At 45.5% G+C, this 72,089-nt stretch overlaps 2 protein-coding genes across 2 annotated transcripts in view; both read left to right on the forward strand.

Annotated features, from left to right (window-relative positions):
* The first annotated feature begins 1,806 nt into the window (after window positions 1–1,806).
* On the forward strand, window positions 1,807–43,612 carry mtmr11 (myotubularin related protein 11). Its single transcript, XM_056443899.1, has 17 exons — window positions 1,807–2,346; window positions 12,010–12,079; window positions 19,380–19,516; window positions 20,402–20,471; window positions 21,013–21,152; window positions 21,469–21,553; window positions 28,168–28,315; window positions 28,446–28,533; window positions 29,262–29,350; window positions 30,566–30,693; window positions 35,001–35,079; window positions 36,115–36,185; window positions 38,068–38,240; window positions 38,854–39,024; window positions 39,777–39,995; window positions 40,815–41,138; window positions 42,229–43,612. The coding sequence occupies exons 1-17, from the start codon at window positions 2,290–2,292 to the stop codon at window positions 42,622–42,624; spliced, it is 2,445 nt and encodes an 814-aa protein (XP_056299874.1). The 5' UTR covers window positions 1,807–2,289; the 3' UTR covers window positions 42,625–43,612.
* A 25,235-nt stretch (window positions 43,613–68,847) lies between these two features.
* The window catches only part of sv2a (synaptic vesicle glycoprotein 2A), a 17,706-nt gene continuing 14,464 nt past the window's right edge, over window positions 68,848–72,089 (forward strand). The window contains exon 1 of the mRNA XM_056444179.1: window positions 68,848–69,562. Coding sequence (XP_056300154.1) covers window positions 68,947–69,562 — 616 coding nt within the window. The 5' untranslated portion in view covers window positions 68,848–68,946. The remainder of the gene's footprint in view (window positions 69,563–72,089) is intronic.

Here is a 72,089-nt window from a genome sequence, read left to right on the forward strand (position 1 = left end):
CCTTTTCTCCAGTTCGCCCTCCAGCCTCGCGATCTGTCGGCCACCGTACTCTGGCACTCGCGCACCCTGCGGCTGCAGGCGCTGCAGAGAACGTTCACGGCGGCGGTTATAGCCGCTCTCAGGGCGTCTTCTGCGGCCAGAGCCTCGTCGTCGTCGTGCATATTCGGGGCCGACTCGGACCGGTGGCTACGACGATAACCTGTCGTCATGGTCGCTCTCTCACGGAGCCGTGACTGAATGGCGACAGCACGGACACCGAAATAGCGACAATTATTGTGGAGAAATCATCCGCAGTCCCCGTTTTGTTTCGAGATGTTTTTAGACGTCAGTATTATTTTTATTTTCTTTCAGGCCAAATAAAACACACGGGGTTAAAAAACAATATTCTCAAGTTATCGTGGGGTCGGTGGGTTGTGTATTTGCTTCGTCTCTAGTTTCTTCTTCTTCTCTTTCTTTGTTGTGGTTTATTGGCCGTTGGCAAACAACGAATTGGTGCATTACCGCCACCTACCGGTACGGAGTGTAGACCAGGATGTAATGTAGGACTGTTGTTGGATACGTTTTTAATGTAATATTGAACAGTTTCCCATGTGGTAAAACAACAGCAACAAGAACAACAATACCCAGACCTCTCTGTTATAGTTCACGTTGGCACTGTCTCTCCACCGGCTCCATCGCTCAGGATTACTCCGACTTCCCCCCGTTCTCTCCGGACTGGAGTTTCTTCTGAATCGGCCTCCTGTGTTCGTCTGGAAGAGAGTTGTTGTTGCTTTCTTTCCACTCGTGTGGATGAGAGAGGAGAGGAGAGGAGAGGAGCTCGTCCCCGAACACACCTGCTGAAGGACCCGGACAAAAAGGTACTGCTGACCAAAAAGAGGCTGGAGATGGGGAATTAACAGTTTTGTTGTTGGTGTTGTTGTTGTTGTTGTTGTTGTTTCTCGTGTCAACAAAGGACACTGATATATGAAAAGCAATACCAAAACAAAGGATACGATAAGCTTAGATAGTTTCGGTGCATGACATACATTAATAGGGCTTTTCAGAGTTGTGTAAACGCAATGGTGCAAACAAGCTATTTAACCGAGTACAAAGCAGTATTGATGTACTTTTTATTATATTCTTAATTTGTACTTCTACTTCATTCCATTCCAGAGAGATAAGTTAAACTTATGTATTGACTGTGCATATGTGGATGATGCATGTGGTTATAGATTAAACTACCCGGGTTTGTATGAAGCAGATAGAATTACATGCACCTGGAGCAGCTACAACGGGGAAACAAATGATACTTAACACATTAATGCATTAGTAATAATAATCCAGTAAGATAAGCTATGCCTGTATAGAGAGGGTCAATTCAACTGTTGCAACAGCATGAGTAAAGATGGGAAAGTGAAATATAATAATACAACTATATAATATACAAATAGAAATAGAAATTAAAAAGAAAACTATACTATCCGAGACCCATTTAACTCAACGTTAAAAAGCAAGCAATAACCATACAGTATCATCTATGACCAGTGGATATCAACACACAGCATGATGAGCGCTTACAATTTCTTTATTAGAGGTGTATGTTGTTGATTTTGCTTTTTAACTTGTATTAATATACTGATAACTCTTCCCCCACCGTGTAAATGCCATTGCTTACTGGTGGTGAGTTCAAGGGGTTTTAGCCAGTCAGTCAATTTTGGATTCTCCAGCCCAGATCAGGTATACATATCATTTTAATGTGTCAGATACACTGGCCCTTTAAGAAGCTCCGCCACTTCTTCTGTGTTTTTTTCTTTTTCTTCTTCTCCCCCCACCACTTGTGTTTCACTTGTATGGCGAATGGATAAACAAACAGCCCAATGGGTGGGAAAACGGCAGTAACGGTGCACACGTCTCCACGGCGGTGACTAACTAACACCAGCGAGTTAACGGGGACCGGCGGAGGGTTTTCCGGTGAACGTGTGCTCTCGGGACACGGATGCTGTCAGCTCGAATAGCGATGGAAAACACAAAGCGACAATAGTTCGCTTGTCCCTGAACACCTCGGCGGTAGCAGCCGGTGACACAGACCAACCGTTACCGGACCCTTTCTTCTTCTTCGTTTTCTTATTTTTCTTCTTCTTCTCTCTCTGCTATAAAATGACAAGTGGAGAACATCGAACACCGCGACCGTTAGCTTAGAATACCGCGGGCTGGTTATTTTCTTACATTTTTCTTACATTTTTATTCAGTCAGATTTATTTCGCTCGTATTTGTTTTATTTTTATAAATCGAGTTTTATTGTCTTCGAAAATGTTGACGGGATCTAAAACCACGTTCAAAGTGAGACAAATGCTCCCGGATATCAAGGTAAGAGCCCAACGTTGAGTTATAGCTGCCGGTGACTGACGTCTGTTAGCGTAAGTTAACGTAGTTAGCGTTAGTTAACGTAACTCTGTTCAGTGACGTCACCAGCAGTAGCATTCTCAATATATCCCGTTTTAAACTGTCCCATAACTTTGGAACTATCTATCATTTAAGGTATTCAAAACTTGAGTTTAAACATTTAGTTTGACTTTACCTTTTAATTCATTTCTAACAATTTGACATGCATAGTTCTGTTTGTGTTTAACAGTCATTTAACCCCCATCTTCTGCCTCAGTGTCGCTCATTCACGGTAACCGTCAGGTAAATCCTGATTTGAGGTTCAAATTCTGTCTCCTATGTTGATTTCACAACAGTCAACATTGCTTTGAGTGGCGCATGTCAACAGTCCTGGTGTGGGGTGACACCACAGAGGCCGTGATGCAGGAACACACCGGCCATCATTCATCCTCACTTTATTGCAGGACTAGAATCCTGCATTCCCTCTGTGAGCCCATTGCAGTGAGCGAATCTGCCTCCTGTCTGCGGCTGCAAAGCGCCGCTGCTCCCTCCTGCCTGGACGGGTGGGATCCATAAATACCAGAAGGAAACATAACAACTCTCTTTGGCTGCTTGCCTTTTTATTAAAGAGCGATTAAGGGGTAGCTCATCGTAATCGCTTCCTCGAGGCGGGGAGGGTTTCCCTCATATGGGATTCAGATGCCGTGCAGACGATCATCATCGTCTCCAGAGCTGCAAACCGCACCCCTTGATTGCTTTGGAATGCTCCAAGGAAAGAATAAATCCTTCCATTTCAAGTTTTCGGAGCACCTGGGAGGACGGAGGGGTCAGGAGGGACTCGTCTGGCGGACGGCACAAAGCGACGCGTGTCTCGCTCCTTTGGGATCGGGCCCTCGGCTCCGTCTTTGTGTTGCCGAGGCTTTTTTGTCCGCTCCCTGGTTATTTCCAGCAGCCCGCGGGGGGAAAACGGTAACAGATGCCTCTTTAACTCTGCCTTCGGGGCGGGGCTTGCGTGTGGAGTGGGAGGTTTTTTTAGGGGGGAGGGGGGGTGATGTACCCCGGACAACATCTGGCTGTCGCCATGGAGACGACAGTCGGGAGGTAGCGGCGTGTTCTTTACAATCGATGACCTCCCGAGTGAGACGAGCAGACATCATCACCCCCACCCCCACACACACACACACGCACACACACACTTCCAACCCCCAAACCGAAGGAATCCCACGTGTACGAGAACGTGGCGGAGGATGTGGAGCCGTAGGCGGTGTAGATTATATGCACGGGCCACCCACACACTCATGAGCGAGCCTTGAGACTGCTTTAGAAAACTGAATCCTATAACTATGCTGAATTTTGGCCGGATGGCTTTTGCAGTTTGCATCTGCTGAAGAATCTCCTCCTCGGTTTGTACCCCAGTCCTCTGTGGATGGATGTAAATAAAGGTCCGTCACAATGTCTTAAAACCACAGACGTCTTCAAATTGCTTAGTTCCTACGTCCGAAAACCCAAAGGAATCTGTTTTCGCAGTCGTATAAGACAAAGAAAAAAAGCAGATCCTCACAAATAAGAAGCTTAAAGTCGGCACACATTTGTCATTTTGGCTTCCGTAAGGATGCCGAGGCCCGCATCGTCGCTTATTTTGGCCGCGCCGATCCCCTGGAGTTCGCTCTGCGTCTCCCAGCCGGCTTTGAAGCAGTCGGCATGAAAGGCACACGGCACAAAGCTCCACAGAAGCAAAAAGGAAAAATCATCTGCGCTCTATTCACAGCGGCTGAAGATCCGAGCCCCGACGGGAGGGGGCCGAGAGCAGCTCGGGCCCCCACACCCACTCCCTAAGGACCCAGACATCGCGCCCACCGGAGCGCCACAATGGGCTCCCGTTAACGGCCGAGCAGATTCATGGTTCCCGTCGGAGGGTGTATTGATCTGGCACGGGGTGATAATTAACAAGATGCACTATCCGCTCGCCAAGGGGCCGGGAGTGTGTGTGTGATGGCTGTGTTCATGCGACTCGTGGGAGCAGAGGCGGCCGGCGGAAAGCGTTTTCACGCGCGTCGAGAGACGAAGACGAGGATGACGCTCGTGGTGCTCGTGCGGTTTTGACTGCAGCAGTCCGAGAGACTCGCCTGACATTTTGTCAGAGAGATTTCCTGATCTCTGACCCGAGGCCTTTTTGATTTGTGGCATTTTGTCTCCAGAGGTCGATCTCATATTTGCATTTATCTAAATTCTGATTTTAAGTCCGCGTCTGACGCATTGATATAACACGTCTGGCCTTTTGCTGTTTGGCTGAACGCGATGAAGGTACACACCTTCGCATGACCTTTGAACCTTCCCCGTTCAGACCTTTTTAATCATCAACTGCACACACGTCTGTTTAGCCGAACCGTTCAGCACTGAGAGGAGTTGATGATGAGAAAATGAATTGCAAATCATTATTAAAAATGCCGACACGGCTGTAAATATATTCCCTCGTTTCCAGGCTTTTTATCGAAGATGTCAGAATAAGAGAGCTGCTCTAAATGCAGAGGAACGGGTTCAAAGATGGACCGAGAGATGCAGACATTTACTCGTGAAATATTCACCCTCTGGGTTCCCAATTCATGAAACATTGATGAATATTCCCCCCTATACGTCGGAATCTGTTTCTGTCCTCTTGAGTCTAAAATGAAGCTCTAGCTGGAATCCGCTAAGTGTGAATATGCTGGATCTTCAGGGCAGTTCCTTTTGCTTCCAGTGCATTAATACATTTCATATTAGTGTAGTTTTGCAGTTCTCAGTCCGTTTTGTCAAAAAATAGATCCCATGTTATTCGGCACGGAATAAGAGGAAACGCTTCGAAGAGAGACGCTTTTAGCAAAACTTCATCACGTCCTCATTTTCCTTCCCGAGCCGGCTCACGATGCCGCGTGACCGCCACCCGTCCCCGTGAGGACATGAGGAGCCCGACCCTCAGAGCAGCGTGACTTTCACGAGGCCGAGAGCGACGGCCGTCACCGGAAGAGAAGCTTTCAAAAGACACTCGGACGGCCACACTGTATTTTATTATCTTAACCCTCCTGTTACCTTCAGGGCCAATTTGACCCCATTCAATGTTTAACGTCGGTGTTCTTTGGGGTCAATTTGACTGAGCTATTTTCACCGTGTCAAACATGTAAGAAATATCAACTTTTTTATATATTTAAAGGGCTATTTAGGTAGTCAACAAACAAACATAAAGTACCTCACACTTAAACTTGGGAAACAATATTAATTCTAATAACTTTCTGGAGGTTTTAATTGCTGGGGTCAAATTGACCCCAAGGGTAAAATATGTTAGTAAATGTTAAGGTAACAGGAGGGTTAAAAATACCTTTTTTTAAAGAATTGACAAATCACAACTCTTGTTTTCATCATGCATTATTGAAAACATATACACATGTTGAAGATTGATTTCATGAGACCAAATACTTAGGAGTAAACAGGCTTCTTAATAATACTCACTCGCGTTTTAAATGAGATTGAATGTAGGTTACATAGGAAAACAATACAGACATTCAGGCTTCCTCGTGTGGCTCTAAAGTGTACTGCAGATGTAAAAGACAGCGGAAGGATCTCAATGCTTAATTCTTTGGCGCCCATGATGAGATCTGCAGCCTTTTAATAAACAACTCTATTTATTTTATTGCGTCGTTGTTCCACGGAAAAAAAGGAATTTTAGCGATTTGGGAATTGTTTTCTTCCAGTGTTCCTCCAAGAGTCCCGTTCTGTTGTTGTGGAAGGAGAGAGAGAGAGAGAGGGAGAGAAGTATGTTCCAGACCCAGCTCACTTCAGTATGTTGCAGAAGTCTGGCCGCAGGGGCAGGAGGAAGCCATGAGCAATGGAAAGTGCTAAAAGTCTTGGCTGCTGTCCCTGAGGATGGAGGGATGGAGCAGAGCGAGAGGGAGGGAGGAAGAGTGAGGGAGAGAGATGGCAAAAAGAGAGAAAGAGAGAGAGAACAGTAAAAAAGTGAAGCACTTCACCTGGTGTTGCCTCGCGACTCCGCCCCCCTCCCGTGACCCCGAGGCTTCGTCTGCCGGTCTCTGACGACCTTGAAAGGACACTGGACTCAACATCGACAACAAAACACGTCTGGATCAGCCTCTGATGTTCTTCAGAGGAATTCAGCCCTGAAAGATGTTGGAGAGACTCTGAGGGAAAAGAATAACACAATAACACATTTTAAGGCCAGATAGGGGCAAACAATATATTTATATATATATTAACAATGCTCTGGCAAGCAGAAATGAAGTCTTGTGAAATGTCGTGCTGTATAATCAAAAATCCAGCGGTTTTTAATTGCCTTTTTTAATTGGGTCAGTGGTTGGAACTATGGCCGTACTCTTTTACATACACTACCGTTCAAAAGTTTGGGATCACTTAGAAATGACTTTATTTTTCAAAGAAAAGCACTGTTTTTCAATAAAGATAACATTAAATTAATCAGAAATACACTCTTTACCTTGTTAATGTGGTAAATGACTATTCTAGGTGGAAACGTCTGGTTTCTAATGAAATATCTCCATAGGTGTATAGAGGCCCATTTCCATCAACTATCACTCCAGTGTTCTAATGGTACATTGTGTTTGCTAATCGCCTTAGAAGACTAATGTCTGATTAGAAAACCCTTGTGCAATTATGTTAGCACAGCTGAAAACAGTTATGCTGGTGATATAAGATAGATAGATAGATAGATATATACTTTATTAATCCCCAAGGGGAAATTTGTCGAGCCAGTAGCAGCAACACACAAGAATAAAAATAAAAATAAAAAACACAAATATAAGAAGGGTTAGGGTGATCTGGCAAGAGGTGAACTGTTGTAGAGCCTCATAGCCGTCGGCAGGAATGTTCTCCTGTATCTGTCCTTGTGGCAGCGGAGCGTGAGGAGACGTCTGGAGAAAGTACTCCTCAGTCCCTGTAGGAGGTGGTGGAGAGGGTGGTCCGGGTTGTCCAATATGGACACCAGTTTCTTCAACGTCCTCCTCTCCACCACCTGTTCCAGGTGCTCCAGCTGGCAGCCGATGATGGAGCCAGCCTTCCTAACCAGTTTGTTAAGACGGCTGGTGTCACCGGCTCCGATGCTGCTCCCCAGCAGACAATAGCAAAGTGCAGCACACTGGCCACAACCGACTGGTAGAATAACTCCAGCATCTTGCTGCACACGTTGAAGGATCAAGCTTTCTCAGGAAAAGAGTCGACTCATCCCTTCTTGTACACAGCGTTGATGTTGGCCTTCCAGTTCAGTCGGCTGTCGATGGAGACGCCCAGGTACTTGTACTCCTCCACCATGTCCACGTCCACTCCCAGGACACTCAGAGGTGTAGGAGCAGTCGCCTTCCTCCTGAAGTCCACCACCATCTCTCTGGTCTTGGCCACGTTCAGCCGCAGGTGGTTCTCATCGGCCCACTTTACAAAGTCACTCACCACTGCCCTGTACTCCTCCTCCCGTCCATCCCTAATACACCCGACCACTGCAGAATCATCAGAGTACTTCTGCAGATGGCATGACTCCGTGTTGTACTGGAAGTCACTGGTGTACAGGGTGAAGAGGAAGGAGACAGAACAGTTCCTGTGGGGCTCAACATAACTGACCACAGTTCCAGACAGCACACAGCCCATTCTGACAAACTGTGGTCTGCCTGTGAGGTAGTCAGTGATCCAGGAGATGGTGGACGCGTCCACACCGGCCACCGCAGCTTCTCACTCAGCAGCAGTGGCTGGATGGTGTTAAATGCACTGGAGAAGTCAAAGAAAGTGACTCTCACAGAGACACCGGTTCCATCCAGGTGCGACTGAGCTCGTTGCAGCAGGTAGATGATGGCGTCGTCCACTCCCACATGAGGCTGGTAAGCAAATTGCAGAGGGTCCAGCGACGATTTCACCTGCGGCCGGAGGTGGGCCAAGACCAGCCTCTCCAGCACCTTCATCACATGGGAGGTGAGGCGACGGTCGGTAGTCGTTGAGGCCAGATGGTGTTGACTTCTTGGGACAGGGACCAGGCACGATGTCTTCCACAGCACGGGACTTCCCCAAGCCTCAGGCTGAGGTTGAAGAGGCGCTGCAGGACACCAGACAGCTGGGTGGCGCAGGTCTTTAGGACCCTGGGGCTGATGCCATCAGGACCTTCAGCTCTGCGCTGGTGTAGTTTCTCCAGCTGTCTTCTCACCTGGTCAGTCGTCACAGAGAGGGGAGGTGGAGGAGCCCATTGTTATTGAGGGCGCGGGGAATGTGCAGCGCAGCAGGGGGGACAGAGGGGGAGGTGTGATGTGTGGAGGAGAGGGGGGAGGGCTGTGAACTGAACCTATTGAAAAACAGTTCAGCTCGTTGGCCCTCTCCAGGAGCCCCTGGCTGTCTCCCTTCCACCTTGAAGCCAGTTATCTGCTTCATGCCAGACCACACCTCCCTTGTGTTGTTCAGCTGGAGTTTGGCCTCCAGCTTCCTCCTGTAGGAGTCCTTGCCATCCCTGAGCTTCACCTTTAGGTTGCGCTGGGCTCTCCTCAGCTCATCCCTGTCTCCAGACCTGAAAGCAGCTTTCTTCATGTTAAGCGCCTTCAGGTCCCTGGTGATCCAGGGCTTGTTGTTGGGGAAGCAGCGCACAGTCCGTGATGGGATGGTGGTGTGTTCACAGAACTTGATGTATTCCGTGATGCAGTCGGTCATACTGTTGATGTCCTCCCCGTGCGGTCCACACAACACATCCCAGTCCGTTGACTCGAAGCAGTCCTGTAGAGCGTCGTTAGCCTCCAGAGACCACCTCCTCACAGTCCTGGTGGTCACAGCCTCTTCACCAGAGGAACATACCTGGGTGTCAGCCGGACCAGGTCATGATCAGACCTGCCAACGCGGGGAAGGGCAGTGGCGCTGTATGCGTCCTTAGTATTAGCATACAGCAAGTCCAGAGTTTTATTGTTCCTTGTTGGGCAGTCTATGTATTGATGGAAGGTTGGCAGAGCTTTTTCCAATGTGGTGTGGTTAAAGTCACCAGTGATAGCCATGAATGCTCCAGGCTGATGATTCAGCAGAGCAGACACAGTGGAGTGGATGGTGTCCACAGCTTCCTCAGCGTCAGCTGATGGCGGCACGTACACGACAACCACAATGGCGGACGTGAACTCTCTCGGCAAATAGTACGGGCGCATCCCCACGGCCAACAGTTCAATGTTCGGGCTACAGAAGCGCTCCTTCACGCACACATGGTCCGGTAGGCACCTCCGTTCATTCACATAAACAGCGATCCCGCCTCATCTTACCGCTCTGTGTAGCGTCTCTGTCAGCCCGAACAGTCCTGAAGCCGGGCAAAGACGCGCTGTGATCCGGATAGTCCGCGTGCAGCCACGTCTCAGTGAAACACAAGAGACTGCTCTCACGGAAGATCCTCTCGGACATTACCAGCGCGCCGAGCTCATCCGTCTTATTCGCCAAAGACCTCACGTTCCCCGTTATGATCGACGGTACCGAGGGTTTGTATCTCCTCGTTTAGCCCTCCGCTTGACACCCGATCTGCAACCGCGAGCCCTCCTCCGTAGCTCCAGCGGGATCACAGGTCTGTCTCCAGGCAGAAGCTGCGGCCTGCACAGCGCGATCAGCTGAGCACGCGAGTAGACGACGGGCCCCGTCATTGTTTTGCTGTAGCTCTCCGATACACACGACAAAGTGAACAAAAGCCACAGTAGAATTATCGAAAAAAGTAGTTATGGTCCAGTGTCCGACCGTAACTAAGACAAACGTGAAAGAAAAGAAAAAGAAAAAGAGAGGAAAAGTGCAAAAAAAGACAATAAAATAAAAGCAAAACGCCACTACTGAAACAAGCAGCCGTTGGCACAGCGCCATTTCCTAAGCTATACAACTGGCCTTCCTTTGAGCTTGAAGTTTGCAGAACAAAATTAATATTTCAAATATTAATCATTATTTCTAACCTTGTCAATGTCTTGACTATATTTTCTATTCATTTGATAAATAAAAGTGTGATTTTTCATGGAAGACACAAAATTGTCTGGGTGATCCCAAACTTTTGAACGGTAGTGTATATGTCAAGGTGAGCACCAAGCTATTGATTAACGCGTGCAGGTGTTATTACAGATGTTGGCAGTATAGAAGCATTTACAGGTGACGCGTGACGTTTATTGGTGCTCGGATTATGCGGGTCGATCATAAACAGTTTGTTTCTGATCACTTTAATGAATTAACTAGCACAGTGAAGTTTTCTCTTTTTCTTTTTAATTTGTCGAAAACAAAGCGTTGTAAAAACTAAAAGCTTCAGGATGACGTCATAAAACCATCAGCAGCAAACGGAGAAGCAGCAGCTCTGAAACGAGTGTGATCTTTACGAGCTTTGACTAGGGGCCACCGGCGTGGAGCCGATCCACCGCACAGCCGACCTGTGAGCCACGGGCGGCTGAGTGGACGCATTGTTGTTGTTGTTGTTGTTCTTCACAACAGATCCGGTGCGGTAAACTGAAACGATGGTTAATGGATTCAAAACTCAGACCGAATTGCTGAGGGAGACGTTTTGAGGCTCCACCATGTAAAGTGTTCACGGGACGCCACCTCCAGGGCCCCGCCTCCAGGGCCCCGCCTCCATTCCTGCGCAGGCGTGTTCGCCGCCTGTGTAATCACGGCGTCCTCTCACGTGGCACGCCTCGGTCGCATTATGGGATTTTGAAGCCGATAAATGTAAATGGCCTTCGCGGCGAAGTTAATTGAAAGCAGATGTGTCAGGAAGCTGCAGCCTGATGGGAGGGCGCCGGGCTCCAGGAGGGCGCCGGGCTCCAGGAAGGCGCCGGGCTCCGGGAGGCCGGGCTCCGGGAGGCCGGGCTTCGGGACGCCGGGCTCCGGGAGGCCGATCGGGCTTGGGAGGCCGGGAGGCCGGGCTTGCGCTGGCTCAGGACGCTGGCCGGGAGGCAGGCTCAGGCGGCCAGGGCGCTGGGCTTGGAGGCCGGGCTCGGGCGGCCGGGCTTGGGCGCGGGCTTGGACGCTGGCTCCGGGAGGCCGGGATCCGGGAGGCCGGGCTTCGGGACGCCGGGCTCCGGGAGGCCGGGCTCCGAGGCAGGCGGGGCGCCGGGCTTGGGCGCTGGCTCGGAGGCCGGGCTCCGGGACGCCGGGCTCCGGGAGGCCGGGCTCCGGGAGGCCGGGCTCCGGGAGGCCGGGCTCCGGGAGGCCGGGCTCGGGACGCTGGCGGGCTCGGGCCTTGAGGCCTCCGGAGGCCGGGCTTGACGCGCTCCGGGAGGCCGGGCTTCGGGGCGCCGGGCTTCGGGGCGCCGGGCTTCGGGGCGCCGGGCTTCGGGGCTCCGGGCTCCGGGAGGGCGGGCTCAAGGACTCTCATATTGGAGACAGGAACAATCAGAAGAATGTGAACCAAGAGTCATGGAGCGCTGTGATGGCGGCTGTGAGTCCATTGAGACCAGCCAGACCTGTGATGGGACCGGGGATGACGTATGGTGCTCGCCCAGCGCCGGAAACACAGCAGGGCAACGGGCAAAACTGCCCCGCAGAAATATAATGTTTCCCCTGACATCACTAGATAATCTGATAATTACAAGCTTTTACAAGCTGCAGCCTGCAGTCGTTTGCTTTTTGGAAACGAGGAGGAATTGAAACCCGTTTTAACGTCTGCCGTTTGTCTTCCAGGAGAGGATGCTGAGTCAGAGCGGCGTGACCGCGCGGAGCCGAGACGTGTTCGGGCTGCGCTGCCTCCCAGGTAGGATTGGGCTTTTTTTATCGCAATGTACGATAATAATGACAAATGGTCAGATGAAATACAGAAAAAAACCTGCTGATGCTGCAGTCGTCGTTCTACGCGGTGTGAACTCTCCCTGTTCACTTGCGGCCGCACCTGGACCAGGAATGTCCCAGCAGGCCGTTCTGCTGACGACCAGCTAACGCACAGAAGGGGGTTTGTGGGCGTGGTCAAGATCAAACACGTCTTATAGCTTTTATTGCAGAATGAAAATTGCTCGACAAATTAATTTATGATGAGAAGCTGAAGGCGTTGCAGAACTTAAGATAAAAGATGTTTACGACACGGAGACGGACTTGAACCGTTAGAGCGCAACGCCACTAGAAATGTATATTATAAGGCGGTGTCGTCTATTCAGCGTGTTAATCACCTTCAGGATTCCTACGGTCATGGAAAACCTGGAAAAGTCATGGAATTTGTAAAGGGTTATTTCCAGGCCTGGAAAAGTCCTGAGAAGAAGAAAACAAATCCCAAAAGTTTTGGACAAGTCATGGAAATGTGTTATAGGTGCATTTTCTGCTGATTTTTAAATAATTAATATGCTTTTAAAAAGAAGCACACACACACACTCTATATGCAAACACACACGCGTCCTCGTCATTCACTCCGTCAGCCTAATTGGTTTTCCAGCTGTGGTTTCATCAGATACTTCCCAGACTCAACTGGTCCTGGACAAACCCTCCAACACGGAGGTCTTATTCTGAGCTCTTCACGTCTCACTGTGACATGTTGACTCTCTCTCTCTCTCTCTCACCTGCCTTTATATTAAGAGATAGATATAGAAGAACCGTGTGTTGGCAGCCTTTGCTATGTCTTCTTTTCTTTCTTCTCTTTTTCCGACCGAGGAGCTGAAACGACTCGTGAATATTCTGTTAATGTGTGGTTTTTTATTTAATTTTGGAAATGTCTTGTGAACCGATTTGAGGTTTCAGGGGAAGTGGATCCCCTTTGTCTCGCTGCACGTCCTGCAGAGTAAGTGTTGAGACAATTTGTGAGAACAAGTTCACTTTCCAGACACAAAGGAGTCGCGAGTCACTGTGACCCCACTGAGGGAAAAGGGCTCACGTTGCACCTGTAGACTCTCTCTCGCTCTCTCCCTCCCTCTCTCTCTCTTTCTCTCTCTCTCTCCCTCCCTCTCTCTCTCGCTCTCTCTCTCTCTCCCTCTCCCTTTCATGCATGTAGTCTGCAGAACGATGGATCATTGGTCCACGCTGCATACATTTTCTTTGGGGGGGATGGAGGGGTTAATATCGATAACACCACCGTGGTGCTTTTGTTGCATGGTCGAGTAATTTAGGGAGAGAGCTATTATTTAAAAAAAATCATGTACATATTTTTATTCGTTTAGATATATTTACATAGAAAAAGAAAATAAATGTCAGACATAAACATAAATAAACTAGAACGGGTACTCGGTAGAGCGCATACCTTCGCATATCACAAGATTGGGCATTGAATTATGAACATTTTGGCATTAGTTGCATGCCAATTGGATAAAAATGACCGTGCTATGGTAAAAAGAAGATTTTGACCTTTTCATGACCTTGACCTTTGACCCGATCGATCCCAAAGTCTAATCAAATGGTCCCCGGATAATAACCAATCATCCCACCAAATTTCATGGGGTTCAAGAAGATGTTTACCTTTTTCATGACCTTGACCTTTGACCCGATCAATCCCAAAATCTAATCAAATGGTCCCCGGATAATAACCAATCATCCCACCAAATTTCATGCGATTCGGTTTACAACTTTTTTTGTTACGCGAATAACACGCATACAAATAAATAAATAAATACACGGCGATCAAAACATAACCTTCCGCATTTTCAATGCGAAGGTAATAAATAAATAAAATAAAACAGGGCAAAATTATATATATATATATATGTATCATCTAAAATAAAAAATATAACAGGGCAAAATTATATATATATACAGGACTGTCTCAGAAAATTAGAATATTGTGATGAAGTTCTTTATTTTCTGTAATGCAATTAAAAAAACAAAAATGTCATGCATTCTGGATTCATTACAAATCAACTGAAATATTGCAAGCCTTTTATTGTTTTAATATTGCTGATTATGGCTTACAGCTTAAGAAAACTCAAATATCCTATCTCTAAATATTAGAATATCATGAAAAAGTATACTAGTAGGGTATTAAACAAATCACTTGAATTGTCTAATTAACTCGAAACACCTGCAAGGGTTTCCTGAGCCTTGACAAACACTCAGCTGTTATAAATCTTTTTTTTTACTTGGTCTGAGGAAATATTAAAATTCTATGAGATAGGATTTTAGAGTTTTCTTAAGCTGTAAGCCATAATCAGCAATATTAAAAGAATAAAAGGCTTGCAATATTTCAGTTGATTTGTAATGAATCCAGAATGCATGACATTTTTGTTTTTTTAATTGCATTACAGAAAATAAAGAACTTTATCACAATATTCTAATTTTCTGAGACAGTCCTGTATATATGTATCATCTAAAATAAAAAATATAACAGGGCAAAATTATATATATATGTATCATGAAAATTATATATATATATATATGCATCATATACAACATTTAAATAAATGATACGTTTTATTTAATTTTGTTATGTTTATGTCTGACATTTTTGTATTATATATTTATATTATTATTTGTAAATGTGTACACACCACCCTGCATCTATATTTGCATCTCCCTGAAAACAAAAATCTGGCCTCTGAGTATTTGACCCCTCCTCTAATTTGTAATAAAAGCCATCAGATTATGGGAGAGCTATTATAAAAGAAGAAGGAGGAGAAGAAGGGCCGTTCTCAAGCTCGATCCACCGCCGAGTTGAGAACAACCGCGGGGATCCTCAAAACAAAATGAAACTAGAATGGGCACTCGGTAGAGCGCATACCTTCGCATATCACAAGATTGGGCATTGAATTATGAACATTTTGGCATTAGTTGCATGCCAATTGGACAAAAATGTATCGTGCTATGGTAAAAAAAGAGTTTGACCTTTCCATGACCTTGACCTTGACCTTTGACCCGATTGATCCCAAAATCTAATCAAATGGTCCCCGGATAATAATCAATCATCCCACCAAATTTCATGCGATTCAAGAACATTTTGACCTGTTCATGACCTTTGACCTTGACCCTTGACCCGATCGATCCCAAAATCTAGTCAACTGGTCCCCGGATAATAAACAATCATCCCACCAAATTTCATGCGATTCGGTTCAATACTTTTTGAGTTCTGCGAAAGATTTTGACCTGTTCATGACCTTTGACCTTTGACCCGATCGATCCCAAAATCTAATCAACTGGTCCCCGGATAATAAACAATCATCTCACCAAATTTCATGCGATTCGGTTCAATACTTTTTGAGTTCTGCGAAAGATTTTGACCTGTTCATGACCTTTGACCCGATCGATCCCAAAATCTAATCAACTGGTCCCCGGATAATAAACAATCATCCCACCAAATTTCATGCGATTCGGTTCAATACTTTTTGAAATTTGCGAATAACACGCATACAAATAAATAAATAAATAAATAAATACACGGCGATCAAAACATAACCTTCCGGCATTTTCAATGCGAAGGTAATCAGCGTGCAGAAGTTGTCCCGGTGTCATGTGACACACCGGGGACACAGGACCGCAGAAACCGAGCCGGTCCGCGGGGGGGCCGAGCGGGTCAGGACAGCTCCGGCAGCCATAGGTAGATCATGTACCTTTTCAAAAGCTGCGAGAGGGGGGGGGGGGGGGGGTCTACTGTCCATGCACACACAATGCCAAGGGTCCAGGACCCCCTTCAGAGCAACGCCACAATCCCCCTTCCTCCACAGCGTCATGTTACCGTGGGATTAAAAGGCTGTCCATCAGCTTGATGAACCCCTGATTGGTGGACAAGAGGCCAGAGCGTCCATGTTGGTGGACTTGGGTTTCTATCTTTAAATCATGGGGGGGGAAATATTAAATTCTCTTTTCATTCTCATGAACAGATGTGTTCCAGTTTTATTACAAAATAGATATTTGGGGGGGGTAAACTTTATATTTCTGATACTCAATCCGTCTGGAGAGTATACTTTTCATACATACTGCCTATAAACGAAGGATGCAAGTCTGTTTATAGGGAAGTAACCGATGCGTCTTCTCTGCATCGCATGAAATAATCAAAGTTAATTACCTTCGCATTGAAAATGCGGAAGGTTATGTTTTGATCGCCGTGTATTTATTTATTGATTTATTTATTTGTATGCGTGTTATTCGCATAACAAAAAAAGTTTTAAACCGAATCGCATGAAATTTGGTGGGATGATTGGTTATTATCCGGAGAGCATCTGATTAGATTTTGGGATCAATCGGGTCAAAGGTCAAGGTCAAGGTCATGGATAGGTCAAAATCTTATTTTTACCATAGCATGGTCAATTTTTATCCAATTGGCAGACAACTAATGCCAACATGTTCATAATTCAATGCCCAATCTTGTGATATGCGAAGGTATGCACTCTACCAAGAGCCCGTTCTAGTTCTTAGAATGTTTTAGCGTTGAATATATTTTCCCCAGTTCCTTGACCCACATGAGAGCTCCTGCGTGTTCCCCTGAGCGGGGCCTTAACGTCACATGCCATCTTCAGAGTTTGTATCCACCTCTCTCTCCCATCGCCGTCAGCCTGAAGAGCCGCCCGCTGCAATGCATTCTGGGGGCGGTTGAGTTTGTCCATTCGAGCTCACGCCTCACCTCATACCTATGGGGTGTTTCTCCCGAGGGTCAGAGGTTAAAGAAGCCGCTGCGTCCGTGTCCGTAGCTCATCACGCGTCTTATACAACGGTCTCGTGAAAAACACGTTCACTTTTTCACAGCTCTGGGCAAACGTCTTAAATCTCACCGAAGAAGGCCAAAAGCTCCTCTTGCGCAATCAGCAAATGATGGTGTTGGAAACTGCGACGACTCGTCTTCCTCTTTCCCCTCGCAGCACAAACGAGTGTTTCATGTGTTTCAACGATGTCTCCTTCCTGTTGACGCTTCTTTGGAATCCACCAGAACATTCTCCAAGCAGTCTGATAATCCGCCACGCTCGGCTTCGAGGTCCGACCTGGCTCCTGGAGGACTTCGGTGTTTCCCTCCCAGGTTTCGTTTGTCGTCGTGTCTCCGGACCGGCGGTCGGCCCTCGTCCGCCTCGTGGTCCGTTGAGCCCTTTTGAAAACGTTTGCCTCGTCGCGTGTCCAAAAACACTCTTGTGGTGAAAGACAACCTTTTCTCATCGCTGCCCGAACCTGGACTCTGTTGCCATGGTAACACACAGTCGAGCTGGCAACAGCTTTGTATTCCTGCGGGGAACTGAAACTGTGTGTGTGTGTGTGTGTCTCTGTGTGTTATTCTGTGTCTGTGTGTCTATTTGTGTCTCTTTGTATGTGTATCTCTGTGTGTGTGTCTCTGTATGTATGTGTCTCTCTGTGTATGTGTGTCTCTGTGTGTGTGTGTATGTGTCTCTCGGTGTATGTGTGTCTCTTTGTATGTGTGTGTGTATGTGTGTCTCTGTGTGTATGTGTGTCTCTATGTGTGTCTCTGTGTGTGTGTGTGTGTGTCTCTGTGTGTGTGTCTCTGTGTGTTATTCTTTGTCTGTGTGTCTGCATGTGTGTCTGTCTCTGTGTGTGTGTGTGTCTCTGTGTGTCTGTGTGTGTGTGTGTCTGTCTGTATGTGTGTCTGCATGTGTGTCTGTGTGTGTGTGTGTGTGTGTGTGTTTCCCTCTTGTCGCTCTGTGAAAGTCTTTATTACCTTCGCATTGAAAATGCGGAAGGTAATGTTTTGATCGCCGTGTATTAATTACCTTCGCATTGAAAATGCCGGAAGGTTATGTTTTGATCGCCGTGTATTTATTTATTCATTTATTTATTTATTTATTTGTATGCGTGTTATTCGCAAATCTCAAAAAGTATTGAACCGAATCGCATGAAATTTGGTGGGATGATTGTTTATTATCCGGGGACCAGTTGATTAGATTTTGGGATCGATCGAGTCAAAGGTCAAAGGTCAAAGGTCATGAACAGGTCAAAATCTTTCGCAGAACTCAAAAAGTATTTAACCGAATCGCATGAAATTTGGTGGGATGATTGTTTATTATCCGGGGACCAGTTGATTAGATTTTGGGATCGATCGGGTCAAAGGTCAAAGGTCATGAACAGGTCAAAATCTTCGCAGAACTCAAAAGTATTTAACGAATCGCATGAAATTTGGTGGGATGATTGTTTATTATCCGGGGACCAGTTGATTAGATTTTGGGATCGATCGGGTCAAAGGTCAAAGGTCATGAACAGGTCAAAATCTTTCGCAGAACTCAAAAAGTATTGAACCGAATCGCATGAAATTTGGTGGGATGATTGTTTATTATCCGGGGACCAGTTGACTAGATTTTGGGATCGATCGGGTCAAAGGTCAAGGTCATGGAAAGGTCAAACTCTTTTTTTACCATAGCACGATACATTTTTGTCCAATTGGCATGCAACTAATGCCAAAATGTTCATAACTCAATGCCCAATCTTGTGATATGCGAAGGTATGCGCTCTGCCGAGTGCCCGTTCTAGTTCACATCTGTATTTGCTTGTCAGAGAATTCTTTGGATGAAACGTTTGTTTTCTGAAGCTTTTCATCCGATGTTTCTTCTTCCACCTCTTCTCAGTCTCCATCACTCGTCCTGCTCGAGTACATCCTGTATGTCAACTTATCAAATTATCAACATTGAAAAATATATTTGTGCAAATTCGTGGACATTTCTCAGAGTATTAAACTTTAATTTAAAGTAGCCGATACTCATCGACCCTCCAGCATCTCCATTATTGCAACGCTTCACAAGTTATCCTCTGGGTTTCATTCCTCATGCAGTTTTTAAATAACTAACATTTCCTCTGTGTTAAAATAGCCATCTTACGTCTTTGGGAGGATCTCTGCTGCACCTGCGGGAACCTCAACTTAGATTTGGTTATTTTGAAGTAAACACATGAAAATATCTCTGGACAGAGTCGCTCCTCAACAACTATAAGGGGCATCTTGACCTTCCTGTCTGAAGGTATTCGTTCCGCTCCCAGCAGCAGCAGCTCCCTCGTGAACTTCCCTGCTGCTGTTTGTTTCTCTGGTCACTTCCTGTTATGTATCCTGAAGAGCCCCCCCCCCCCACACACACACACACAACACACTCGGTTATGTCATTTTATCTGAAACTGCATTACCCATACGCTCCTCCATCCTGTGACCCCCCCCCCCCCACTAGGCGAGTGTGTGCTTCAGCGAGCTGTGATGGTGAGGAAGAAGCTGACTGCCAGGGAAGGGAGGGGCTGGGTGTCCGGGACCCTCTTCTGTACCCACTTCAGAGTGGCCTTCGTTCCCCAGGACAGTCCCAGACCTGACGTGAGTCCTTCTGCGTTGTTTACCTTCGCATTGAAAATGCGGAAGGCAATGTTTTGATCGCCGTGTATTTATTTATTTATTTGTATGCGTGTTACTCGCATAACTCAAAAGGTATTCAACCGAATCGCATGAAATTTGGTGGGATGATTGGTTATTATCCGGGGACCATTTGATTCGATTTTGGGATCGACCGGGTCAAAGGTCAAGGTCATGAAAAGGTCAAAATCTTCTTTTTACCATAGCGCGGTCAATTTATATCCAATTGGCATGCAACTAATGCCAAAATGTTAATAATTCAATGCCCAATCTTGTGATATGCGAAGGTATGCGCTCTACCGAGTGCCCCTTCTAGTATTCTCTGTTTTTAAGAGGATGATTCATTGTGGAAAAACAATGAAAGACATTTCATTTTATGAAAATATTGTGATTGTATCAGATCCCCGTAGGTTATATGAAGGGGCGTGAAACTTACTGCTGGTGAAATGACTCTTTTATTTTCTTTCTTTGGGTGACGATACATTAATTTAAAACTGGTAAACTATCACCACCTCATCACCACCTCATATGGGTCCATTAAACTATTACACTTTGGATAAAATGTGCATCTGATCCGTAGCCGTACCGTCAAGTTCGCCTTTAAACGTAAAACAAAAGTGCGATTCCTTTAAACTTTTCAAAATAAAAGTCTGATGTATCTATCAAGAGAGGAAGTGGATTAAAACCTCTATAAATTATTCACACAATACAATATTAAAAGGCATGCATAAGGCAATCAAGACAAAACAATAAACCTTCCATGGCGTTATTTACAGTGATTATTATTATTTTAAACTTTTTTTGTTACAGTACGTATATGTTTGTATTTAAATCACCTTCATGTTGCAGGACAATGCCGACCCGGTGCTTTTAGGAGATCACGATGTGGCGTTGGCGTCCATAGAGAAGGTCGTGGTTGGTGAGCAAAAACCTTAAGGAGGGTTCCTACGCTCATGGGAAACCTGGGAAAGTCCTGGAATTTGTAAATGTTTATTTCCAGGCCTGGAAAAGTCCATTTACACTGAGTTTTAAATAATTAATATGCTTTTAAAAGATAGACGCTCAGAATATAAGCCGGCACACATACGCTCTTTCATACTCGCACATTTTGCACACTGCAAGTGAACGCACCTTAACTAAAAAGACGTATTGAATGTCTGGAGCGATGTTGACTCATTGTGTCCAATCACAGACGAGTAAACTGTATAGCATCCAGTATGAGGGTTATTATTATCACAGCAGGTGTTTACTGAGTTGTACATCTTATTGCAAAACACATGCTGAGCATAACTAGCACCCACATGTAAGTTTATAAACTTGCATAATATCCCTAACTATAGAGTGTTAATTTAAGTAATAAGGACACTTCCCCATCATTACTAAAATGTAATTGTGCTAAATTAGATATTATATTGTGTGTGTAATGTTTAATTAGCCCCGCCCCCTCCCCTCTGTCGCAGTGGGCCCAAACAGGACCAAGCTGGTGACCCCAAACTCCTCCCTGAAGTTCACTCCGGAGGAGCTGGTGCTTTACTGCAAGGACCTGCAGGTCATCTGCTTCCTGTTCGACCGCCTCACTCCCGACGCGCAGGTCATCGAGGTGCGTTCACGTCCTCCGACGCGAGGAATCTGGTCTTCTCGTTTTTAAGCTCAGAAAATCCGTCAACTATCCGTTTGTTTCAGTTTGCCCTATTTTATGCCTTCTGTCACGCACTTTCCAAAATTGTTCTCCTCACAATGTGTGCACTGGGGTTGTGCGGTCGCCTGCCTCTTCAGGGGCTGTGTTGGCGTGGATTCGAGGCTCTGGTTCCCGGCGCTCTGTCCACCAGCTGATCTGCGCCACATGCCATTGCGCGGCATTGAAAGCCGATGACCTTTGTCACGTTGATGGACCCGCTGTGGTTTCTCCTCCTCAGATAACCTACACCATCGCCAAGACCTACCAGCCTCTCAGACCCGGGTCCGTCTTATCTTTCCAGAACGCCGCCCTGGGGAGTGTCGGTGAGTAGATTAATATACAACCGCGCACTCCCTCCCTATAGCTCATCAGCCTGTCTGTCATGCTGTAGCTATGGCGAGTCATCAGGGACATAGAGAGGCTACTTCAATACAGCTCACATATATATTTTGGATTTTCATCATTTTGCTTGGTTAGGTGTCAAACACAAGGCCCGTGGGCCAAATTCAGCCCGCCACGTCATTTTACGTGGCCCCTGGCGGCTTGAAAAGACACATTTCTTCAAGAAATTGAAGAAAAATATCCTGTGCTTTTATTTTGAAGGTTTCAAATTAAGTTATTATGTTATAATATTAGAGACATTTTCTTATGTAGAATATTTATACACTCAAATAAACAATAATAAAATGCAATGAGAGGTATTTAACAATATATTTGAGTAGTTTATACAGCGTTTCAGTTACACCGGCCCTTTAAGAAGCGGCCATGATGCTGATGTGGCCCACGGTGAAAATGAGTTTGACTCCCCTGTACTAGACAATATAAATGCTTCTATGGGATTCAGTCTAAATGGTGCATACAGCTTCATGCGTGAACCCATTCACACGAATCTTAACACACTACCATCCACCAAATAGTCTGTATCGCCTTACGCGCGTGTCTGTTTGGAAGTTTATGACCCGAGAATGAGCGATGAAGTATTTATCAGAATCGGAAACATTTATTTGCTACGTGTGTGAGACACACGAAGGATTTGACTCGGCGGCCGGTGTGTACATTCGACAGACAGACAAACAAACCAACAACAATCAACACAGTGCAAGAATGTAAACATTAAATCCGTCATTCATTCTTCTCTGTGCATATTTCACTGTGATGAACATTCACAGGAATAACGGCTCAGAAAGAGAGAAATGCCAACGGGGCTCGAACGTCCATCACGTCTGTTCTCACGTTTACTTTCTCCAGGAACAGAATGTACCAGAGAGAGAGAGCGAGAGAGAGAGAGCGAGCGAGAGTGAGAGTGAGAGAGAGAGAGAGAGAGAGTGAGAGAGTGAGTGAGAGTGAGAGAGCGAGAGAGAGAGTGAGAGCAAGAGAGCAAGAGAGAGTGAGAGAGTGAGTGAGAGTGAGAGAGCGAGAGAGAGAGTGAGAGTGAGAGTGAGAGTGAGAGAGAGAGAGAGGAGAGAGGTGAGTGAGAGAGAGAGAGCGAGAGGTGAGAGAGAGCGAGAGAGGTGAGAGAGGTGAGAGAGAGCAAGAGAGGTGAGAGGTGAGAGAGGTGAGAGCAAGAGGCGAGAGGTGAGTGAGGTGAGAGAGAGTGAGAGAGAGAGAGAGAGAGAGAGGGGAGAGAGAGAGAGAGGCAGAGGCGAGAGGTGGTGAGGTGAGAGGCGAGAGAGAGGTGAGGTGAGAGAGAGAGAGGAGAGAGGAGAGGCGAGAGAGAGGTGAGAGTGAGAGGAGAGGTGAGAGAGAGAGAGGTGAGAGAGAGAGAGAGTGAGAGAGAGAGTGAGAGGTGAGTGAGTGAGTGAGGCAAGAGAGCGAGAGGCGATGGAGAGAGAGAGAGAGAGAGAGAGAGAGAGAGAGAGAGAGAGTGAGAGCAAGAGGCGGTGAGAGCGAAGAGGCGAAGAGAGAGAGAGAGAGAGAGGCGGTGAGAGGTGAGGCGAGTGAGGCGAGAGAGAGTGAGAGAGAGAGAGGCGAGAGGTGAGGAGAGGTGAGTGAGGAGAGAGAGAGAGCGAAGAGAGGCGGTGAGAGGTGAGAGGCGAGAGAGGTGAGAGAGGTGAGAGCAAGAGGTGAGAGGTGAGTGAGGTGAGAGGCGAGAGAGAGGTGAGAGAGAGAGAGAGAGGCGAGAGGCGAGGAGAGCAAGAGAGAGGTGAAAGAGGCGGTGAGCAAGAGAGAGCGAGAGAGCGATGGAGAGAGAGAGAGAGAGCGATAGAGAGAGAGAGAGCGATGGAGAGAGAAAGCGAGAGAGAGTGAGAGCAAGAGAGAGTGAGAGCAAGAGAGAGCGAAAGAGAGAGAGAGACCGCATGGCGTTTACACAAGACTTCAATTGCGTTTCATCTATTTCAATTTCAAGTTTCAAGTTTCAAGTTTCAAGTTTTTATTGTCACATCCCCTTTTATACAAGTATAATCGGTTCGTGAAATTCTTATGTGCAAAACACCCGACAGCAGTAGCAGACTAAAAAAAGAATAAGAATGAGAATAAACTATACAATATCCACACAAAAAAAAGAAGAAAGTATTAACAATATATATATAAAACAATGTAATAGAATATACATCATGGCAATATATATATATAAAACAATGTAATAAAATATACACTTTCTTTGAGACTATATATATATATATGTATATACATACAATATATATATACAATATATATATATATAAACAATGTAATAAAATATACACCATGGCCATAGATATTCACAGAATATGTTCTGGTGTGTAGTGTTAATGAGGGTCTCAGTCCTTGTTCAGCAGCCTGATGGCCTGACTGAAGAAGCTGTCCCTCAGTCTGTTTGTCGGCACTTGATACTGCGGTATCGCCTGCCTGACGGTAGAAGGGTGAACAGTTTGTGGCCGGGTGGTTATTGTCTTTCATCATCCGTTTGGCCCTGGCCACGCACCGCTTGGTGTATATGTCCAGGATGGAGGAAGCTCACCTCCAACGATGTACTGTGCCGACCGCACCACCCTCTGTAGTGCCCTCGCTCCAGGGCGGTGCAGTTCCCGTACCAGACGGTGATGCAACCTGTCAGAACACTCTCGATGGTACTGGTGTAGAATGTTCTGAGGATGCGGGGGCCATGTTGAATTTCCTCAGTCGCCTAAGGAAATACAGGCGTTGTTGGGCCCTTTTCACCACGTGAGTGGTGTGCGTGGTCCATGTGAGGTCCTCGGAGATGTGCACGCCGAGGAACTTGAAGCTGCTGACCCTCTCTACTGCAACTCCATCTATGGAGATGGGGGTGTGCTCTCCTCTCCGCTTCCTGTAGTCCACGATCAGCTCCTTGGTCTTCTTGACGTTGAGGACGAGGCTGTTCTCCTGGCACCACTGTACCAGTGATCCAACCTCCTCCCTGTAGGCTGTCTCGTCGTCGTCGGTAATCAGCCCCAACACTGTTGTGTCGTCAGCAAACTTGATGATGACGTTGGAGCTGTGCATGGCCGTGCAGTCGTGGGTGTACAGGGAGTAGAGGAGAGGGCTCAACACGCATCCCTGAGGGGCTCCCGTGTTGAGGGTCAGCGGCTCTGAGGTGGTACCGCCCATCCTCACCACCTGGCGGCGGCCCGACAGGAAGTCCAGTATCCAGCTGCACATGGTAGAGTGCAGGCCTAGACCTCTGAGCTTGGTGTCGAGCTTGGCGGGAACAATAGTGTTGAACGCTGAGCTGTAGTCCACAACCAGCATTCGCACACAACAGTTCCTCCTCCAGGTGGGAAAGGGCGGTGTGAAGTGCCATGGCAGTGCGTCGTCGGTGGATCTGTTTTGACGATATGCAAATTGCCATGGGTCCAGCGTGGCAGGCAACATGGAACAAATGAAGTCCTTGACCAACCTCTCAAGCATTTACTGACAATCGAGGTGAGGGCTACGGGTCTCCAGTCATTCAGGCAGGTTACCTTGGGGTGTTTGGGGACAGGCACAATGGTGGACATCTTGAAGCTCTCAGGAACAACAGCCTGGGACAGGGAGAGGTTGAAGATGTCTGCGAAGACTCCTGCCAACTGGTCTGCACATGCTCTGAGGCGCGCCCGGGATGTGGTCGGGACCTGCCGCCTTCGGATGTCCACCCGCTTGAAGGCTCTGCGCACGTCAGCCTCTGAGATGATCAGCAGGCTGGTCTCCTCGGCGGCGCTGCCTTGGCGGGCTGCCGTTCACGTCGAACCGAGCAAAGAATGTATTTAGCTCGCCTGGGAGGGAGGTAGAGGAGTTCTCTTCACCGCTGGTTTCCCTCTGAAGTCCGTGATTGTCTGTAGCCCTTCCACACACCTCTCACGTCATGGCTCTTGAGCTTTTCCTCCACCTTGTTCCTGAACTCCCGCTTGGCAGAGCCGATGGTCTTCGGAGGTCGTGGCGGGCTCTTTTGTATTCCGCCATATTCCCGAGTCAAAGGCGGTGTTACGCGTCGAGTGCAGCGCGAACATCGCCATTTATCCACGGTTTCTGGTTGGGATAAATCCGAACCGACTTGGTAGGAACAACGTCATCTATGCATTTCTTGATGAACCCGGTGACTGAGGACGCGTACTCACTGGCGTTGTTGTCCGACGCGACCCTGAACATATCCCAGTCAGCACGTTCAAAACAGTCCTGTAGCATAGACTCCGATTGGTCCGACCAGCGTTGCACTTCCTTCACAGCGATTGGTTGCTGCTTAAGCCTCTGCCTGTAGGCGGGGAGTAGTTGGATGGAGCGGTGGTCCGATTTGCGAGCGGTGGGCGGAGGAGGGCTTTGTATCCATCCCGGAAGGGAGTGTAGCAGTGGTCGAGAATCCGCTCCCCTCGTGTTGCTTTTATGTGTTGGTAGAACTTGGAGAACTTTCTTCAGGTTCGCTTTGTTGAAGTCCCCGCCACAATGAAAGCAGCCTCGGGTGTGCCGACTCCTGCTCGCTGATCGCCCGTAGAGTTCCTTCAGCGCTATGTCCGTGTTAGCTTGAGGCGGAATGTACACAGCAGTTACGGTGACTGCTGTAAACTCCATGTAGCCAGAATGGTCGACACATGAGCATTAGGTACTCCAGGTCCGGGGAACAGAACGACTTGAGAGTATGTACATGACTTTGGTTGCACCAAGATCTGTTTATCATGAGACATACCCCCTCCACGATCTTTACCAGAGAGAGTCTTTGTTCTGTCCGCGGTGGACGGAAAATCCTGCCGGCTCGATGGCTGAGTCGGTAACCTCCTCCGACATCCATGTCTCCGTAAGGCAGATGATGCAGTTGTCCTTAGTTTCCGGTGGAATTGAATACGAGCCTGTAGCTCGCATAGCTTATTGTCCAAAGACTGTACATTTGCCAGTAAAATGGTGGGTAGTGGGGTCGATTGGCTCGACGTCTCAGCCTAACCAGCACGCCAGCTCGCTTCCCCCTCCGTCGGCGACGTTTGCGTGAGATCGCGCCTAAAATGGACGGAGATAGTTCCGCTACTGTTCCTGGCGGGACGTCCGAGTAAGAGTTGAAAAACTCTGGTAGGCGGCGAGCAACTGCCGATCCAATCTCCAGAAGTGTGCATCTGTCGTACGTTAACTGGCTGCTAACGTTTTGTGCAAAAATAGTCGCAATAATAAGAATAAATAACAAAAAACTACTACAAAATCCGGGAGCTCGCAACACAGCCGCCATCACGTACGGCGCCATATTTTAGTTTCTACTCTTGCGCTGCCCGTTAAACGGGGAACGTCTCCGTGTAATCGTCACATGACAGAAACAGAACGACTGGATGAAGAAGCTCACGTCCTCTCAGACCAGCCTGCCGTTGATTCAGGGGAAATGGCGCCTTAGCGTCCGAGCCCAGATGTCTGAGGCCGTGTGTGTGAGCGGGATGAGGCGGGGCGCTGTCACGTGACTGGACTCTGACACACATCATGAAATATGAAACCACTCATTAAAGGCTGTGTTATCAGAGGGAATTCAACTCGCTCATAAAACACAGTTATTACGCCCAGTTGTAACTATTCACCCCGATCATAAAGAGCGATATGAGCCTGGCTGAACAATACGTGATGACATGTCAGAGCCGCGTCACGCTGACCAGGGGAGATGAGTAACTTCATGAGACTCACGGGGAGCGCACTGGGAGATTATCTCACCAAGTCAAAGTCATCTTTAGTGTCAATTCTCCATTTGTGGAACATGCAGAAGATCGAAAGTGTGTTTGTCTCTCGTCCGACATAAAGTGAGTAGTAACAATAGTAATACAAGTGATGGTAACAACAACAACAACAACAAAGAACATTTAGACAACATACATTTGTTAAATTTAGAACTATAAAAAAAAATGCCATTTGCAACCATTTTGAGAAATTGGCAGCAAATTCTTGTCCTTGTGTTTCCATCCATGTAAAACATCGGAAAGCAAAAAGAACAACCCACAATTCATGAAGGACCGCCAATTATGGCTTAAATTTAACCATCAATCGTCTGGTTTATGAAATGTCGTAACAATTGGGAACAAACGCCCTGAAGAAGCTCCCGAAGTGCAATGTCCCATCTTTAGATCGCTTGTTTTTATTCTTTTAAATCACTTTTTAAAATCCATTTTTATAGAGCAGCCTTTAAGTGATGTCGTCTTTTTTATGGAGTTCTTTGGTTCCCCGAATTTAGTTTGTCTGTTGTTCTTTATTTTGTATTTTTCTATTCTATTTGTTCTGCCTTGATTCTCCGTAGAGCACCTTGTAAACTCTGTTTTTAAAGGTGCTATATAAATAAAGTTATTGTGATAAAGTTATTATTTTTCTCAACCGACTGTACAAATCTCAAATAAATCCAATTAACGATGATATATATATTTTTTTAAAAGTTTTAAAAGCCTGTTTTCACAACATGGATACGTTGTGTTTGCATGAATTATAATCAAGAATTCCCAAACACACTTTCAAAAGCATGAGAACAATATTTGCTCTGACACGAGATCTTGTGTATTTTCCCTCCCAGAAATGAAGCAGTTTCTAAGCAACCGCCGGCGAAACCCGCACATGAACTGGTTCGAGTCGGCCTCGGACTGGGAGCGCGAGCTGGAGCGATGCGGCGCCACCGGCTGGAGGGTCAGCTCGGTCAACGACCGCTTCGAGACGTCCACCAGGTGAGTCGCCGCGATTCTTTGGGGTTTTGAACGTCGAGTCTAAACTCCGATAAACCGCTCTGAAAACTCAAGATAATCTCAAAATAATCTCATCTCTCCATCACCGAGCACTGTTTCCGTTTCCCGTCAGCCTGCCGAGGTCCATCGTGGTTCCTCAGAAGCTCTTGGACACGGAGCTGAAGAAGAGCTTCGCCCACTTCAATGAAGGACGCATCCCTGTGAGTGCACCCGGTGCTCTGCCACTTCATGTGCCGCCGCGTCGGGTTTACTGAAGACCCGGAGAAACCGAATGTAGACGGTGTTCCGCTGGGAAAGTCCTCCAGAGGGGTTGAAATCTCTTCCATTTGATTGGACGGCTACAAAGTGGGCGGGATTACAATATGAGCTGCACACGCATCCCTCGTGCAAATTGATCGATGAATGGATGTCATGATATTCTGGGCTGAAATTAGTCGGGACTAGTTTACATACGCACACTTCATATTTTGTTTTACAGCAATCATCAGGGGGGTCATTATTTTCCATTTTCATCTTTAACTTTTATTCGTGTGGTAACAGCCTCGATCCTGTGAGATGTTTATTTTCTCTGAAATCCATTTTATACCTAAAGTAAGCCCATTATTGTATTTGTATATTTTCTACACATCATCCGGTCCGGGACTGTACGTGTGCGTCCCGCATTTGTAACTCCAAAACCAAGAAACTAATAAATAAATGTAGTTAACGTCTGCTTATAAAACATGTTCTCGGTTCTTCAGGGACAAGAAGCCTCTCTGAATATTCTAAAGATCAAAACACATTTCCTTGCTCAGAACCAACTCTGCTGCGATAGAATAAACAAACAAATGCAAACGAGAGAAACGTCAAGCGAGTGTCTTTTTTGGGGAGAGTTTGACCTTTGTGGACCGTGTGATTAAAGAAGGACCAATTGTGTGCTGTGTTGCAGCGCTGGTGCTGGCGACACCCCCGAGGCAGTGACCTCCTGCGCATGGCCAGCTTCCAGAACAACATCTACCACGAGAAAGACGACATCAGGTGTGTGTGTGTGTGTGTTAGCTTTATTCACATTTTAATGTGTTCAAAGAAGGTTTAGCTGAAGTCTTGACTGCAGACAAACTCTCACAAGGCCGTGGTACAGTCCACTAATAACTGGTTTATTATTGTCTTTATTTAAAGGGAAGTTAAAACATAAATGTCCCATTTGATGCTCCATGTACCATTTTGTAGCTTCACAGCTAATTAGCATCTGTAGTCCCTTGACAGACCATAATAAACATAAAACAATAACAAACATAAAACAGTATATATGTGGTTAGAAGAACACAAAATACACACAATGCAAAGCTACAGTACAGCATATTAAAAGTAAGTAATAAAAACCATTAAAAGTAAGTAATAAAAAACATTAAAAGTAAGTAATAAAAACATTAAAACTATGTAATAAAAACATTAAAACTATGTAATAAAAACCATTAAAAGTAAGTAATAAAATCCATTAAAAGTAAGTAATAAAAACCATTAAAATTAAATAATAAAAACCATTAAAACTATGTAATAAAAAACATTAAAAGTAAGTAATAGAAAACATTAAAATTAAATAATAAAAACCATTAAAACTATGTAATAAAAACCATTAAAAGTAAGTAATAAAAACCATTAAAAGTAAGTAATAAAACCATTAAAAGTAAGTAATAGAAAACATTCAAATTAAATAATAAAAACCATTAAAACTATGTAATAAAAACCATTAAAAGTAAGTAATAAAAACCATTAAAAGTAAGTAATAAAACCATTAAAAGTAAGTAATAAAAACCATTAGAAGTAAGTAATACGAGTCATAATAATTTGGCTCAATGAGTTTGATGTCACATCTTATTAAAGTTGCTGCTGGAAACCTTTTTTTTTTGTTCACTTGCCAGCAGAGTTGTTGCCATGATCAGTCTGTTAATTGAAAATGTAGGAAACCAAACTCCTCACTCGGATGTGAGCGGGCCTCCGAACATCAGACTCGAGTCGCATGAGTTTTTACAGCCGATGTGACATTTAACATTTAAACCAACGACTCCTAAAGAACTACGACGGTGTGCTCTGCTCCTCAAAGACATTTCCACCTCAAGTTTTTGGAGATGAAACACTCCAAAATGTGTGTGACTGAAAAGCCGGCGAAAGGCCCACGACTGTGTGTTAACAGCGGTGTGTGTGTGTGTGCGTGTGTGTGTGTGTGTGTGTGTGTGTGTGTGTGTGCTCCAGGAACCTGGAGATGATCCTGTTCGGCTGCCACTCGTCTCTGTGCGTGGTGGTGGAGCTCGGCGAGGAGCTGCCCTCGCCCGCCGACATCCAGCTGGCTCACGGCCGCCTGCGCGCCCTCAGTCTGGGAGGTGAGCATGAGACCATGAACACAACACACACCTCAGCAAATAGGTATTCACCGCCCACCATTAAAAAAATATATATATATATTATATATATATATATAATTTTTATATATATTATATATTATATATATATATATTTATATATATATTATATATAATATATATAACATCTAGCGTCTTGCAGATCGAGTGTTTGTCTCTTGTCCGACATAAAGTGAATAATAATAATAATAATAATGCATTTCATTTTTATCGCACTCTTCCTTCAAAGAATCTCAGAGTGCCACACATATAGTAAAAACAAATAAAACCGATTAAAACATAGTTAAAGCAACCCATAAAAAGAAAAAAAATCAGAATGTAATAGCTGACAATAAATTAACTCAAGGTAAAAGAAATGCCTTCCTGAATAAAAAGGTTTTTAGGCCAGTTTTAAAAGAGTTCAGTGTCTGAGTTTCCCTCAGGTGGTCAGGGAGACTGTTCCACAAGCGTGGCGCTGCCGAGCAAAAGGCCCGGTCGCCCATGGTGCGGAGCTTGGTGTCGGGGACCCGAAGGAGCGAGCGGCCTGTGGATCTGAGGGTGCGGGTGGAGGTTAGGGGAGTGATAAGTTCTTGTAGGTAGGGGGGTGCATGTCCGTTGATGCATTTATATGTGAGTACTAGGACCTTGTAGTTAATCCGGAATGAAACAGGGAGCCAGTGCAGTGATTGGAGAATGGGTGATATGTGGTCATATTTCCGGACTCCCCTCAGGACCCTGGCAGCGCTGTTTTGGATATATTGTAGTTTGGTGATGTTCTTGTCAGTGATCCCAGTGTAGAGAGAGTTGCAGTAGTCCAGTCTTGAGGAGACAAAGGCGTGGACGAGCTAATCTGCGTCTGACAGGGTTAAAATGGGGCGGAGTTTGGAGATGTTTTTTAGATGATAAAAGGAGGTTTTGCACAGGAATTTTATATGGTCAGTAAAGGTCAGGTGGGGGTCAAACCGAACTCCCAGATTGGTGATTGTGGAGGAGAGGGGTATGACCTGACTGTCAAGGGTGAGGTGAGTTATGGATGATGTCTGAACCTGGTGTTGAGTGCCAACAAGGAGGGCTTCAGTTTTGCTGCTGTTTAGCTGGAGAAAGTTGTTGCTCATCCACGCCTTATCTCCCCAAGACAGGCGGTGACACATGACATGGCTGCAGAGGGGTTTGGGGCAGTTTTGATGTAAAGCTGTGTGTCGTCAGCATAACAATGGAAGGACATCCTATGTCTGCTGATGACACGGCCGAGGGGGAGCATGTAGATAATGAAGAGGATTGGTCCAAGCACCGACCCCTGTGGAACACCACAGGAGACTGGGAGCCGTCTGGACCTGCATCTTCCCAGTGAAACATATTCAGTTCTGCCAGAAAGGTAGGACTGGAACCATTGGAGTGCAGAGTCTGATAGTCCAATGGTGGTATGGAGGCGCTCTAGGAGGATGGTGTGATCCACTGTATCAAATGCAGCAGTCAGATCCAGGAGGATGAGGAGTGAGGGTGATCCTACATCGGCTGACATCAGCAGGTCATTTGTCACCTTTAGTAAAGCTGTTTCAGTGCTGTGGGCTGAACGAAATCCTGACTGGAATTTTTCAAATAAGTTGTTGTTTTTGAGATGGTCTTGAAGTTGAGAAGCAACTACCTTCTCCAACACCTTGGACAGGAAGGCAAGGTTGGAGATAGGCCTGTAGTTGGCGAGAACCTCTGGGTCCAGGGTGGGCTTCTTCAGAATGGGACGGATGACAGCAACCTTGAGCACAGGAGGGACACAGCCAGAGCGAAGGGAAAGGTTAACAACTTTGGTGATGAAAGGACTGAGAGTGGGGATATGTGACTTGAGCAGAGCAGTGGGAATGGGGTCCAGGGTACAGGTACAGGATTTCATATTTCTGAGGATTTTCTCGACATGGCTCTCCTGAACCTCAGCACGGTGGCTCAGTGGTTAGCACTGTCGCCTCACAGCAAGAAGGTCCTGGGTTCGAATCCCGGTCGTCCCGTTCCAGGTCCTTTCTGTGTGGAGTTTGCGTGTTCTCCTCGTGCCTGCGTGGGTTTCCTCCGGGTACTCCGGTTTCCCCCACCATCATAAAGACATGCACCGCAGCCTCACCCCGGTTCGTATGGATGTGAATGAATGTTGGTGGTGGTCGGAGGGGCCGTAGGCGCTGATTGGCAGCCACGCTTCCGTCAGTCTGCCCCAGGGCAGCTGTGGCTACTGATGTAGCTTACCACCACCGGGATGACTGTGTGTGTGTGTGTGTGTATGACTACTGGACTCTGTAAAGCGACTTCGGGTGCCTTGAGAAGCGCTATATAAAATAAATGATTATTATTATTATTATTATTATTATTATCGAGAGGAGACAGCACACTCGCAGATAAGATGTTGGTGTCAGAGGGAAGCCGAGTTGGAGAGCTGGCCATCGTAGAGCGGATGTTGTTGACCTTTGTTCTGAAGAAGTCAATGAAGCTGTTGCATCGCTCCTCTGTAGCCTCAGTTGAAGAGGATGATTGTGGCTTCAGGAGATGATTTATTGTAGAAAAAAGCTGTTTAGAGTTTCCAGGGTTTTTATTGATTACGCTGGAATAGAACCGTGAGCGAGCATCCTTAAGGGAGTTGGAGTAGGCCCTTTGATGCTCACGGAAGGCCAGTTTATGGACAGTGAGCCCAGAGTGTCTGTAGCGTCGTTCTATGGCACGCCCAGCTGTTTTTATTTTCCGCAGCTCATGAGTGAACCAGGGAGCGGAGCGTGAGAAGTTGACCTCACGTGATTTGACAGGGGCATACAAGTGATAAAGTGATACTTTAATAAATTGCAAACAGTTAACAACAACAATGAAGAACATTTAGACAACATACATTTGATAAATTAATAAGTATAAAAAACAAGTTGCGTCTGTAGCAGCAGTCGGACGTGGTGCTTTTAGCAGCATTTGATCTACGAGTGTAAAAGACAAATGAAGCGTCCTCCTCGTTCACCGGTCACAGAGACGTCTGCAGGGCTCGTACGGCCACATGGAAAACCTGGAAAGTGATGGAACTTTAAAAAAATGGTTATTTCCAGGCCTGGAAAAGTCCTTGAAAAAAATTAAATCACAAAAGTTTGGGAACTTTGTTATATTCACATGTGCATTTACACAGTTTGATTAAAAGAATACACTTTGCTACACATAATTATTCTTTTAATCCTTTATTTGTGTCATTTAAGGTATATACTCATGTATACCCCGAGATTTCACTAAATGGTTGGTCATGGAGATGTGGTTTAAAGTCCTGCACACCCATTGGTCGCCTGCCAGACGCCCTCATAAATTGGCTTTTCATTCAAGCTCGGCTCCCATGTTCCGCGTTGAAGCCGCAGCGCGTCATCCAAACCACCGCGGCGCTCCACAGTTTCCACGACGTCCTCCTTTCTTTTTCTAACTCTACGAATCTATAACGACGTCCCTGTTTTTGGGGTCTGAAACTAGCAGCTCGGAGCTTTGTGAGACGGCCTTTTTATTGTTTTGTTTTTTGTCGCGTAGGCGCCCACACGGCACATTCCACGGTTGAGTAAACAGAGAGATGATAAAACTCCTGGTCGACACACACACACACACACACACAAAGGTGTAAAGGTCACCGATTACCACGGCAACACATCGGTGCGCTCAGTGTTTTGAGTGCTTTACAGCTCAAAGGATCGTTGTTGTTGTTGTTGTGATGGATTTGAGTCCTCACAACAGCTCGATGCGAACATGAAAATAGACTTTGGGCTATCGAATTAAAGGCTACTCTGTTTTAATTATGTTTATTTTCCATTCGAGATGTGGAGGATTTATTTTGAGGATTTATTGTCTTGTCGGTAAATAGTTGTCTTGTGTTTTTAAATAACACATTGTGCTCTCGACCGCAGCCGTAAGTATTCAAATGTACTCGTTCAAATTGAGTTGAAGATGGATCTCTGGGTAAAACTAAATTAAATAAATGATGACCCTGTTTGCTCAATGAGCAAACGGCCTTTTGAAAAGAAAGCCAAGAGGCGCTCATCACAAAGCTTTTCCTTCATCTCAGAGAAAAAGAGACGTCTTCATCAAGGAAGTCTTTCTACATGTCGCTGCTGCACCTTTTATTCAAATCTTTATTTATAACAGACTCTATATTGTGTTGTGTGCTGTTGTGTATTTGTTCTCTCCATCAAGTGAGTCAGCTGGAGTGCAGCGCTTCCCCTTAATGAGGCCTTGATTTAGGCTTTAATGCATTAGCGGCGATGCATCATGTCTGAACATGATCTGTTTCGGGCTTTCAGATATCTCCACGTCTGTGTCGGTGCCGGACGACAAATGGCTATCGACCCTGGAAAGCACCCGTTGGCTAGACTACACCAGGTAACAGCTCTCTGATTGGCCCGTCCGTCAGTCCACCGCACCGCAGCACGATGTCATCGGTTTCTTCCAGCCCACGGAGATATAAGAGCCATATCAAAGACTCTTATTATAATTAAAGAGCCATATTTAAGTACAGCATCCAAAGATGTCAGCTGTCTGCTCGATGTGCTGAACGTGGATGTAACCCTCCTGTTGTGTTCGTTTCTTACAGACAGCCGTGATGTTCCCGGGTCAATTTGACCAAAAGTGGTCAGAAACCCCAAAATCCTAAAAACTATAGTTTGTACCTCATCACCAATGTCATGACTAACAATTCAATCAGTTTTTAGTGGAATTGAGTTTTTCACCCCTCAAAAGATCAGAGTTCAATCAGGAGAACTCACTCGTTTTAATGAAAAATACACGTTCAAACTATTTTTTAGGTACATTGAAAAAATCTAGATATAAATTGCATTAGTCTACCATGACATGTATTTTCTCCTAAATGTTATTTGTATTTTGTCTTTTTTTTTTTTTCATGGGGTGATGTGGGTAAATAGAGATGAGACAACTGTGCTGTCAAATCGACCAGAACATCATCTCTGGTATATAAACCTGCAGGGGGGGGGGGGGGGGGTGCAAATGCATGATATTTTTTTATTCTTATTTTTTACCTTGATTTCACTAAATAAGGTAAGCAGAAGAAGTTTTATACAAAAATATTTTTCCTAGATGGTCAAACTTTGAACACAACAGGAGGGTTAAGGCATCGTCCTCGATAAGGAAACCCTGGAAAGTTTCTCCAATGTTTATTACTTTATATTTACTGACACGGGTTTAGTGTAAATTTGTATTTACAGATTTGTAAATGTAGAAAAAATAGAACAAATATTGCAATTAGCTTCACTCATAAACATTAATGAAAGACATTATCAGGAAACTTGAACTCTAAATTATTACAGGAGTGGTGTATAAAATGGTTTATTATAATATATATATTTTTAAGACATATTTGCGTAACGAGAGGCACCTGGTTTGACGCCCTCTGTCCCCCAGGGCCTGCCTGAGGAAAGCTTCCGAGGTGGCCTGCCTGCTCCGTGGCGGTCACCTGACCGTGGCGCTGCAAGGTGAGTCACGTGACCCGAGGCCCCGGCTCATATTGTTCAAACCATTCATTATTCACGGCGTCTCCCTCTCATTAATCCCACATTTGGGGCGGCTGTAGCTCAGTGGGGTAAGAGGGCCGTCCTGCAACCCCAAGGTTGTAGGTTCGATCCCCGCTCTCCCCATTAGTTGCAAGTCGAAGTGTCCTTGAGCAAGGCACTGAACCCCCAGTTGCTTCCCGGGCGCATCACTGCAGCCCACTGCTCCTTAATAACTAAGGATGGGTTAAATGCAGAGAACTAATTTCCCCTTGGGGATTAATAAAAGTGTATATTTATTTTTATTTTATTTTTTTATTATTTATTTTATTTATTTATTACGGCGGGCCCTGAAGTAGCCGCATGCGGGCGACACTCACGCTCCACCGAGCCGACGTGCACGCCGTCAATAGGCCGGCGTCGCCGCGCCGGAGAACACGGCCCGTCCTGTTGAGAGAGACGCCAGAGAGGAAGATATGACCTCAGAGAAACGATTGATCACTTGAAATTCAAATATAGTATTGAAGATATAAGCTCATCTCAACATACGGTTGTTGTGAAATGTTTAGTTTTAACATGAAGCAAAATATTCAAAACCTACTTATAACCATAAAGGTGCACTCAGTAGAGAGTGTGTGATTTATAAACCTTTATTTAACCAGGTGAGTCCCAGTGGGGTTAAAAATCTCTTTTTCAAGGGTGACCTGGACGAGACGGGCAGCGACATAAGAAACACAAAGTTAAAGACAAAAACACATGGAACAAAACAAGTTAAAATAAAGTAAAAGTTAAGAGACGGAGACATCATTGACATAAATAACATTTGTGGTAACCGGCCTCCAATTCTTTAATTTATATTCAAAAGCAGTAAGTGAGGGAGGAGTCGGCATGCGGCGCAACAGACGGGCAATGAAAGTGTTTTTTAGAGTGTTGAGTCGCCGCGAGAGGAACTCCTTGAGCTCACCCAGAGGATGGGGGGGGGGGGGGGGGTCTGACTGTCGCTCTGCCAGAACAAGAGGGTCACCTCCATGTCGCCGCGTGTCGAGGTGAAGATGACGCCGGCTGTTGTTTGTTGTGGAGTGGAGGTGTCAACTGATCCCCATCTGTCCAGTGAGTTGGATCAGGTGACGGGGGTGTAGGGGGGGGGGTAAACCAGGTAAACCCAAATCGTGACCGTGAGGGTGATTTCAGAGCGTCCACCGACAATTGTTGTTGTTGTTGTTATTGAGGCTGCCGAGACCGATGCTCTGATCGTGTCGAGGGGCACAAAGAACACAAAAGAAGGGGCGATTTAAAGAGATACCGCGCGGCAGTAGATTCTCATGCGATGACTCATCGCACAGACGGGCGGCCGTTGTTGATTTCAATCCTCTGGTCTCACTTCCTGTCGGGGAATTCGTAAACACCCGGAGACCGACCGACACCACGGCCGCGTTCAGCCGAGGATGTTTACGGCCTCGCGTCGGGCCGGCCCCTAAGAGCCCGTTCAGGTCCAGGTCTCCTTTAAATAGATGTGTGTGTGTGTGTGTGTGTACTTTGTACAGGAAGTACAGATAGGACACACACACAACAAAGAACAAAAACAAAACATTAACATATCATAATTATGGGGCCATTGTTTCCCTCTCCTCGTGATATCAGGGGAACCATTATATTCCTTAGGGTCATTTTACCCTGGTGTGTTTACAATGTTGGGGTGTGTGTGTGTGTGTGTGTGTGTGTGTGTGTGTGTGTGTGTGTGTGTGTGTGTGTGTGTGTGTGTGTGTGTGTGTGTGTGTGTGTGTGTGTGTGTGTGTGTGTGTGTGTGTGTGTGTGTGTGTGTGTGTGTGTGTGTGTGTGTGTGTGTAACGTGTGTTATGCGCTCCAGAGGCGGACGACCGGGACATGGGCTGCGTGGTGTCCAGCCTGGTGCAGCTGATGTGCGACCCCCACTGCCGGAGCCAGCACGGCTTCCAGAGCCTGGTGCAGAAGGAGTGGGTGACGGCCGGCCACCGCTTCTATAGCCGCGGCAACTATCACCGTGACAACGACAAGGAGGAGGTGAGCGGGGGGAGGGGGGGGGGGCGGAGAGAGTCATACCTCGTGGTTTTTGTTTGGGGTCGCCCAGACAATCTGGTGTTTTCCATGAAAACTCAGACTTTTATTCATCAAATGATTATAAAATCTAGTCAAGACATTGAGGAGGTTATAAATAATGATTTTTATTGTAAATATTAATGTAGTTTTCTTGTAGCTCAAAGGCCAGTTTTATAGCTTCTCTCACCAGCATAACTGTTTTCAGCTGCGCTCACATAAAAAGGGTTTTCTACCCCTCCGCTAGTCTTCTAAGGCGATAACACAATGTACCACTAGAACACTGGAGATGGGCCTCTACACACCTCTGTAGAGACTTCATGAACACCAGAGAATAGTCATCTACACATTAACTATGTAGAGAGAGTATTTATGATTCATTTAATGTTATATTCATTGATAAAAACAGCTTTACTTTGAAAAATAAAGACATTTCTAAGTGACACCAAACTTTTGAACGGTAGTGTACATCTTGTTTTATTTCTTGGTGTTTAACGTGAAATCTGTTTGTTTCTTTCTGTGCACTTTGTAACCATAAAGACGCTAAAGATAAATAAATACCGCTGACTCCTCTCTCCAGGCTCCGGTCTTCCTCCTCTTCCTGGACTGCGTGTGGCAGCTCTTGTCCCAGTATCCGTCTCACTTCCAGCTGACAGGCGACTTCCTGTTGGCGCTGCACGACAGCATCCACCTGCCACTGTTCTCCAGCTTCTTGGCCAACTGCCAGCGAGAGAGATGCAGACGCTCCCAGGTACCGGACACCCGAGAGGGGCGTAGGCCATTTTTTGGCAACTCTTTATTGTGTCATCATTATAATGGAGGCTTAGGCAGCGGCACTCTGATACAATATAGTTTGCTGCAGACACTGTCGAGATGTTTTCTGGATGTATGTGATACTCTCTGCTTTAATTCCCTGTTTTGTTTTTAAAAAGACAAAAACAAACCCGAGACAAATCACCCTTTATGAGAACACAAGAAAATAAACGTTCAAATTGGACACCACCGTTCAAAAGTTTGGGGTCACCCAGACAATTTGGTGTTTTCCATGTAAACTGACACTTTTATTTATCAAATTAATTGCAACATTAATATAAAATCTAGTCAAGACATTGAGGAGGTTATAAATAATGATTTTTATTGTAAATATTAATGTTTTTCTTCTTGTGGCTCAAAGGAAGGCCAGTTTTATAGCTCCTCTCACCAGCATAACTGTTTTCAGCTGCGCTCACATAAAAAGGGTTTTCAAGGGTTTTCTACCCCTCCGCTAGTCTTCTAAGGCTATAACACAATGTACCATCAGAACACTGGAGATGGGCCTCTACACACCTCTGTGGAGACTTCATTAACACCAGAGAATAGTCATCTACACATTAACTATGTAGAGAGGGTATTTATGATTCATTTAATGTTATCTTCATTGATAAAAACAGCTTTACTTTGAAAAATAATGAAATTTCTAAGTGACCCCAAACTTTTGAACAGTAGTGTTTATCCTCTACCCAGAACCTCGGGCAGTCCTACACACCGGTCAACGGCTGGAGGGACATGGAGTCCTCCTCGGACCCCTCGGACCCCTCGGACCCCCCCCTGCCCTCGGTGTGGGACTGGTCCCTGCAGTACAGCAAGCACAGGCGGGAGAGCTTCACCCAGCCCGTCCCCCCGACCCCTCCTCTCCAGCCGCTGCTCAACGGAAACCTCAACACCAACCCAGACACACACAGGGTGGGTCACACTCCTCCGCCCTCTAGAGGCCACACTGGGGTATGACTCCAGAGAGCATTTTAATTATTTCCTTGTAGCTTTTGACTTGAAACTGATCAGTTGATTGTTTGGATCTAAAGAAGTCATTTTGCGTTTATATATATATATACCAGAGGCCCCTAAGAAATATAAAGTTGCCCCTGATGTCACTAGAGAGGCAACAAACGCCCCATGATGTCCTTTAATAATTCTGATAATTTAATAGCGTTTGTTTTAGTTCTTTGTTGTGTGTTTCATATCTGTACTTCCTTTACTAGGTAGGTACACAACAAAAAATCTATAAATATAATTTTGAATTTTAAAAAACTAAGAAATAATTTATAATTGTTAATAGTTGTTTCAAAAAATTTAATAACAATAAATAACCACAAAGAAATAAGAATACAATTGAATATGAATATCTGATTTGAATCTCTAGACTACTGTCTAACAGTCTTATTATTGCCTAATAGTCTTATTATTGCCATTTTTATGACAATTGCTCATATACTATGAGCCTAAATAAGTATATTTATTGTTTGTGAACAAAGGTTAAATGTTATTTCACAAGTTTCAAAAAGTGCTCCAATTTATTTTTTAATGCTCCTGGATTTCAGTCAGAGGGGAAAAGTTACCCCCTAAAAAATATGTGAACGTCTCCCGGGTTGCTCTGAGATCAGCGAGGCATTGGGACACGCTGAGACCGACGTTACACACCATTAGCTTCGTTACTTATCGTATGAAATGACTTAATCAGGTGCCTGCGACTTAAAATCTCAGTCACGTGTTCCCTCCCGCCAGCTGAGCGACACCGTCCCCGGCTCGGTCTTCCTCCTCTCTCGAGGCGTCTTCTCCTGTCCCGCTAACCTGCTGCCGTGGCGCGGCGGCGGCTGCAGTTCAGGCGTTTACAAGAAGAGCCACCGGAGGGCGCCGTCCTCCGAGAACGTGCCCGGCCTGGAGAGGCTGCTGAAGGCCTGGGCCCTGGCCGAGTTCCCCCAAGGACCCACTTCCACCGCTGGACCTCAAGGGCCGCTCGACCCCTACGAGCCCTTGCTGCCTCTCCTCATGGGGCCCTGCATGGGCCTGTGGAAGGAATGCTACCTCCGGGGGGCGCTGCACGCACAGGTACCAGGGACTTGTCCCGTAGGTGGAAAACGTCAGAGAAACTGGAGTGAATTCTTCTTCCGTGTAATTGAAGTGTTTCCCCTAGCTTACCCCCCCAAGCCGACACAACCCCCTTTCTGTCTTGTTCTCTTCTTCGCAGCATTGACACACGCGCTCCGTTCATTCAGACGTCACGGCTCTAGAGACGACCGTTTGCCTCATCTTGTGTTTTTTATGACACTGGATAAGTTTTAACACTAGATGGCGCTAAAATCAAAACACTGCACCTTTAAGGGAAAGGGACGGTGATATTCAATGTGTATGTGCTTCCCTACCTTTCCTTGTTTTTTGTTACCCAGACACGAGAAGGTCGAGCCAAATACATCCCAACGCGGGCGAAGACATGTTTAGGAGCCGAAAATGTTCGAGTTAACTTTCAGAATCTTAAAAAAACACCGTAAACAAGACTTAAAATTCACTAGAGAGAATGCAGCTTCAACACATGAAGCATAGACTTCTATACAACCAGAGGAGTCGCCCCCTGGTGGTCAGGAGAGAGAATGCAGCTTTAACACATGAAGCATATGCTTCTATACAACCAGAGGAGTCGCCCCCTGGTGGTCAGGAGAGAGAATGCAGCTTTAACACATGAAGCATAGACTTCTATACAACCAGAGGAGTCGCCCCCTGGTGGTCAGTAGAGAGAATGCAGTGTTAACACATGAAGCATATGCTTCTATACAACCAGAGGAGTCGCCCCCTGGTGGTCAGGAGAGAGAATGCAGCTTTTACACATGAAGCATATGCTTCTATACAACCAGAGGAGTCGCCCCCTGGTGGTCAGGACACAGAATGCAGGTTTAAGGCACTTCTGCATTGGCTCCACTTTTCAGGACCCAAGGTGCCTGGTAGACACGCCTCCATATTTTGTTCTACAGGATTTAAAAATGAATTGGAAATTAATATTTAATTGTTGAATTAGTGAACAACTCCATAGATGACGGGATTTAAAGAGTAATGTGTGTCTTAACTCTGAAGTGCCCGTTTGTACGAGCCCTCTGGTGGGAGCAAAGAGGTGCAGAGGGCTCACGGCGCTGTCCTTCGTCCTCAGGCGTTCTCCCACCCCGTGTCGGCGAACCACCCCCACCCGGTGGAGCGGCTGGCCCGCGAGGTGCAGCGGCTCCACGACCAGCTGGCACACGCGGCCACCGGCACGGCGCCGAGGCCGCCCGCCAACACGGCCGACACCAACCTCAACCAAAACGCCAACAACGGCACCTTCCTCTTCCCGGCGGCGGCGCTCAAATTGGCGCCGCCTCCCGCCTCCACCAACCACCGGACCTCCAGGGGCCCGCCGCCATCCAGACCCGGCCACAAAGACAACAAGCACACGTTCCTGTTCGGGGCCCCTCCCGGAGCGAAGGCCCGCCCCCCCGACCAGCGCCGTTACCCAGCAGCCAACGGCGCCAAGCTGCCGAAGAGCAACGGGTCGCCGATCGCGTCCTGAGGTCGGGTCCTCGTCTTCACGCTCTCTGCACAATATGAACCCGACGCAGGAGAGGAGGCCGAGTGTTCCTCTCAGAGCGTATTTTGATTAAGAAAACAACAACAACAACACCAACACCGGTATGAAATAATCAGTGCGTGAGCTCTCGCCTCTGCACCGTATTCAAATACCGCGAGGATTGTTTTGTATATTTGTGAAGAAGCCCTTCGCCGGCGGCGCTCGACACATCCAAGCAACGCCCGAAACAAAGCTGCAGTTTCCATTTTTAGATTCTGACCCGAAATGGGACACGGCCGGCGTGACGAGGCGGTTCTGACCCGCTCTTTGGATCTTTAGGTCTTCATCGCGTGCGACGGAAGTCATCAGTTCTTCTAACTCCGTTTGGACGGCGATCGGTTTTTTCCCGCGCTCGTCTCTCCTCGCGGGTCTTCATGCCGGAGAGATTTAGAGTTACGCAATCTCTACTTTCATTTTTAGCTTCAAGTATTATTATTTTTTACATTACCAGTTCCGATTTTTTCCGTCGTACGAAGGGAGAGTTAATTTGATCGTCCATCATGGGATTGAAGAACCATGAGAAGGTACCGCTGGTGGAAGCTCACTTCTTCCTCTTCTTTCATCCCTCTTTCTTTAGTCCGGAGGTGTGTTAGCATCTTGTTTTTCCTTCTCATTTTGATTTCCCCACTTTATAAACGTCGTGTTCCCGACGCCGAGCGTCTCCTCACTCGATGGCACTTTGAATTATTAAATCGCTGTAAATATTCATCGCTTCAATCTCGAGGCACGTTGACATCGTCTTCAACGGAGAGAACAAACAACAACACCAGGTCCTCTGTCCTGTCGAACATCTCATTTGATCTCCAGTCTGTCGTGTAATTTAATGTTTTTCTTTCTTGGTACGAGCACAACTTCAAATGTTGCCAGATGTAAATATTTTTTTTGTATCCGCATGTTTTGATCCTGATGAATAAAAGAAGTTACCGGTTAACTCTCGCCTCTAACTGTGTGCCACAAATACATGAAACACATCCTCACGCACAGCTCACAACTTTTATTTTATAGCAAAATATATATATATATATTTACACATATGATCTGGGACAGTTAAATAGCAGCATGGCACTGGGACCGTCGCTAAAATCCAGCCGACACGTCGGGAAATAAAACAACTTTTTGAGGATTCACGTGCAAAACGCCAGGAGAATAAAAGTCAGGTATTTAAAATACAGACGCGAGCAGTAAACCTGCCTCGGGTTTCTGCCTCGCTACCATAAAAAAAAAAAAGAGGAATAAACCAAAATGTGTGATGATGACGAGCACGTTTTCCCATTTATTGAGCTGCATGGCACTTTGAACTCACGGATGATGAGAGAGAGAGAGAGAGGTGCAGTTCATGTCCCCCGCGTTGACGTTTCTTTCAGGCGGCGGCGCGTTCACGAGCGACCGCGTCACGCCACGAAGAACCCCCCCCCCCCCCCCAAAAAAAGTCCACCGCCAGGAGAGAGTCTGTAGAACTACAAGAGAACTTCCACCTCACCGACTCCCGGGGCCCTTCTGCTGCGGGAGGCCGTCGGGCCCGTGGAGGCCCCCGGAGGCGGAGGAGGAGGCGGAGGCGGGGCCTCCCAGCTGCCGGATGGACTTGCACACGGGGCAGGGGTAGTCGGAGAGGCCCTCGATGTCCTCGAACGCCATGTTGACGATGCCGTCGCGGCAGGCGTCGCAGTACAGGTGTCCGCAGGAGAGGCGCTTCAGGCGCGCCTCGTAGCTGATGCAGCCCTGGCAGTGAGGCCCCTCGGGGCCCAGCGACAGCGAGCCGGTCAGGGAGCTGCTCTCCGGGCTGCCGGCCGGGCTGCAGCTCTGCTCGGCGGGAGACCTGAAGCAGAGGAGACGGTGGGAGACACGCATGGAACGCACGACTCATGGGGTCCATCGGACCCGGCTCTGGGCCCTCGCCCCTGCTTCTTGCATCCAGCCTCTGGCTCCGCCTCCTGCCTTTCGTGAGGCCAATTTTGTAATTTTGAACTTGCGGATTACATGAATGCTACGTTACGTCCGTAATCGAGTCGCTGTTACATTTTGTAATTTTTTTCATTATTCTTTATGAAAAAATGCCAAAGCTTCTCAAATGTGAGGATGTTCTGCTTTTCTCTGGTTTCCGAGACGAGGCATTCAAAGACCTCCCGATTGGCTCCGAGAGATTGAGACGGTGACCGGACGCATTAAGCGTCTGGGGTTGTCCGTCTGTCCCGTGCTCGTGAACGCCTCACGACTTTCTTCAGGCACCAACCTCCAGTCAGGGCCCCAAGGGTAAAGCGATTAGAATTCTGGGGTCAAAGGTCAAGGCCACTGCGATACATGGGTGTCATAGATTTTTTTTTACTGTAAAAACATCCCACTCAGTCAACCAGTACAATTTTTTAAAAGAAATATCTTAATTTTTTTGTGTTTCTTGATTCATTGTTTAGCCTATACAAAAGGTTGCCTAAAAACTAAATAGATAAAATAATAAATTAAATTAAAATAAATAAATAAACTAGGTGATTCACATTTGTATTTGCAACATTAGCTCAATTATTACAAAATAACTCAATAAAAAAAATGGACTTAACGCGTCTGCGTGGCGTCACTTTATTCCACGCCGCTCTTCTTTAAAAGCTTCTTAAATTTAAAATGTAAAGAGAACAAGTCAAAGCAGGACAACCGATGCCAATCGCTTTATTGATTAACCTGCCGGACACGTCCTCCAGTCATCGTTTTGTCTGCAACGTGCGAGGAAAGAGTGTCAGATGTCCACGCGTGTGCACTTCTTCAGCTCTCATCGGTCCAGGTATAAATCAACTTTACAGAAACCCTCACAGGAAGAGAGACGGGAGCCACGGGAGGACGACAACGACGAGTCAGCGATTATCAGGAATACAAGAAGCCGGACGATCCAAACCAGAGCTTTGAAAAAGGCTGGGATAAGGCCTTCTGGTCTCTCTCTCTCACTCTCTCTCTCTCTCTCTCTCTCTCACACACACACGAGTAATAATTTGTCATTCAAAAAACAATTAAAGGCGCACCTAAAAACATTCACCACTTGACGTATTCTCTATTGCTTTTTAGTCATCTGACTTTCTTTTTCCTTTTCTTTGTATGAATTAAGTTGAATTGCATAACATATCTTATCCTTCAACTGTACTGAGCATCTGACTGCACTATTTTTTACTTTGTTGTACTATTTTTAACTGTTGGTTTCACGATATGTTTTGTATGTTTTTGTATGTATTGTATTTTGTCCTTTCTGTGGACCCCAGGAAGATTAGCGGTCGCTAAGGCGTCAGCTAATGGGGATCCAATAAATAAACAAATAAACAACACACACACACACACACACACACACATGAACTGGTAAAACAAGAAGTAATCTCAGTTTGGGCGGAGCTGTGTGGTTGCGCCAGATTGAAACTGTGGAGGTGTGGAGGTGTGTGTGTGTGTGTGTGTGTGTGTGTTGGTTTTATTGTATATTGTATTGAGCCTGTTCTTCATGCAGTGAACACCTGTAATTATCCTCCTCACGTTGAAAGTTAATAAGGCGTGTTCTTATAATGCACTTGAATGCCACTCAGGCTGCCTCCGGTGCACACACACACACACACACACACCCCTCTACTCACTGAGTGGACGGTGGCCCTCTCCAGCAGTCGATCCGGAGCGCTGCCAGGATCCTCCACAGCAGGTCCATGCCGGTTCCTCTCATGGTGAAATCACGACGTCATCGTCCTGGTTTCTGGCGAACGGCATCATAATTATTCATACATATATATATATATATATATATATATATTAATATGTTTAAAGAATACTTGACCCCGCCGCGTGTCTGTCTCTAAAGACAAAATAAAATAAAAGGCACCTCGCGTCGCTCCGTGTTTAAAGAGGATGCGCCATCTTCATCCTCGGCGGCCGCGCACATCTCAATGGAGGTAAACAAAGCGCGCGCCTCGTTCCTGGACGCGTTTGCTTTCTCTCTCTCCTTCCTCCTCCTCCTCTTCTTCTTCTTCTTCTTCTTCTTCCTCCTCCTCCACAGCACACAGTGGACGCAGAGAGGCGCAGCTGTGCTGATTAATTTGCGTCAATCAGAGAGAGAGAGAGACGCACGTGACAGACCGGAAACCACTAATGATACCTCACGAGCCACTATTATGGAGAAGGAGGCTCGAATGTCCTCAAAGAGCCTTAAATACTAACCCGGGTTAGATGTTTAGAGAGGTGGTGGTCAATGCTCACCAACACGTCTGGATTTAAATCATGTACATCTGGATTTTATTTTTAATAAGCTATTTTAATGTTTCTAATTATCTTTATTTTCTTTTTTTATATTGTCTGTCACTGTTTTATGTTTTATTGTCTGACACTTTGTGTAATGCTGCTGCTGTCTGGGCCAGAACTCTCTTGTAAAGGAGATTTTTTTTTGATAATGTAATCATTTTTAATCAGGCATTTCCTGGTTAAATACATTTTAAAAAAATTTTAAATTAAAAAAAGTGTTCGGCATGCTTCCTCCGAGTCGTGAGAATCCTTTCGAGCCACACATTTCTATTCCTTTACTCGCACCATGGCCTGCCTGCTATCTACCCTGTCATGTATTTTCAAGTGCACAAGAAGATAATGAGAGCACTTCGATTGCCTCTTTATGGCTCTCAACATGTCGCTCACAGCTAACGGTGCTAACAGCGCTAACGTAGCGGCGTAGGCATAGACCTTTTCTTTTTACTTTAAGTAGTCCTGCTGCATTTAATTTGAACATTAATACTCTCCCAATATAACAAGGCACATTTGAACTTTGACCCTGTTGCAAAGGATTGTGGGTCAGCTGGTGTTTCACCCCTGGAAAAAAGGGGCGGGGGGGGGGGGGGTAAATAATCTAGAGAGTGATGTGATCTTTGCTGTAAACCAGTGCGTGGTCCAGATTAGGGATGCAGATGTTCTCCTGGAGCCGAACATCCCTCCAAGTTGGTGGCCATCGTTTTTTCAAACACACAGGACGAGGTGAGGAATTTGAATATTTCGCCCTCCTCTCTCCACCCTGTGCTCTCGGGCCCTGGAGGTAACCCTTCATCTCCCGGGCCAAAGGTGTACATCCTAACATGTGGTCGAGTGTCTGTCTATGTTTACCTTTTGCAAACATCAGAAAACTGTGGGATTGGAGAGAAGAGTTTGAGTTTGACCTCTCTCAGGTGGTCTGAATATTTGAGAGCGATACCCAAAGTAACCACCAGATGGCGACAAGTATTCACCCTAAAATAACTAACACACATGTTATCATCATCATTCACATCCCTCAACGACAGGAAGTATATTCCCACCATGACAGAATATACAATACTCTCAACTGTGAGCCTTCAGGCTCCCGTAGATATAATAAAAATAATAATAATAGTAATAATAATAATAATAATAATAATAATAGTACTAATAATAATAATAGTAATAATAGTAATTATAATAATAATAGTAGTAATAATAATAATAATAATAATTCAGGCTTTTCTAAGTACACAAAGATGCTTGAATAAAGATATACAGATATTAAACCGGCCCCCTATCGGCCCTCATGGCTGCGTTATTGTGTCCAGGAAAGATGATCCATGTCTGGAAAAAGCAAATTGAGAACACACACTCGACCACCAATTCAGAGTTAACAGCTGCAGACACACACACACACACACACACACACACACACCGTGTGCACGTTGTCCTCCCATGTGACCTTTCACCTATCAGATCAGCTGTTGGACTCTAGCCCTGGACTTTCCCATATTTAGATTCTTAATTTTTTGTTTTGCATTACATCTTTTGGATTCTATCTCGTGTGTGTGTGTGTGTGTGTGTGTGTGTGTGTGTGTGTGTGTGTGTGTGTGTGTGTGTGTGTGTGTGTGTGTGTGTGTGTGTGTGTGTGTGTGTGTGAAGGTTCTCGACCCTTCGTCTCCATCGTGTGACACACACACTCAATCACACACTCAATCAAGGGTGAAAGGCACCATGTGTTTACTCGAGGGCCATGAAGGCACAAATAAATATAATATAATACAAATATTCAAAGTCCCATCCTCGGTCCTCGTGGATGTAACTTAACATTTAGAATATATAGTTATTCCCAATTTAAAAGGTCATTTATTGGTTTTAACTCACACTTAAAATTCTGTATTTGTGTTGCTAAAGAAAATTAGATTTCACTTGTTTTCCACCAGGGACTTCCGTGTCATTTTAACATGGCCAATTAGAGGCACGAGCCCGAGCACGTGACGGGAGCAGAGGCTCGTCCTGCACGGTTCATTGCACCAAACCATTTGGCGCATATGGAGCCGCTGACAGCGCATCCCCCACCTGGTTGTGTCAAATCCCGTTGTATGAAGTGTAACCTCGCGATATTAACGTTCACCTGTGATTGAGTCATTTAGGGAGGGGGAACAAAATAACTCCCCTCAAATAATAACCCCCCCCCCCCTCCTATTCTTCCTGAGAGGAATGGTGTCTTCTGGAGGAGGGATGGGAGTGGAAGAAGAGGAAGAGGAGGAGGAGGAGGGGGCGTCTCCATCTCTATCCGAGAGGGATGCTGTGTAGTGAAGGGGGCGGAGGGTGCAGCTCTGAGCTCCTACGTCAGTGCCCATCACACAGAGGCACACAGGACCTTGCTCCAGGTACTCCGGGGTGACTCCCTGCACGGAAAAGAACCAGAAGCGAATCCCGGTTCTCCCTAAAACGAGCCGACGGTACCACCAACACAAAGGTAAGAAAATAAATCATCTTTATTAAGAATATCATCTTTTTTTAAAGCGTTAATTCCCCTAATGTGCCGGTACACCGTAGGCTCGGGAGCATGGCAGCAGGGGGATGAGGATATGTAACGCACCACTCATAAAACCTGATATTAAAGGCCTTCTGCGCGCGACGCGATGACCCCTAAAGCGGCACGCGACGCGATTCAATAAATCATTTTTCTTCTTCTTAAAAGCCTTTCGTGGAAGAGGAAGTGTGTGAAATTCAGAAAGGTTGCGTTCGAGGAACACTCGGAACATTTCAGATTGCGGATTTATTTTGTCGAAAACGCGCCTCGCCGGGAGGTCTGGTGCGTTAATAGCCATCACCACCATCTTCATCTTCATCTTCATCTATCCCGGCGCGCATGAGTGGCTTTAAGGAGCAGGAAGGGCACGAGGTGACACGAGTGTTGAGTTTTTAACGTCGTTAAACGGGACGTCGGGTTCCTGTGATCGATCCGGTTCCGTGTAATCGATCCGGCTCCGATGCCCTTGCTCCTCTTCTCCTCCTCCGGTCCGCGGCCACGCGCTTTTTACAATTATTTATTTGTTAGCCCTTTCCTCAAGGAAGTAAAAGTTCTCCTGCTTATTGTGCTGTTACATTTCATTATGAGTACAATATCACGGGAACATGTCCGGGAACGCGCTGGCGGAGGCGCGCGCGCGCACCCGTCTCCGGCGTCGTGCGCCAAAAAATGACCTTGTAGAAAAGAAGGGAGGAGAGAATGTGATGGAGAGAGAGAGAGAGAGAGTGATGAGCAGTTTCCCCTGTGCGCGGTCTGCCAGGAGGTGCCTCCGTGGTTGTGTCACGTGTCCTTTTGGAAGAAGAGGAGGAGGAGGAGAACATGATTGATGGAGTCAAAGGCGCGTCTGGTGCTCCCTGTGGCAGCCATGACGGCAGCGCGAGCGGTGGTCTGCACGAGACCCTTGATGGGTGGCAGTGAGGGGGGGGGGGGGGCAGCACTGACAACCTTTGAGTTTTGATTTGTAGTTTATTCTCCATGTCCTTCATGTTGTGTGCTGTGGGTTCAGTGTTGGTTCCCCCTAGTGTTGGTTCCCCCTCACATGTTCTGCACACACAGAACAATAAAGGTTCTCAAATGGTTCTTTGAAGGCTTTGTGGTTCTACGAAGAACCATCACCTATACTGAAGAACCTTTTATTCATTTGAGGCACCTTTATAGGTTCTTTGAAGAACTCTTAAGGAGATGGTTCTGTAGAGAACCCTGGTTTGAAAGGTTCTATGTGGAACCAGAAATAGTTCCTTACTGTGTTCTGAAGGTTTGTTTGAGGGGCGTTTGTTACTCATCGGAATGATTTCTCTCGTATGCATGTTGCTCTTCTCTTCCTCCTCTCCTCCTCCTCTCCTCCTCTGTTGCTCCTCTCCTCCTCCTCTCCTCCTCCTCTGTTGCCGGATGTATAAGATGAGATTTTACTTTATTCACTTGGGGAACATTAAGTGGAGCAGCAGCAAATAAATGTACATAATAAACAATAAAATAGAAGAAAACATTATTAAAGAGTTTAAATTAGGGCTGTGAAACGATTAAAAATTTTAATCGGGTTAATCACAGGTTTTTGTGGATTAATCATGATTAATCACATATTACCGATATTCTCGGTATATTTTGTGAGAACATAGAGATTTATGACAAAAGACGGATATATACATTTATACATTCTTCTATACAATGGTGCTGCAACTCAGCAGTTATTTAGCAGTTTTCTTCCATATGGAACATTAATACATCTTCATCCTAAACAGAATGTTTAACCCTCCTGTTGCCTTTCAGATCAATTTGACCCCATTCAATGTTTAATGTCGGTGTTCTTTGGGGTCAAATTGACCCCGAGGGTAAAATATGTTAGTAAATGTAAAGGTAACAGGAGGGTTAAACAGAACATTCAATTCAATTCAATTCAGTTTATTTGTATAGCCCAATTTCACAAATTACAAATTTTTTGTCGGGAGTGCTTTACATCTGTACATAGACATCTCCCTGCCCCCAAAACCTCATCGGACGGAAAAAACCAAATAATAACCCTTCAGAAAAAAAAAGGAACCTGGAGGAGAGAACAGAGGGAGGAGCTCCTAGGATGGACAGATGCAATGCAGATGTAATGTGTGTAGAAGACAGATTTTAGAGTAAAATACATTCAATGAATATGACAGGTGTATGAATAGTTCTCATATCATAGTATTCCACGATGGAACCTCCGATCCATCAGGCAGATGGCGGTGGGGAGGAGGAGGGTCTCAAACAGAACAGGGCGTGGTCATGAGCAGGGCAGAATTCCACGACGATCACGATCCATCAGGCGGTGATCTCTATCTGTCCAACCAAGGTCCGATAGCCCCATCAGGGCGAAAAAACAAGAAAGCAGAAGCGAGGACGAATTGTGAATGTGGTGAGAGATGAAGAGATCAAAAATAGGAGAGAAAAAAAAAGAAAAGGAAAAGAGAGATGCAGCCTATAGCAAACGTCGTGACCTCAGCTATAAGCCTATAAAGGGCATTCGGCCAACAGCTCTAGCTCTAAAAACCTGAAAAGGAAAAGGTCTTAAGTCTACTCTTAAAGGTCTTAAGTCTACTCTTAAAAGGTGACTGTGTCTTCTCCTGGGGCTGGTTGAGAGAAGGTTCCAAGGCTCTCTTGTTTGTCAACCATTAACTCCACCATGATACAATCTAAAGGCCTCTAGTCTTCCTCTAGCAGCTGCTGAGGCAAACTGACTGTGTGGGTTTTCTTCATGAACTGGGCCGTGATGAAAGGGACGGCGGGACACCGCTGCAAAGCTGAAACCTCACCGCATGGACACGGGACAGATTGACAAGTGACTTTTTTTGCTCGGTCCCGATGCGCGCACGGAGCTCTGTGGGGCGCCAGACGGAGATCGATAAGTGTTAACGCAACGCGAAGAGACAGAAATGACATGCTGCTGTGGAGATACGATCAACAACAGACGTTTAGTTTAATAAAAGAACAAAGACGTGCTATAGAGAACATGTCAGGGGCGGGCCAATCTTTTAATGTCATGCGATCTACCGACACTACGCGCGATCGACTGGCAGGTCGCGATCGACGTGTTGAGACCCTGATCTACAGGAAGTAAAAGTCGTAACAAGGTTTCCGGAGGTGAACCTGCGGAAGGATCATTACCGATGAACAGACCGTCTGCATGAGAGCGGACAGAGTTCAGATTGAAGAGGTGTATTGGAAGCTCATTTTGCAAGTGACTTTTTTTTCGTCCCGACGACCAACAACAGACGGATTGGAAGCTCATTCTGCGCATGCGTTAAATGCGTTAAAAAACAAAAACTAGTTAAACCTGTAATTGAATTAACTGAGTTAACGCGTTATTTTTCACAGCACTAGTTTAAATGAAGTAAAGTGTTGACGTCTGAAGTGAAGCGGGGAGAAGTTTATTCACCTGAGGGTTCATTATAACGTCGAGAGCACTGGATAGCAGGAATGTTCTCCTTCTTCTGGAATGTTCTCCTGGATCAGGAATGTTCTCCTTCTTCTGGAATGTTCTCCTGGATCAGGAATGTTCTCCTTCTTCTGAAATATTCCTACGAATAGGAGCTACGACCCAAGCCCTCACAACCAATCATCACGCCTCCTCCTCTCACGCCGTTCTCTCCTCAGCACCGGATGGGCCTGAACAGAGAGAGTGACGTGTCACTTCCTGTGTGAGACGCCATGCTGCTGGACTAGAGGCTAAATCTACCCCCCCCCTCCACCCCCCTCTCACCGCTGAGGGGCGTGTCCGCCCGGTGGCTGGACAACAGTCGTGAATAATTGATCCTCCGCATGAAGCCTCAGGACGCCTCCCTGCAGGCCGGAGGAGGCGAACCACGGAGGAACAGATGATGACAGGCGCCACCTCTCCCTGCTTCAGTGTGGAGGACATTTAGATAAGTGGGGGCGGGGGGCTTTAAACCAACCCAATCAGAAGAGGTTTCATCCTTTGGAGTCGTGTCAGAGGACGATATGGATTTGACCTTTTGACCCCTGAGAACCTCAAGGATACAAATCATCTGTGAGGAAATTCTTTTTTGAAATATCTTTTCAAAAGTCTTTATGTAAAAGGTTATATAATTCAATAGTTGGTCGAGTTTTATGATTTAGCAGAATTTCGCCTTGAAAACCACATTCAGGGAAAGAAAAGAAACGTCACCTTTAAAAAAAAAATGGTTCTCGCACTAAAGAGAAGAGCGTTACTTCATAAGCGACACTATTCTTTTGACAATGTATCAGACTAAGAGTCTGCAGTCGTATGTTTATATATGCACACACACACACACACACACACACACACACACACACACACGTATGGCTGCTGTCTCCTCCCATGTTGGCGAGCTGCGGTGAGCATACGGCTGAACGCCATGTGAGTGTTGATGATGAGCGTGGGCGTTTGTTGACTGAGTCGTGTGTGTGTGTGGGGGGGGGCTGACCCAGAGTCATTTAACGCAGTGAGGAGCTCCTTGTTGACGCGTCTCTGGACTTTCACTGTTAGAAAGAAATCCATCGCTCAGCGAGATGAGCGCGGGGCTTTATTGTTGTTGTTGTTGTTATCAGCGGGTCGTCTGAATCAGTATCGCACCGCCGAGTCTCAGGGACGACCAATCGGAGGAAGAGGAGGAAATTAAATGAATTCAGCACCAAGAGACTACCAACCATCTCTCTCTCTGTCTCTCTCTCTCTCTCTCTCTCTCTCTATCCCTCTCTCTCTCTTTAACACACACACATAGGCTGCACTAATTTGTTCACTCTGGCACACATTTAGACACACCCACCCACCCTCACACTCTCACGCTCTCACACACACACTCTCTCACACACACACACTCTCTCACACTCTCACACTCTCACACACACACACACTCTCACACACACACACTCTCACACTCTCACACACGCTCTCACACACACACACACACACGCTCTCACACACACACACTCTCTCACACACACACACACACACACACTCTCACACTCTCTCACACACACACACACACACTCTTACACACACACACACTCTCTCTCACACACACACACACACTCTCACACTCTCACACACACACTCTCACACCCTCACACTCCCAGACAAAGGCTGTCATCTCGCCGCCATCTGTGGCATCAAAGTGAGCATCAGATTTATTCAGCGTGAAGGAAAACGCAAAAATACCAATTAATAAAGCAAATGAATGAACTTCACCTTGTTTCTGCAGATAAGAGCAGAAACAAGAAGTAATAGTTTATCTATGATCATAAGAACTAAAACAACTATTGTAATAATTCATGTATTTCTATTTATTCTCTCGGTTTCATGCGTGTCAGTAGTTTGTGTTCAGAGACGTTTGAAGACGCCATCCTGGGCTGGGAGATGGCGGCGTGCTTTTTGAACCTTTGATCCGACGTGTTGTTGACCTGACGATCAATCGATGATAAAAATAATTCTACGGCCGTCGCCCGAGTGGAGATTGATCCCCGATGCAGCCGCGTGTTCATCTGGGAGCTGATGAGTTATTTCGGGAGACGAGCGTGACTCATCCTGGCAGCCAGCCAACGAGCCGGTGATTGGATGCAACTTTAAACGAACACGAGAAGAATTTTTTTTTAATATATATATTATATATATATATCAAATATAAATATATTATACATATATATACATAAAATATATTTATGCATATTTTATATATTTAAATATGTAAAAATATTTACATATATTTATAAAATATATATAATATATATACATATTGATATATAAAATATACATATTTTATATATATATAATATATATATATTTAATATATATATTTCTTTATATATACATATATATATATATATAAAGCTCTGTTATTACAGTATATATATATTTTATATATATATATATACACATATATATATTAATTAAAAGCTGTTATTACAGTGTATATATATATATATATATATATATAAAAAGCTCTGTTATTACAGTATATATATTTATATATATATATTTATATATACATATAAAGCTCTGTTATTACAGTTAATGAATCCAGAGGTCTTTATAATACTTTATTCTTAAGACTCCATTGTGCCATCAAATGGGAACATTATGGACGTCCTGAACATCTTTTTTTTTAACACCCAGGGAGTGAACAATCCCCAAATCACAAATGTTTTCCCGCTGGAGGTTGTTGCTACTTCCTGTTGTTGCTGTGGCTCTGTGTGTTGTCTCCTGATGCTGTATTTTTGTTTTAACGTCACTATATTATATATACATATAGTTTAGAAGTGGAGTTTGGCTGTCGGTTGCTTTACATCTGTATTATTGTTTTCTTTGGCCTCTCTTTGACATATTATGAACTCCATAGTTAAAATGGTGAACTTGCTACACATCTATCAGACAGGAAGTTACATTTTCATCTACTTTTTAATCATGTGATATAAATAATGTGGTTAAACTTCATCTGTTTACGTGAACACGGCGCGCTAACGGTCAGATTCAGGGATGGGAGCGAGTTGTGACTCCTCTCGGTCTTAATTTGAGTACGGGGGAAGACAAAGAAATCCGAACACCGTCGAGAAAATAAATGGAGGTGTGAGCGTGACGGGACGGGACGAGAGAGAGAGAGAGAGAGAGTGATGCTCCTCATTGGTTTCATCCCCCCATCATCTCCTCCCCCTAAACGCTGGCTCGTCTCTCCTCGGCCAGCAGCTGTCCGCTGATGAACGCTAAACGCCTCTTGTGTTTCTCACGAAATAAAATGTCCCGGCGCCGCCATCGAGCGCCTGGCGGCGGAAGTAGAAATCCAATTTTTGGGCGGTCCATCAAATGCTCCTCGTGTTGCATTCAGGAGCACCTGTTGGAGGCTGCGTGGCCATCAGAGTCAGACTGATGTGGTGACGAGGCCTGCAGGGCTCCTCTGAAAGGTCAATATTTGAGAGATCTTTTCACAAATGCAACGCGATACTCCCGGTGCCACGCGGGGCCGGGCCTGAAGAAACAGACGCCGGTGAAAAGAGGGGAGAATTAACGAAGAGGAAGCGTGAAAAGAGACGAGAGAGAGAGCTCCATCGGGAATATTTGACTCCTCCCACTTTAGGCGAACTCATTTGATCCATTGTGACCGTGAGAGTTATTGAATAGTGAAACTATAAGTGCGGATTATTCAACTCGCCGTGTTTCTGTTCGCCACATTGTTGCAACTAGGAGACGTTTACATATTTTTTAGGGGTCATTTTTTCCCCACTGACTGAAATCCAGGAGCATTTAAAAATAAATTTGGGGCACTTTTTTAAACTTGTGGATAACATTTAACCTTTGTTCAAAAATAATAAATATATTTATTTAGGCTTACAGGATATGAGCAAATGTCATAGAAAAGTCAATAATAAGACTTTTAGGCAATAATAAGACTATTAGACAATAATAAGACTATTAGACAATAATATGACTATTAGACAATAATAAGACTATTAGGCAATAATAAGACTATTAGACAATAATAAGACTATTAGGCAATAATAAGACTATTAGACAATAATAAGACTATTAGACAATAATAAGACTATTAGACAATAATAAGACTATTAGACAATAGGACTATTAGACAATAATAAGACTATTAGACAATAATAAGACTATTAGACAATAATAAGACTATTAGACAATAATAAGTTTCTATTAGTCACATAAGACTATTAGACAAGTATAATCGGTTAGGCAAATTATTAGGCAAAACAAGACAGCAGTAGCAGATAAAAAGAATAAGAATGAGAATAAACTATACAATATCCACACAAAACAAGAAAACATAAATTAACAATTATATATTTAAAACAATGTAATAGAATATACATCATGACAATATATATATAAAACAATGTAATAAAATATACACTTTTTTGAGACAATATATATATATATATGTATATACATACAATATATATATATATAAAACAATAATAAAATATACACCATGGCCATAGATATTCACAGAATATGTTCTGGTGTATAGTGTTAATGAGGGTCTCAGTCCTTGTTCAGCAGCCTGATGGCCTGACTGAAGAAGCTGTCCCTCAGTCTGTTTGTGCGGCACTTGATACTGCGGTATCGCCTGCCTGACGGTAGAAGGGTGAACAGTTTGTGGCCGGGGTTTATTGTCTTTCATCATCCGTTTGGCCCTGGCCACGCACCGCTTGGTGTATATGTCCAGGATGGAGGAAGCTCACCTCCAACGATGTATTGTGCCCACCGCACCACCCTCTGTAGTGCCCTACCCTCCAGGGCGGTGCAGTTCCCGTACGAGAGGGTGATGCAACCTGTCAGAACAGCCACGATGGTACTGGTGTAGAATGATCTGAGGATGGGGGCCATGTTGAATTTCCTCAGTCGCCTAAGGAAATACAGGCGTTGTTGGGCCCCTTTCACCACGTGAGTGGTGTGCGTGGTCCATGTGAGGTCCTCGGAGATGTGCACGCCGAGGAACTTCTAGCTGCTGACCTCTCTACTGCAACTCCGTCTATGGAGATGGGGTGTGCTCTCTCCGCCTGTAGTCCACGATCAGCTCCTTGGTCTTCTTGACGTTGAGGACGAGGCTGTTCTCCTGGCACCACTGTACCAGTGATCCAACCTCCTCCCTGTAGGCTGTCTCTGCCGTGGTCGGTGATCAGCCCCAACACTGTTGTGTCGTCAGCAAACTTGATGATGACGTTGGAGCTGTGCATGGCCGTGCAGTCGTGGGTGTACAGGGAGAGGAGAGGGCTCAACACGCATCCCTGAGGGGCTCCCGTGTTGAGGGTCAGCGGCTCTGAGGTGGTACTGACCATCCTCACCACCTGGCGGCGGGCCGACAGGAAGTCCAGTATCCAGCTGCACATGGTAGAGTGCAGGCCTAGACCTCTGAGCTTGGTGTCGAGCTTGGCGGGAACAATAGTGTTGAACGCTGAGCTGTAGTCCACAACCAGCATTCGCACACAACAGTTCCTCCTCCAGGTGGGAAAGGCGGTGAAGTGCCGTGCCATAAGTGTCGGTGGATCTGTTTTGACGATATGCAAATTGCCATGGGTCCAGCGTGGCAGGCAACATGGAACAAATGAAGTCTTGACCAACCTCTCAAGCATTTACTGACAATCGAGGTGAGGCTACGGGTCTCCAGTCATTCAGGCAGGTTACCTTGGGGTGTTTGGGACAGGCACAATGGTGGACATCTTGAAGCTCTCAGGAACAACAGCCTGGGACAGGGAGAGGTTGAAGATGTCTGAGAAGACTCCTGCCAACTGGTCTGCACATGCTCTGAGGGCGCCGCCGGGATGTGGTCGGGACCTGCCTTCCGGATGTCCACCCGCTTGAAGGCTCTGCGCACGCCAGCCTCTGAGATGATCAGCAGGCTGGTCTCTCGGGCGCTGCCTTGGCGGGCTGCCGTCACGTCGAACCGAGCAAAGAATGTATTTAGCTCGCCTGGGAGGAGGTAGAGGAGTTCTCTTCACCGCTGGTTCTCCCTCTGAAGTCCGTGATTGTCTGTAGCCCTTCCACACACCTCTCACGTCATGGCTCTTGAGCTTTTCCTCCACCTTGTTCCTGAACTCCCGCTTGGCAGAGCCGATGGTCTTCGGAGGTCGTGGCGGGCTCTTTGTATTCCGCCATATTCCCGAGTCAAAGGCGGTGTTACGCGGCGGAGTGCAGCGCGAACATCGCCATTTATCCACGGTTTCTGGTTGGGATAAATCCGAACCGACTTGGTAGGAACAACGTCATCTATGCATTTCTTGATGAACCCGGTGACTGAGGACGCTACTCACTGACGTTGTTGTCCGACGCGACCCTGAACATATCCCAGTCAGCACGTTCAAAACAGTCCTGTAGCATAGACTCCGATTGGTCCGACCAGCGTTGCACTTCCTTCACAGCGATTGGTTGCTGCTTTAGCCTCTGCCTGTAGGCGGGAGTAGTTGGATGGAGCGGTGGTCCGATTTGCGAACGGTGGGCGGAGGAGGGCTTTGTATCCATCCCGAAGGGAGTGTAGCAGTGGTCGAAATCCGCTTCCCAGCGTGTTGCTTGTTATGTGTTGGTAGAACTTGGAGAACTTTCTTCAGGTTCGCTTTGTTGAAGTCCCCATACAATGAAAGCAGCCTCGGGTGTGCCGACTCCTGCTCGCTGATCGCCCCGTAGAGTTCCTTCAGCGCTATGTCCGTGTTAGCTTGAGGCGGAATGTACACAGCAGTTACGGTGACTGCTGTAAACTTCTTGTAGCCAGAATGGTCGACACATGAGCATTAGGTACTCCAGGTCCGGGGAACAGAACGACTTGAGTATGTACATGACTTTGGTTGCACCAAGATCTGTTTATCATGAGACATACCCTCCACGATCTTTACCAGAGAGAGTCTTTGTTCTGTCCGCGGTGGACGGAAAATCCTGCCGGCTCGATGGCTGAGTCGGTAACCTCCTCCGACATCCATGTCTCCGTAAGGCAGATGATGCAGTTGTCCTTAGTTTCGGTGGAATTGAATACGAGCCTGTAGCTCGCATAGCTTATTGTCCAAAGACTGTACATTTGCCAGCAAATGGTGGGTAGTGGGGTCGATTGGCTCGACGTCTCAGCCTAACCAGCACGCCAGCTCGCTTCCTCCGTCGGGCGACGCTTTGCGTGAGATCGCGCCTAAAATGGACGGAGATAGTTCCGCTACTGTTCCTGGCGGGACGTCCGGTAAGAGTTGAAAAACTCTGGTAGGCGGCAGCAACTGCCGATCCAATCTCCAGAAGTGTGCATCTGTCGACGTTAACTGGCTGCTAACATTTTGTGCAAAAATAGTCGAATAAGAAGAATATATAACAAAAGACTACTACATAATTCGGGAGCTCGCATAACAGCAGCCATGACGTACGGCGCCATATCACCATAATAATAATAAGACTATTAGACAATAATAAGACTATTAGACAATAATGAGACTATTAGACAATAATAAGACTGAGACAATAATGAGACTATTAGACAATAATAAGACTGAGACAATAATGAGACTATTAGACAATAATAAGACTATTAGACAATAATCAGACTATTAGACAATAATAAGACTGTTAGGCAGTAATAAGACTATTACGCAATAATAAGACTATGAGACAATAATAAGACTGTTAGGCAGTAATAAGACTATTAGGCAATAATAAGACTATTGGACAAAAATAAGACTATTAGTCAGTGGTCTACAGATTCAGAATGTCAGAAAACAATCGGAAAACATAAATCAGACAATTATATTCAATTTAATTCTTATTTCTTTGTGGTTATTTATTGTTATAACATTTTTGAAACTATTAACAATTCTAACTTATTTCTTAGTTTTATTTACAATTCAAAATTATATTTATTGATTTTTTTTGTGTACCTATACCTAGTACAGGACACACACAACAAAGAATAAAAACACGCTATTAAATTATCATAATTATTGGGGCATTTTTTGCCCCTCTAGTGACATCAATTATATTTCTTAGGCAGTTTTGCTCTGGTGTATTTCAATGCTGGTTACCAGCAACGCGTGTCGGCGTGTGTGTGTGTGTGTGTGTGTGAGGCTTCTCGTTCCTCCGGCGTCTTCTCCGCTCGCCTCTAAAGAAAATGAGATTACATAATGAAGTCTTTGGCGTGTTGGCCGACAGCAGCTCCTCTCCGCTTCTCTCCAGATGCCAGAGGAGCTCCAATAACTCCAAGTTGCTCTATTCCCTCTCCGTCGTCTTGCAGGCCGGTTGCATACAAAGACTTTGAGAAATCACGCCTGATATTTGCCCTGCATGTTGCACTCTAGGTATTTTGTTATTTGTGGGCAGAGACCACCAGCACCCTCCTCTCAGAACCTGGTGGCACTCACACGGGCCTCAGGAGCCTCCTTCTACAGAGGTCGTGACCCTCCAGTCGGCTGACTAGTAGAACACGGATTGATGGGGTAGAGATGGAGGGAGGAGAGCAGGCGATGACCTGGAGGCTGATAACAGATCCTGGAACGATAAAGTATACGAGCCACTTGTGTTCTTTTATATATATATGTTATCCCCAATGACAGAACATATTAATATATGATCTCGTGGCTCCATGAAAATGTGCTTTTATAGGTTTGTAGTGATAAAGTCAACTCATGGTGTGATGCTCAATATCCGTGAAACCATTTTTTTCCCGTATTATTTTTCCCTTCTTAATATTCAAAATATGTATTTTTAGATATATATATATACATAATATATAGATATCTTATATATATATACACATATATTATATATATATATATAATATACATACTATATACACATATTATATATATATATATATATACAGAAAATACCATAATTAGTCATAATTAATCGTATTTTTTCATTTCATATTGCGACGTGTTCTTTAAACCATAATGTTACTCCCTTAATAACACATGTGCTTCTCACACGGGGGAACGATAACGTTATCAGCCAAAACACACACACACACACACACTCATCACGCCCTCCACCGTGTTCCACGCACGTCATATTTACACGACTGTAAAAAAATTAAAAACACTCCCATGTTCCCGTAACATTATTTGTCTTTTATGGGAGCAGTGCATGCTGGGTCAATGTTAAATCCCATGTAGATACAAAGTAAACCGGTTGATTATTTTCACCGTTGTAATTGCATTTCTTCTTCTTCTGTTGCTGAATATTATTTTGCGTGTGTAGCCTATAAGCATAAGGATGAGAGCATTTAAATATATATTTATATATAATTATTTATATATATAAAAATAAATACATATATATGAATATAAATATATATATATAAATAATTATATATAAATATATATATATATAAATTGATATTCATATATATATATATTCATATAAATATTTATCTGTATATATATAATCTCACTGTAGCACATCTGATGCTGATATTTCCCCTGCTGCGTCTGTTTTGCTCGCGGCCTTTTCACTTTAGGCGTAACTCATTTGATCCATTGTGACCGTGAGAGTTATTGAATAGTGAAACTATAAGTGCGGATTATTCAACTCGCCGTGTTTCTGTTCGCCACATTGTTGCAACTAGGAGTCGTTTACATATTTTTTAGGGGTCATTTTTTCCCTCACTGACTGAAACCAGGAGCATTTAAAAATAAATTTGGGGCACTTTTTTAAACTTGTGGATAACATTTAACCTTTGTTCAAAAATAATAAATATATTTATTTAGGCTTACAGGATATGAGCAAATGTCATAGAAAAGTCAATAATAAGACTTTTAGGCAATAATAAGACTATTAGTCAATAATAAGACTTTTAGACAATAATATGACTATTGGACAATAATAAGACTATTAGGCAATAATAAGACTATTAGACAATAATAAGACTATTAGGCAATAATAAGACTATTAGACAATAATAAGACTATTAGGCAATAATAAGACTATTAGACAATAATAAGACTATTAGACAATAATAGGACTATTAGACAATAATATGACTATTAGACAATAATAAGACTATTAGGCAATAAGTTTCAAGTTTCAAGTTTCAAGTTTCAAGTTTTTTATTGTCACATCCCCTTTTATACAAGTATAATCGGTTTGTGAAATTCTTATGTGCAAAACACCCGACAGCAGTAGCAGACTAAAAAAAGAATAAGAATGAGAATAAACTATACAATATCCACACACAAAAAGAAGAAAGTATTAACAATATATATATAAAACAATGTAATAGAATATACATCATGACAATATATATATATAAAACAATGTAATAAAATATACACTTTTTTGAGACAATATATATATATATATGTATATACATACAATATATATATATATAAAACAATGTAATAAAATATACACCATGGCCATAGATATTCACAGAATATGTTCTGGTGTATAGTGTTAATGAGGGTCTCAGTCCTTGTTCAGCAGCCTGATGGCCTGACTGAAGAAGCTGTCCTCGTCTGTTTGTGCGGCACTTGATACCGCGGTATCGCCTGCCTGACGGTAGAAGGGTGAACAGTTTGTGGCCGGGTGGTTATTGTCTTCATCATCCGCTTGGCCTGGCCACGCACCGCTTGGTGTATATGTCCAGGATGGAGGAAGCTCACCTCCAACGATGTATTGTGCCGACTGCACCACCCTCTGTAGTGCCCTACGCCCAGGGCGGTGCAGTTCTGTGACCAGACGGTGATGCAACCTGTCAGAACACCTCGATGGTACTGGTGTAGAATGATCTGAGGATGCGGGGCCATGTTGAATTTCCTCAGTCGCCTAAGGAAATACAGGCGTTGTTGGGCCTTTTCACCACGTGAGTGGTGTGCGTGGTCCATGTGAGGTCCTCGGAGATGTGCACGCCGAGGAACTTGAAGCTGCTGACCTCTCTACTGCAACTCCGTCTATGGAGATGGGGGTGTGCTCTCCTCTCCGCTTCCTGTAGTCCACGATCAGCCCTTGGTCTTCTTGACGCTGAGGACGAGGCTGTTCTCCTGGCACCACTGTACCAGTGATCCAACCTCCTCCCTGTAGGCTGTCTCGTCGCCGGGTGATCAGCCCCAACACTGTTGTGTCGCCAGCAAACTTGATGATGACGTTGGAGCTGTGCATGGCCGTGCAGTCGTGGGTGTACAGGGAGTAGAGAGGGCTCAACACGCATCCCTGAGGGGCTCCCGTGTTGAGGGTCAGCGGCCTGAGGTGGTACTGCCCATCCTCACCACCTGGCGGCCCGACAGGAAGTCCAGTATCCAGCTGCACATGGTAGAGTGCAGGCCTGACCTCTGAGCTTGGTGTCGAGCTTACGGGAACAATAGTGTTGAACGCTGAGCTGTAGTCCACAACCAGCATTCGCACACAACAGTTCCTCCTCCAGGTGGGAAAGGGCGGTGTGAAGTGCCATGGCAATTGCGCTCGTCGGTGGATCTGTTTTGACGATATGCAACCATGGGTCCAGCGTGGCAGGCAACATGGAACAAATGAAGTCCTTGACCAACCTCTCAAGCATTTACTGACAATCGAGGTGAGGGCTACGGGTCTCCAGTCATTCAGGCAGGTTACCTTGGGGTGTTTGGGGACAGGCACAATGGTGGACATCTTGAAGCCTCAGGAACAACAGCCTGGGACAGGGAGAGGTTGAAGATGTCTGCAAGACTCCTGCCAACTGGTCTGCACATGCCTGAGGGCGCGCCCGGGATGTGGTCGGGACCCGCCGCCCCGGATGTCCACCCGCTTGAAGGCTCTGCGCACGCCAGCCTCTGAGATGATCAGCAGGCTGGTCTCTCGGCGGCGCTGCCTTCGCGGGCTGCCGCTCACGCCGAACCGAGCAAAGAATGTATTTAGCTCGCCTGGGAGGGAGGTAGAGGAGTTCTCTTCACCGCTGGTTCTCCTCTGAAGTCCGTGATTGTCTGTAGCCCTTCCACACACCTCTCACGCCATGGCTCTTGAGCTTTTCCTCCACCTTGTTCCTGAACTCCCGCTGGCAGAGCCGATGGTCTTACGGAGGTCGAAGCGGGCTCTTTTGTATTCCGCCATATTCCCGAGTCAAAGGCGGTGTTACGCGGCGGAGTGCAGCGCGAACATCGCCATTTATCCACGGTTTCTGGTTGGGATAACCAACCGACTTGGTAGGAACAACGCCATCTATGCATTTCTTGATGAACCCGGTGACTGAGGACGCGTACTCACTGACGTTGTTGTCCGACGCGACCCTGAACATATCCCAGTCAGCACGGTCAAAACAGTCCTGTAGCATAGACTCCGGTTGGTCCGACCAGCGTTGCACTTCCTTCACAGCGATTGGTTGTTGCTTTAGCCTCTGCCTGTAGGCGGGAGTAGTTGGATGGAGCGGTGGTCCGATTTGCCGAACGGTGGGCGGAGGAGGGCTTTGTATCCATCCCGAAGGGAGTGTAGCAGTGGTCGAGAATCCGCTCCCCGCGTGTTGCTTGTTATGTGTTGGTAGAACTTGGAGAACTTTCAGGTTCGCTTTGTTGAAGTCCCCGCCACAATGAAAGCAGCCTCGGGTGTGCCGACTCCTGCTCGCTGATCGCCCGTAGAGTTCCTTCAGCGCTATGTCCGTGTTAGCTTGAGGCGGAATGTACACAGCAGTTACGGTGACTGCTGTAAACTCCTCATGTAGCCAGAATGGTCGACACATGAGCATTAGGTACTCCAGGTCCGGGGAACAGAACGACTTGAGAGTATGTACATGGCTTTGGTTGCACCAAGATCTGTTTATCATGAGACATACCCTCCACGATCTTTACCAGAGAGAGTCTTTGTTCTGTCCGCGCGGTGGACGGAAAATCCTGCCGGCTCGATGGCTGAGTCGGTAACCTCCTCCGACATCCATGTCTCCGTAAGGCAGATGATGCAGTTGTCCTTAGTTTCCGGTGGAATTGAATACGAGCCTGTAGCTCGCATAGCTTATTGTCCAAAGACCGTACATTTGCCAGTAAATGGTGGGTAGTGGGGTCGATTGGCTCGACGTCTCAGCCTAACCAGCACGCCAGCTCGCTTCCTCCGTCGGCGACGCTATGCGAGATCGCGCCTAAAATGGACGGAGATAGTTCCGCTACTGTTCCTGGCGGGACGTCCGAGTAAGAGTTGAAAAACTCTGGTAGGCGGCGAGCAACTGCCGATCCAATCTCCAGAAGTGTGCATCTGTCGTACGTTAACTGGCTGCTAACATTTTGTGCAAAAATAGTCGCAATAAGAAGAATAAATAACAAAAAACTACTACAAAATCCGGGAGCTCGCAACACAGCAGCCATCACGTACGGCGCCATATCACCATAATAATAATAAGACTATTAGACAATAATAAGACTATTAGGCAATAATAAGACTATTAGACAATAATAAGACTGTTAGGCAATAATAAGACTATTAGACAATAATAAGACTGCTAGACAATAATAAGACTATTAGGCAATAATAAGACTATTAGACAATAATAAGACTATTAGACAATAATAAGACTGTTAGGCAGTAATAAGACTATTACGCAATAATAAGACTATTAGACAATAATAAGACTGTTAGGCAGTAATAAGACTATTAGGCAATAATAAGACTATTGGACAATAATAAGACTATTAGTCAGTGGTCTACAGATTCAGAATGTCAGAAAACAATCGGAAAACATAAATCAGACAATTATATTCAATTTAATTCTTATTTCTTTGTGGTTATTTATTGTTATAACATTTTCGAAACTATTAACAATTCTAACTTATTTCTTAGTTTTATTTACAATTCAAAATTATATTTATTGATTTTTTTTGTGTACCTATACCTAGTACAGGACACACACAACAAAGAATAAAAACACGCTATTAAATTATCATAATTATTGGGGCATTTTTTGCCCCTCTAGTGACATCAATTATATTTCTTAGGGGCAGTTTTGCTCTGGTGTATTTCCAATGCTGGTTGCAACGCGTGTCGGCGTGTGTGTGTGTGTGTGTGTGTGAGGCTTCTCGTTCCTCCGGCGTCTTCTCCGCTCGCCTCTAAAGAAAATGAGATTACATAATGAAGTCTTTGGCGTGTTGGCCGACAGCAGCTCCTCACCGCTTCTCTCCAGATGCCAGAGGAGCTCCAATAACTCCTAGTTGCTCTATTTCCTCTCCGTCGTCTTGCAGGCCGGTTGCATACAAAGACTTTAAGATAGCACGCCTGATATTTGCCCTGCATGTTGCACTCTAGGTATTTTGTTATTTGTGGGCAGAGACCACCAGCACCCTCCTCTCAGAACCTGGTGGCACTCACACGGGCCTCAGGAGCCTCCTTCTACAGAGGTCGTGACCCTCCAGTCGGCTGACTAGTAGAACACGGATTGATGGGGTAGAGATGGAGGGAGGGAGAGCAGGCGATGACCTGGAGGCTGATAACAGATCCTGGAACGATAAAGTATACGAGCCACTTGTGTTCTTTTATATATATATGTTATCCCCAATGACAGAACATATTAATATATGATCCCCGGTGGCTCCATGAAAATGTGCTTTTATAGGTTTGTAGTGATAAAGTCAACTCATGGTGTGATGCTCAATATCCGTGAAACCATTTTTTTCCCGTATTATTTTTCCCTTCTTAATATTCAAAATATGTATTTTTAGATATATATATATACATAATATATAGATATCTTATATATATATACACATATATTATATATATATATATAATATACATACTATATACACATATTATATATATATATATATATACAGAAAATACCATAATTAGTCATAATTAATCGTATTTTTTCATTTCATATTGCGACGTGTTCTTTAAACCATAATGTTACTCCCTTAATAACACATGTGCTTCTCACACGGGGGAACGATAACGTTATCAGCCAAAACACACACACACACACACACTCATCACGCCCTCCACCGTGTTCCACGCACGTCATATTTACACGACTGTAAAAAAATTAAAAACACTCCCATGTTCCCGTAACATTATTTGTCTTTTATGGGAGCAGTGCATGCTGGGTCAATGTTAAATCCCATGTAGATACAAAGTAAACCGGTTGATTATTTTCACCGTTGTAATTGCATTTCTTCTTCTTCTGTTGCTGAATATTATTTTGCGTGTGTAGCCTATAAGCATAAGGATGAGAGCATTTAAATATATATTTATATATAATTATTTATATATATAAAAATAAATACATATATATGAATATAAATATATATATATAAATAATTATATATAAATATATATATATATAAATTGATATTCATATATATATATTCATATAAATATGTATCTGTATATATATAATCTCACTGTAGCACATCTGATGCTGATATTTCCCCTGCTGCGTCTGTTTTGCTCGCGGCCTTTTCTTTGTGAGACAAACGAGAGGCGAGTGTCATGGAAACAAAGCGGGGGGGGCTCACTGGCCCGCTGATGGATCTACAACAGCATCTCGTTCTGCTCGGTTCTGCATCGACTCGGATGCTCTGGGAGACAACGGAGACGGGAACGAGAAGAGACGGCGTGGACGAGCACGCGGAGGGACGGCGAGGCGGCGAGGTGGAGACAAGATGGAGACGTCGTGTTCTGACTCGAGTGGTCTCTTAAGTCTCAGAGGTCACAGATTGTAGTCGCGGGGGACGACTCGACTGTCAGCACCTTGAAGCTGTTATCGCCCCCCCCCCCCCTCCTTTCTATTAGTGCTGAGCAAGATGTTGCAGTCCTGCAAATGTCAAGGCGATGTGAACGCCACGGGTCCTTCGGCGTGGATCGGCTCTGGTCTGGATTGTGCTGACTCGTGGATTTCTCTCCCTCACACCTCCTCTTCTTCTTCTTCTTCCTCTTTGCTTTCCCTCAGGTTTTTGGGCCAGGTGTCTTTTCCCCCCGGCGGCCGTGCAGTGGAGCAGTGGAGCTGTCCGCGGTGCTGAATCCATCACGCCCATGAGCTTGGGCCGCTCCCGTTAGCTCCCACTCCTCGCAGCAGCTAACCGACCACCCGGCGAAAAAACCTCCTCCCCGCCAAAAACACAAGATGGAGGACGACGGGCGCTACCGAGACGGGCGCTCCGACTTTGTCCGCGGCGCCAAGGACATCGCCAAGGTGGCCAAGAAACAGGTGGGCAAGAAGATGGGCCGCGGCGTGGACAAGATGACGGACGAGTACACCAAGCGCTCCTACAAGCGCTTCGAGGAGGACGACGACGACGAGGACTACGGCGGCGGCGGCGGCGCGCCGAGCGCCAACAACGACCGCTACTACCGCGACGACAGCCGGGCCAACGGCGACGACGAGGGCCACAGCGACTCCACCGAGGGCCACGACGACGAGGACGAGATCTACGAGGGCGAGTACCAGGGCATCCCCAGGGTGGAGTCGGGCAAGGCCGGCGGCGGCGCCGAGGTCCAGGCCCGGCAGTTCAGGGATCTGTCGGCCTACGAGAGCGAGAGGAGGAAAGACCAGAAGGAGCTGGCGGAGCAGTACGAGACCATCCTGCAGGAGTGCGGCCACGGGAAGTTCCAGTGGACGCTCTACTTCGTCCTGGGCTTGGCGCTGATGGCGGACGGCGTGGAGATCTTCGTGGTCGGCTTCGTGCTGCCCAGCGCGGAGAAGGACATGTGTCTATCGGAGCCCAACAAGGGCATGCTGGGTAAGCGTTGAAAGAACTTCCAGGTACACGACCGCTCAGAGGTTCGGAGTCACGCAGACAATTTGGTGTTTTCCATGGAAACTCACTTTAATTTATCAAATTAACTGCAACATGAATATAAAATATAGTCAAGACATTGACGAGGTTATAAATATTTATATATATTATTTATATATATATTTAATTTATTATTTATATTTATTTATTCATATATATATTTATTTTTATTTATTCATATATTTATTTATATATACACTACCATTCAAAAGTTTGGGGTCACCCAGAGAATTTTGTGTTTTCCATGAAAACTTATTTATCAAATGAATATAAAATATATTCAAGACATTGAGGAGGTTATAAATAATTATTTTTATTGTAAATATTAATGTAGTTCTTCTTGTGGATCAAAAGAAGGCCAGTTTTATAGCTTCTCTCAGCAGCATAACTGTTTTCAGCTGCGCTCACATAAAAAGGGTTTTCAAGGGTTTTCTACCCCTCCGCTAGTCTTCTAAGGCGATAACACAATGTACCACTAGTGACTAGAACACTGGAGATGGGCCTCTACACACCTCTGGAGAGACTTCATTAAACACCAGAGAATAGTCATCTACACATTAACTATGTAGAGAGTATTTATGATTAATTTAATGTTATCTTTATTGATAAAAACAGCTTTAAAAAATAAGGACATTTCTACGTGACCCTAAACTCTTGAGCGGTCTTGTGTTTCTGTCCGTATCTTTTTGTGCGTTAGTTGTTGTCGTCTCGGCGCCTCCTCCGGGAGTTTATGAGTGCTTTACATTTTATCTCTGTATCTCTGGGCCGTTACCTTTTGTACTTCATCATGCCCTGTAATCACTTTTCTTCAGCCCAGTTACAGATATTTACGATTCAACTGTTGACTCTGAACCGCCTCTTCTCTGCTTCAGTGTGTTTGTGTGTGAGTGTGTGTGAGTCTGTGTGTGTGTGTGTGTGTGTGTCAGGGTGCTTAGATGTTTTATTTATTTTTCCTCCTTCATCGTACATGCAGCATTTTTTTGTCTTCGCTTTGCCAGGAGCGCAGAGCTCGTCGTGGTCGTTTTCATAGCCCAGCGTCCAATCAGAGTCCAGGCCTGCCTTCGCCATCTGTCATTGGCTGCACCACGAACAAGGGCCGGACATAACCCCCACACACACTGTTCAGAACTTTAAAAAACACGTATTTAATCAAACGTTTCGGGGGATGTATTTGAGACATTAATGCAACATTTTATTTAGCGCACGTAAAGTTCTCGGCTCGTTCTTTCGCTGCGTTGTTGAAGGAATTCTGGGAAATTCAGTAAATATATTGAACTCACCGAAGTCGACATTTACAAACTGAACTGTGGATGAATGTTGTTCCTCTGGGGAATGTGTGTGAGGAACATCGTGAACACACACACACACACACACAGTGGTCACGAGTTTAGATTCTCTATTTAGTTTGCGGATCAAGTCCAGGACGCTCGCTTGTCCAGTGACGAGGCTCTACACCTATAGTTGTGTAGTAACACACACACACACACACACACACACATATAGAGCTGGAGGAAACGTGAATGGACTTACAGCAGCCAAGTAAATTGTCTGTAACGTAGTAAAGAATTATGAATTCCTTTGAGAGGGAAGAGCAGAAACCAAGCTGAAAGGTCATACCCCCCCCTCCCTCCCCCCCTCCCTCCCTCTCTCCCTCCCTCCCTCCCTCCCTTCCTCTCTCTGCTGGTTTTGTGTTCAGCCCGGGGGGAGCTAGTAGGGAGACACGACCACCCCCCCCCCCCCTTCTCCCTGTTACGCAACACGCCTGACTCATTGAGAGCCTCCTTTGCTCACGCCTCTCTGCATCCCATGGTACCTAGTGTCCTCTTCCCCACCACCTTCTTCTTCTTCTTCTTCTTCTTCCAGATGCACTGTGGTGCAGCATGTATTGTGTGTGCGTCTCTGTACTATATTGTGGGGCAGATAGTGTCTTACACTTGTGTGTGTGTTTGTGTGTGTGTGTGTATATATGTGTGTGTGTGTGAGTGTGAGTGTATGAGGGGTTAATTGCCTGCAGAATATTACTTCCCTCCCAGCAGAGGCAAACAGATCACAGCGAGTTCAACAAAATATATATATATATATATAGTTATATATATTTATATATATAAATATATTTTATATATACTGTATATATGTATATATTATATATATAAACATATATATAAATATATTAATATATATATAATAAAAAATAATACAAATAGAAGAAATATACTGTATATATATATATATATATTACAGCAGGACTCTGGAGGAGACACGGAGCGGCTGACATTGCTTCGTCCTCGTTGTGAAGCTGCAGCGTTGATGGTTTTCTTTGCGATGGAGGAAAGAGGAAAGCGAGGTTTGAGATAAACGCCGCCGCTCTGGAGGAGGCGGAGCTGGGCCTCCGTTAGCTGACGTCTCCTCGCCATTTAAATGAATGAACATTATAACAGAGCGCTGAGCTGAGTGATGACGGGAGACAGAA

The sequence above is a fragment of the Pseudoliparis swirei genome, chromosome 22 (assembly GCF_029220125.1).
Source record: "Pseudoliparis swirei isolate HS2019 ecotype Mariana Trench chromosome 22, NWPU_hadal_v1, whole genome shotgun sequence".
In the NCBI taxonomy this organism is placed as follows: Eukaryota; Metazoa; Chordata; class Actinopteri; order Perciformes; family Liparidae; genus Pseudoliparis; species Pseudoliparis swirei.

Bases quoted from the DNA above. Each gene is read 5' to 3' on its own strand.
- mtmr11 (XM_056443899.1), top strand. From the start codon at position 2,290: ATGTTGACGGGATCTAAAACCACGTTCAAAGTGAGACAAATGCTCCCG. The intron at 21,554-28,167 runs GTGAGTAGATTA...TTTCCCTCCCAG, and splicing joins CGCCGCCCTGGGGAGTGTCG to AAATGAAGCAGTTTCTAAGC. The intron at 28,534-29,261 runs GTGAGTGCACCC...GCTGTGTTGCAG, and splicing joins TCAATGAAGGACGCATCCCT to CGCTGGTGCTGGCGACACCC.